The sequence below is a fragment of the Calonectris borealis genome, chromosome 1 (assembly GCF_964195595.1).
Source record: "Calonectris borealis chromosome 1, bCalBor7.hap1.2, whole genome shotgun sequence".
NCBI lineage: Eukaryota > Metazoa > Chordata > Aves > Procellariiformes > Procellariidae > Calonectris > Calonectris borealis.
In genome coordinates this window covers 167,535,534-167,607,622 of record NC_134312.1, presented here as the reverse complement: position 1 = coordinate 167,607,622, position 72,089 = coordinate 167,535,534, and positions in this window count along the sequence as shown.

The window sequence follows — 72,089 nt, the reverse complement described above, 5'->3', positions numbered from 1 at the left end:
ACCTACAGTCTGTTGTGTGTTGGTGGTGTCGCCTTCGTACGGCGTGGCGACCTGGTTCAGGAACGGCACGGCGACCCCCCTCCCCGGGGCGCTCGGGCCATCAACTCGCAGACACCAATGTGGTGGACGGCAAATGGCGTTTATTGGTAGATAACACGGTGTTATATACCTTGGGTTTACGACGTCATTTCCGCCTGCTTACTTCACACCTAAATGCTACTGGCTATTAGGGGAGGGGGTCCTATCTTTCCGTACAGCGCGATATCTTCCGGCCGCCTGATCCTAACTACCCACATTTCCCCCCTCCCTATGCCTAATGAAACTAGCTAAATGTAAAAATCTTAAAAAGATATATATCATAATCTTGGGTAAAAAACGTTGAAATATATACTATAAACTTGAATAGAAAATATAAGGCACGCTAATACAAGGGATAACTAGGGTGTAACAAGGAATAACAGGGCAATTAGAGGTAGAACTAGAGGTAGGTAAAAAATTCTAAGCAAGAATATTCTTAGAGCAATTGCCGGCGTTCTATCATCATGATGTTAACTTGTTCTAGCCGGCTCTTGGCAAACGACACGAGCTTATTCAATATACAGGGTCCGAAGATCAATGCTATTATGATTGTTACTACTGGCCCTACCAGGGTAGATATCAGGGTGGCAAGCCACGGTGAATGGTTAAACCATGATGCGAACCAATTTTGTTGCGCCTCTCGTTCCCTTTTTCGTTTTTCCAGTCCTTCTCGCAATTTGGCCATGGTGTCTCTCACTATTCCAGTGTGGTCGGCATATACACAGCATTCTTCTCTCAGCGCAGCGCATACTCCTCCTTGTTGTAAGAACACTAGGTCTAACCCTCTCCGATTTTGTAGCACTACTTCTGATAGTGATCTAATTGAACTTTCTAACGCACTTATTGATTGTTCGATTCTAGCTAAGTCCTCATCTACTGCCATTCTCAAGGCACTGAATTCTTTATTTTGTTGCACTAAGGATGCTACTCCTGTACCCACTCCCGTGCCTGCCATGATCATTAGAGTGGCTACTGTTAGTGCTGTAAAGAGTTCCCGTTTTGACAGATGGTGTGCTGGGGTAATCTGTGAGTCATAGACAAAGTCTTCGGAATGGTAAAAGATTTTAGGGATTATAGCTACCTGGACACAATATTCCAAGGATTCATCAAATTTGTCCAACGACAAACAGGGTGTAACTCCCATAATAGGACAAACCCACTTGGTATTGTCGGCCGGTATTAACCACTTTGCAGGAGTTTTATCCTGTGTCTCATTAACACATAGTTGTTTTTTGTGGTTTGGGACTTTACCCACACACACGCCGCTTCCTACTACTTCTACTAATGTAATCCCTTGTTTTTCTATGTCCCATGTGCACTGGGCTGGATTTGAACCATTTACTCGCATGGGCTTGTTATTTACTCCTACAGCCTCGTAAAAGGGTGGCCGTATTCCGTAACACAACCAACAATGCTCCGTAAGATTGGGGTTAGTTTTGTTCAGCAGCTGATAGCTAGCTTGCATCATTTTCCAGAGAGAATGTTGGTCAGAAATTACGGCGGTCTGTGCAGTAAGTCTGGTGGTGTGTACAATATGTTCGGTACTACTTACAGTACTATGTGGCAATGGTGCAGGTATTGTCGGGTCAGGTATTTTTGGGTGAGGAACCGGGTTAGGCTTAATTACTCGGTTGGGGCCTGCTGGCAGTGGATCTTTCGGAACAATCTCCTTTTTTATGAGGATAAAACCACCTCTGTCTGACCCTGATTCTAGATACCTTACTCCCCACATTTTCCCAAGAAGCCAAGCGTCTTCTTGGGGGTTGGTAACATTTAGAAAGAAGAATGAGCAAGCTTGGTGATGCGGTCGTTTTGGCCCTTGTACCGGGGCATGTCCCCGGCGAGCGATTTGCCATTTTGGACGGGTTGCTTCTGCCAGGTGTATGGAACACTTATACGGGCCCCACCGGACTTTCAGGTATTTATCCTTACCGTCACCCGGTATCCAAGTAGGGGCTATGGTCTCACATCCCCAATGACCGCAAAAATATTGATCAGGGTAGTTACAATAACCTTTCCCAGGATTAGAGCTGGGGCACATATAAAATTCTGAGTATTCCCAGCACGGGTTCATCGGGACAAGCTGACACAGAATGGTAGTGAAGCTCGGTGCACTTGATGTAATCTGAGTAGCGATAACGTGCTGATCTTCAACTCGAATGAGGGACCATTTAAATGGACGATGAGGATGGTGTTCTGATGCTGCTTGTCCTATAGTGACGAGCCCTACAATGAAGATTATACATTGTGGGTGTAAACATTGTAGCCTCTGCTTATGGGGGTTGTGTCGCCGTTGTCCGGATTCTGCTGGTGCGGAACTCTCAGGTGTGGGCAGGACGTTTGCTGATTTGTCGTCTTCTCCTGCTACCGGAGCATACGGATTACGAGGGCGTCCGATAATCCGGTTCTGTGGAGAAAAACTCACAATTTTTATTAGTTTTATTCTGGAGGTCTGGTTTGATGGACTTAAGCGGACACCACTTAACTGTTCCATCTCTTTTGACCGCGGCATATCCTCGCCCTGTAAGGACTAGCCTCCACCCTTGTTCCCATTCTCCTAGCTCATTTCTGACTATGACCAACGGGCCTTCGTCTAGCGCCCGAGTGGCCCAATGTTTTTGGGTGGGGCTATTTTTCTCTTCCCCCCTAGGAAATTGATTTAGTGCTAAAAGAGCAGTTGCTAACAGGCGTGCTTGGTCTCCCGGGGGAATGGCGCTGGTGAAACCTTCTGTTTTTGCCAGTACCTCTAATTTAGACTTTAGAGTGTGATTCGCTCGTTTGACTATGGCCTGTCCCGTGCTATTATACGGAATGCCGTGTGTCAGGGTAATACCCCATTTCAAAGCAAATGCCTGAACTGATTTGGAGACAAAATTCGGACCGTTGTCTGTTTTGATCTGCTTAGGAATGCCAAGCCACGCCATAACTGTTAACCAATGTTGGATGGTTGCTTTGGAGTTGGTTCTAAGGTGTTGTGTGGCTACGATCATTCCGCTATATGTATCTACAGTTACTGCTAGCCACGCTCGGGGTTTTAGCAACTGACAGAGCGTGAAATCTGTTTGCCACAATTCGGAGGCTTTGAGACCTCTGGGGTTGACTCCACTGGACCACAGTGGTGTTTTCTGACAGTGGGGACATGTGGCTACTACATGTTTTGCGTCAGTGACCGAGATTCCGCATCTCTTCGCTAGCGCTTTAGCTCCGATGTGGAGAGACTCGTGTAGCTGACGGGCGTTCCTTAGCGTCCACAACCCTTTCGCTGCGGCGTCTGCTTTGTCATTACCGGTTTGGAAAAACCCTTTGATTGGGTCGTGGCTGTTAACGTGGATGACCGATATGGTGCCCTTTCGAGAAAAAAGTGCTTCTTCCAGCATCAGGGCTGTTGTGGATGTTGACACGCTGGGCCCCGCCATGGCCAAGCAAAGTTTGGCCACGAACATCGAATCGGTCACGATATTGAGATGTTCCTCTGGGAATAGTCCACACGCCAGCACTACGGCCATCGCTTCTAGCTGCTGGGCTGAAAGCGCACAGTCGGTCATTTTAATGCAGTGCCATTTTTCTCCAGATTGCCATACTGCCGCCGCGGTTGAGGTTGTTGAGGATGCATCTGTAAAGACCGTTGGTCCCTGTTGGGGTCGGTCCATGATCTTCTGTGGGAGGTCGATGTCGACAATGGCTAGCATTTGAGTCCAGGGGGGCTTTGTAGCATACCGGACTTCTCCGCCAAACCCAACAAGAGCTATAGCTAGATACTCTGACATCGCTACTGATTGCTTTGGGAGCTGCTTGCGGAAGGGTAGGTATATTCTGGCGGGTTCGATGCCTAGGTGTCTTAGGGCGAGTTTTCTGCCTTTCATGATGAGATTACCAAGGCACTCGACTCCTGGAGAGAATGCACGTGACGGTTTTCCCAGGACTATCCATTGTATTGGTCGAGCCTTTTCAGGGGGCCCCTGGGCTAATGCCCCTACTCCCCCGCCCTCCGTGAAATGTACATACAGATCAAGCGGTACACCTGGGTTCCACCTGGCGAGCGTGCTCGACGATACCTGTTGGTCGATAAAGTCGAGAGAGTTCATTGCTTCCGTCGTCAGAGCTTTTTGGTCCCAGGGGTTTTTTCCTTTCAGGAGATCGTATAGGGGGGCCATGATTTCAGGAGGGATCAGGACAATGTTACGGAGCCACTGCAAGGATCCCACCAATTGCTGCATATCATGGAGTGTTTTGATGTTCCGACGGATTTTTATTTGGGGGGGGGGGTTACGTAAGAACTGGTGATCCCCACCCCCAGGAAAGTTACACATGGTCCCCTTTTAACTTTCGCGCCTGCGATTTCGAACCCGTTCGTTTTTAAAGTTTCCGAAACCGCTGTTACTAGCTGGTTCACCTGATTCTCTGTCGGCGCGGCGATTAGAATATCATCCATGTATTGAATGATAGTCGCAGTTGGATCATTGTGCCGAACCGGTGCTACTGCGCGGTCCACTATAATTTGGCAGATAGTAGGCGAGTTGATCATTCCTTGAGGCAGCACTTTCCACTGGAAACGTAGGTTAGGGCGTGAGCTGTTTGGGAACACTACAGAAAAAGCAAACCGCTCTTTATCCTCCTCATGCAGTGGTATTGAAAAGAAACAATCTTTAATATCAAGGACGGCACACGGTTGTCCTTCTGGTATCATAGAGTTCATGGGCAGCAGTGTTTGGACGGGACCCATTGGTTGAATTTTCTTGTTTACTTCGCGCAGGTCATGGAGGAGACGAAACCCCTCGCCAGTTCGTTTGGGTATTACAAAAACTGGGGTGTTCCATGGGCTAGTGGAAGGCTCTATATGACCTCGCTGTAACTCGCGGTCAACTAGGTTAAGAAGAGCGTCCACTCGAGGCTTTGACAGGGGCCACTGCTCGACCCACACTGGGTCGGACGATTTCCACGTCAGTTTAATAGGTGGAAGTGGGTGTGCGGCAGTGGCCCTCACAATAAATTTGTCACCTTGGCTTTCAAAAGGGCTAGAGCGTCCCTTCCCAGCAGGGGTGGGACTCCTGACATAACATATGGGAAGAGGGTAATGGTTTTCTCCGGCCCTTTTTCAGTGTGAAGCGTGATTGCTGTTAGTTGAGCACTTTTCCGAGCCCGGGTTAACCCCCCGACTCCACCCACCATGGGGGCGTTTTCTAATTTCCAATGCGGGGGCCAGTTTGTCTCGGGAATAACTGTAACATCTGCTCCGGTGTCAATCAAAAAGGGGACACTAATGGTGGTGTCATCTAGGGTATTATAGAGGGAACAGATGCCCCACACTACTGGCGGGCTATCGCATTTTACAGCCAGGGCCACCCTGGGGTCTCGCCCCCAGGAGATGGTTGTTGCTGCCCTTGAGGTAGGGACTGGTTCGGATGGATCGTCGGTTGAGCCATAAAGTTGGTCGTGTCTCGAGGGGGCAGCGGGTTCGGGGGTGTTGTGCCCCATCCGGGGTTGGCATAACTGGGCCGCATTATGTCCCAAGTGGGAGAGGGCTGTGCGCGGCCCGAGTGCCCTCTCCCCTTCCCATTTCCCTGCTTTTTAGATCTGCAGTCTTTGGCGAAATGCCCTTTCTTTCCACAGGCCCAACACGGTCCTCTCGGTCGATTTTGGCGCGGGGGGAGCGCTGTGGGCAGGTTCCCCAACCGAGGGCAGTTTGCCGCCACGTGGCCCACCTGACCACAATTAAAACATGTCATCACATTAGCTATCGCAGTGCGAACAGCTACCTGAATTGGGGCTAAGTGCTCTTCCTTTGTGACATGCTTGATCATGTCTGCGATATTTGACCCCACTGGCAGTGATCGTAGGATCTCTTTGGTTGCCGAATTACACTGCTGACGTAAGCAATCTGCAACAACCGGGCCTTTCGCCTCCGCGGGCAGGGACGAGGAGTCGACCGCTGCCTGAAGGCGATCCACAAACTGCGTAAAGCTCTCGCTTTCATTTTGCTTAATTGTGGACCACGGCGACGGCTTGGCAATAACTTTAGAAGCGGTGCGAATGGCTTCTCTAGCCGCGCGGGTAGTTGTCATAATTTCATGGGCCCGCAGGCCCTGGGCCTGCGCCTGGGGGGTAATCATGGTGGGGTCTGTACCCATCAGGCGCTGCAGGCTGGAACCATGCAGCGGGTGATCCGCCCCGGCCACTTGGGCTAATTGTCTCGCACAGTTGTCCTCCCATTCTTGTTTAAAAACGATCATCCCTGCCCCATCAAAAATCAATCTACAAGTTTGTTTTATATCGAACGGGAGCATATCGTCTCCCCCAAAGACACCATCTATGAGGGTGGAGACCATGGCAGAATTAAGGCCTTTATCTGCAATCGACTTAACGATCGCTTGTATATCTTTAGGGTTTACTGGCGAGTAAACCCTCTGTCCCCCGTCCGTCACTCGGACCGGGAACGCTAGCCTGGCTGATGGAACCCACTCGGCACACACAGTCTTTATTTTCCTCCAGTCGGTGAGGGGGAGGTTTTTGTTTTTATTTTGGATGAAAGTGTTTTGGCTTTTGACTGTGTGTACTCCCATTTCCTCCTCCTCTGAGCTTGGATCAGTCACGAGCCACTCGTCCCAGCTAGTGTCTGATCCGGAGCCGGAACTCGACTGACCGGCTGCTTCCGGTTTCTGATACCTTTTTGTCGGGCTCCAGCCCCGCCCGCTTCTCCTATGGGCGAGCCATTCCCTCCCTCTTGGCCCGCCCCTCCTTGCTGGTTCGCCCCACCCTTTGCTCGGGGGGGTGTCTGCCCTCTGAGGGCATTTTTTCAGATGGTCACTCTGATTGGCTTTCCGCCCTTCGCTCACGCTCCCCTCCTCCTCCTGGCCACTCCCGCCGCCTTTCTTCTTCTCGTTCTCCTCCCCTTTTTGTTCATGTGCGCTTGTTAATGCTAGCGCCTCCTCCCAGTTCCCGCCGCGGGCATCTTCGGCCCGCCCATCCCCTTTGTGCTCGGCGCCATCTTGGGGCGTATAGGGTGGTGGTTTAGCCCGGGCTTCCTCAGACTCCATCCTTTTCGTAACGCCCCTGGCTTCCTCAGCCAGCCCTCCCCAGAAGGATTTAGCTCTCTCTTGCGCCTCCGTAAGCGGGTCAGGGTTCAGGGATTGAGGGGACATGGCGCCCTCTTTCAGATCTTTAGGCTCGGCAGAATCATCACCATCTAAGGGGTGCAAAGTCTGCGTGGCTGCCCCGACTCCCAATTTCGGGATGGCCAGCAAACAGTTCTTTGCCGCCCTCCAAGTCTCCTGTTCTTGTATTGCCTTCTGCAGAGCCTGTACGACTTTCCCCCACGACTTAAGGGTTTTCCCACAACCCGAGGACATCGTCTCCTCGGCTAACGCTTTAGTACATTTATCCCACACTTCAGGGTGAAGGATATCGACCGGCTGGTCAATGGTCCCAATGTGTAAAAGCCTCGCAACGGCGAGGGTAAAATCTTTGGGCCTACAATCAATACCCCACTGCTTATGTATTTGCGATACGACCTTCACAAGAGCTTCCATCCTCCTTGTTGGTCCGGGAGCGTCCTCCCCGCCGGGCTGGTCCTGCCGCTCCGGCCACCGTTCACCCGATTCCAGGTGGGCTTTCCCGGGTTTCGGCACCACTTGTCGCCTTCGTACGGCGTGGCGACCTGGTTCAGGAACGGCACGGCGACCCCCCTCCCCGGGGCGCTCGGGCCATCAACTCGCAGACACCAATGTGGTGGACGGCAAATGGCGTTTATTGGTAGATAACACGGTGTTATATACCTTGGGTTTACGACGTCATTTCCGCCTGCTTACTTCACACCTAAATGCTACTGGCTATTAGGGGAGGGGGTCCTATCTTTCCGTACAGCGCGATATCTTCCGGCCGCCTGATCCTAACTACCCACATGGTGGATTCAGTTTGATTACAGAATATCAACTATTTCTAATAAGAAATTATTCTAGACTTGCGTATTTTAATATATTTTAATTAATTTTTCCAATTTGTCTATTTAGGCAAGGTGTGGAAAGTATTGTAGAAACAACTAAAAATATACTGAAGCCAGATTCTTTTTCCTTGTTAACTTAGACTAGTGTGTATTCTGCAAATAGCCCCAGAGACATCCATGGAAGTACTCAGAGAGAGGATAACTTCCAAAATCTGACCTTTAGTAGAAACTATTCCAACTATTCAGGATTGTCAGGATTTCATTCTTTACACAAGAGGGTAAACTGGCATTCCGTAAGCAGAATAAACTTGTTAAAATAAATTTGCTTTTAATATCCTATTTTAGATTATACTGAAGCATTTTCCAAATATAAACATAGGCAGTAGGTTATGCATTAGAATCTAATGCTTCAAATTGGTAATACACTAAGGTTTTCATTGGCAGCTACACAGAAGAAAAATTGAAGACAGTAATACTGTGACACCTTGAACAAAGTTCCCCTAGAAATAACATTGGTATAGAAAGATGTCAATGTAAGTATTCAATTCCCAGTTTCACTCTCTGTTTTATCACATTTTAATTGTATGCAAAGCTTGCAGAATGTTAACATTATAAATGTAATAAGATATGTCCTAAGAATTAGCCTTTGATATGTGCATCTTCAGAATGTAGTGCAGTGTCCTGGTTTCGGCCGGGATAGCGTTAAATTTCTTCCTAGTGCTGTGTTTTGGATTTAATATGAGGAGAATGTTGATAACACACTGATATTTTCAGTTGTTGCTAAGTGCACTCCTAGTCCAAGGACAGCTCCCATGCCTACTGACTGAGCTAGGTACACAAGATGGGAGGGAACATAATCAGGACAGCCAGCCCAGCTGGCTAATGGGGTATTCCATACCATGTGACGTTATGCTCAGTATATGAAGGGTAGGCGTGATCCAGGAAGTACCGATCGCTACTTGGTTATCGGTCAGTGCGGGTGGTGAGCAATTGCATTGTGTATCACTCATTTTGTATATTCTATCATTATTTATTATTATTACTATTATTTTCCCTTTTCTGTTCTATTAAACTGTCTTTATCTCAACCCACGAGTTTTTCTCACTCTTACCCTTCCGATTCTCTCCCTGTCCCACTGCGGGGGCGGGGGGAGTGAGCGAGCGGCTGCGTGGTATTTGGCTGCCTGCCAGGTTAAACCACGACATGCAGACTATTAGAAAAAATGCCTTTTAAGGAAGTCTGTAATATGAATAGAATTGGTAAATTTAGAGATATAACAGGGTTTTTTTAGTTATTACTATTCTATAAAGGAAAGAAGGAGAGACAGAATTGACTCAGTCTTCATTATCGTATGATGTCTCAAGCTGTGTCTCTACTGGCAAACTAAAGTGTGAGAGGCCTTTCCCAGGTGCTGGAGTATGGCCGTCTTTACTGTTAAGGATGGTTCTTCTTCTTGCAATTGCCTCTCACTGGTGCAATTCCAGGGTGATTCCAGGGACTGGAGCACTCCTGGGACCACGCATCATAGGCAGTTCGTAGCAAATCTTACCTTGGAGACTAAAACAGTACATAAGAACAGATATGGGCCATCCAGTGACAGGTAGCCTCAGGGCTCATGAGTGCTGCTGGGCAGATTTTTACTGGTATAAACACAACTTCAGGGTATGATAACTCTTGGTTAAATTTAGATGTCTATACTGTAGAAGTACATTTCTGAATTAAATATTCTGTAGGCTCCTTTTATAATCAATGGAGAGAAATAATTATATTTCGTGTATAAGCAATCTGAATTATTATTTGTATGAGGTATATAAATACACATCTTATATAACTTATTAAATATCTATTAGATGTACCTATTGTTTGAATATCTTAATTCTCTCATGAATAGCACTTGCAGGCTAGTAAATTAATAATATATTACATATACCCAGAAACATTTGCGGGCACAGAGGTCAACTGGCATACCAAAGCCAGTCTTGTTCTACTAAACTCTCTTGCAAGGGTGTGTGGAATTGAAAGCTTCTGCTTCCTTCAGGTTATCTGATAAAGGACCTTTTCAATGCAAAGGTGATAAGTAAAGGGATGGAGCAATAAATAAGAACACACAGAGACAAAAACTTGGTAAAAAAGAGTCAACAGAGACACTGGAAAGATCAAACTTCTCCATTTACTAATTGATGGGCCTTTAAGAAACTCCAGGCACAGCTTTGGAGAGGGTCATGTGGACTTTGTAACTGATAAGAAGGGGAAAAGAAGAGGAATAATAGGATTTGGGATATTCAAGGGACTTCAGTGGGCTATGCAAAATGTACAAAGGAATGTCTAGGGTAAGTGGATGGGGAGGAGCAGAGCAATGAACAGACAGAAAATGCTATAAAAGGAGGCGGTTACATGTAAACCATGGCTCCTTAGTACACTTGTCTGACCAACCCCTGCACCTGATCACCGCGGTCTGTCCTGTCTTCTTGTATCTTCTTATTAAACCTCTTCTCAACTATCTCTCTGTGTAATCTCACTCTCTATCACATGTGTGTGCATGCTGCAAAGACTAAGTGCCAGCTACTGGGGGGACCAGTGGGACTGATGCCAGCTACTGGAGTCAGACTGGGGGTGTGGGCTCCAGTGGCAGAGCAGGAGGAATCCCCAGGCCCTGGATTTGCAGGAGGTGGTGGCCACTTGTAACATCTCTTAAAATCTTTTTCCCTCCAAAGCTGCGAGGCCCTCTCTAGACTGCTTTTAGGTAACATCCTGAGGATGTTCTGAACCTCCATGAGAACTGCCCCAGTGAGTGCTCAATGTATGGAACAAAAGCATGCCAAAGACTCATTTCACGTTCCAGTACAGTTTAAGTTATTAATACAGACAGCCCTAAAGTAACTATATCTCTCCACTGAGTGTAAAGGGATTCTACAATACCTGAGATGTAGTTGTGGTGACTATAGATGTTTGGCAGATAAATTCGGTTTTCATAGTACTTTAGAAAGGCTGTTTTTTTAATTTATACATCATCTTCACATAAATGGTTTTGTCCTCCATGACTGTTACCAAACCTATGCTAACTTTTCTGGGTTCTTTATTTGTGTTTTCTTATTATTTGGAACTTATAATACCTACATTATCTCACACATCTTAAGAAGCATTTTGCAAGTTTTAATTCAATGGATTATTCAATTTTTTTTCAGAGGTGTTTCTCTTTGGAAGATATAATGCTGCTTAGTTTATTTTACCAGTAATTCTAGAAAAAAAAGGAGTCTTTCTTCCTGATGAAATAAGTAATGAAATATTTTAAATTAACAGTCAGTTATCAAAGTTGTCATGTGCACAGACACACAAACACTCACACACCCTTAGAGAAAGAGCAGCTTAGTATTTTCTCTTTTAAATCCTACCAAAAATATTAAGATTACTTTGAATAAATAAATTACTCCAAAGAGGTAAGAGTCTGTACACTTTTGTGACCACAGAGACTGCATAATACTAGGAAAAAATTCAGCTGTAATGGACTTCTGGGAGGTCTTTCAGCAACTTATCTCTTGTCTTCATCCTGTAATGCCTGTTTTGAAATAAACTAATCTACTGAATTAATGCAAAGATAAGAGGAAACATTACATACAAAAGACAACTCAATGAATATTTTTTTAACCTTCATAACGTTTCAACAATTAACAGTAATTAATTTTATCACACGAAAAGAATAGTTTCCCCTTTCCTTCCTTCTTTACTCCTCTAAACTTTCACTGTCTATAAAATGAGTAAATAAAATGTTCCCTAAAATTGTGTTGCAAAGACAAGTTGAATTGATTGCCAGAAATCTCAAGGGAGGCAAAGTTTGTACACTAAGATAGTGAAAATTTTTCTCATAACATCAAGATTTACAGTGTAAATTTGTGGTTCATTAACTGGGATAGTTGTAATGAGTAGTAAAAACGTGAGATTACAGGATATCAAACCAAGGACTCAAAGCTCCTAAGTACCTAATTCTAGTCTACTGCTATCAGAGAGTTAGATCCTGAACTTCGTTCCTTTACAAACCAAATTCTAGTTTACAACATTTTTATATTTTTGATCTTTTCTTTATGACTAAAAGCATAACTTACTTCAAATATTATGAGAAACCATTCCATCAGAGATTTGGAAACTTTTAAATCTGTCCTCACAATAGTTTGAAGGGCAGGGGCTTGTGTGTTATGCAAAAGTCAAGAAAACAGGAGTAGATTAATTTTTAAAAACAAACATGTTGAGGGACACAGGACAAAAGTCAGGAGAAAGTAGAGGAAGAAAGAGGAAGAGGGAAGAACAGAATTACAGCTTTGAGGACAGGTCTGAGGATTTTCAACTGAATTTTACTTTTTGCAATCACTTAATTGCTGGATAAGATATAAGATTAATGATACAAAGAATAAGGAACATCTGGGTTTTTTTTTTGAGATCTCCAATTCCATACCCTTAAAGGCACACAGGTATAAAAATATTAAACCTGGAATCTTACTTACTAAGAGAAAGGAAGCTAAGGGAAATATAACATCAGAATTGACTAGTATTTGTTAAGAGTAAATACTAGTTGCTAGTACCACTACATTGAAATTTACGTAAATTATTCAAAAACTTTATGTTCTTGTTCAACCCATAATTTTTTCTTATGTATTTTTGAGTTATGATAATAAAGATACACTACTAATCTTTTTTTCTTTTAATAACTTAATGAAAATCATGATAAATAATGGAAATTGGGATACTTAAACTCACGAATATGTAGGAAGCCACCTCAACACACAGTAAGTTATAGCTGAAAGGACAAAATTTTTTCACAAAAATTGCAGTATAGAAAGAAACTAAAAAAATTCTTACTTACAAACCCTGTAATTATGGTAGTTGCAAAACCAAATCCTCAAGGTTACCAAAGATATCCCTGCACACGTAACTGAAATTGTCCTTGTATAATTGTTTGTCTATTCAAATCTCTTCTGACTATTAAATTGTCACATTATAATAAAAAAGCTACAAGGAGAACATCCTAATTAATATCCATCCAAATTAGAACTCTTAGTGCATTCTCCTAAAAGGGTATTTTAAGTGTTCATGCCAGGGTGGTGGATAAAAGGGAAATAGAGAGACACTGAGTTCAGTTTGTATATCTCTGTCTCAGGGCCCCACTCTCCACCCCATGTCGAATATTTTTATATTTTGAGTGGAGGAACTGAACTTGATTTTACGAAGAAAAATGTTGAAAAAAGATTGCAAGTTTGGAAATCACAGGCTTTCATTAAGAAAATTTGCATCATATGTAGTCCCAGATTAATATTTAAGAAATAGGCCTGAAAGTTATGTGTATACTGTTAAAATAACAAGCCACTCCTCAGGTGTGAGTGTCCAAGCTGTAAATTGTTAACATGGTCCATAACTCAGATTTGGTCTCTCCAGGGATCACTTATTCCCTGGTAATTCCTGGTCGTTGTTTCACAGGTATCAGGAGTTAGAGGTCACTTGCAACAGATGACATAGACAAATTCTTTATGAGAAGAAAGTTTAGTAAAATGGGTATGAACAGTGCTATGCCATTTTCCCCAGGGCTGGAGAATGGGCCTTGGCCCTATTTAATTTGCTAGAATAGACATAGTATCCACATAGCCAAATTGATTTTATATTACTGTATATATCTAATTTAGGTATGGTATATACCTTGTTCATAAAGTTAATTTTCAGGTTAGATTAAGCTAACCTAAATTAAGTTAATGAACCCTTGGGCTCCTTTACTGTTCAATCAAGAGAAAGGAAAAAAAAAAAAAAAAGAACAATTTAGCCCATGTAAGAAGCTGATGATTGCTTTCTTAAGATAATTCACTGCCTTCATTGACTACAGAAGAAGCCTAGAGACTTTTTCAAACTTTAGTTATTGCCAGTTTAAGCATCTCAATTAATCTGAGATGGAATCAGGTCCCTGATAACCAGTTCTGCCATGTTCAACTATTAAAATAAATTCAAGTTTTCTTATTTTTTAAGTGGCTCTGTTGCTCCCAAAGACATTTCTGAGTTTAGTCTTGAGGCAGTTAAATGAGAGTTGTGTATACATTTTTACAATGCAGTCAGTGCTAATAAGTGAAGTCATTGCATCTGGAGAATATTAATGTTAGAATACAAATATGGAACAAACTAAGAGCAGGTAAAAAACACATATATATTAAGTGAAATTAACAATTGAAAAAAACCAAAAACCTATCTCTTCTGCTTGTTTGAAATACATAGCAAAACTCTTGCTTCTACTTTCATAAAGACTTTATCTTGTGCAGAAAGATTTAAAAACCTGTACTTTATGAAACGAGCAAAAAAATCAAATGGCATTTTGCATTGAGAAAGAAGGAAATGTATCCTGTGAAGTTTTGTGGATGTTTTTTCCTTTCACTTTTTCTGGACATAGTCCTAGGCAGCTGACTGTTAGGTGATCCTGCTTGAGCAGAGGGTGGGATCAGATGACCTCCAGAAGTTCCTTCCAACCTCAACCATTCTGTGATTATATAATTGGTTTCAAAATTATTCTATGACTTTATATGTAGTTTTGTATGAGCAGTAGGATTAGTCAAAAATGCTGTAGTTTCATCATCTGATTCTCTTTTCATTAAAGTCTTTCATAGCACAGTAAAATGGTGAAAATTTTGAGGAACAAGGAAGTTGATTTATTTTCCAAAAAAGAAAAGTTTGTATTTTAACATAATTGAGTTGAAATATTTACTTCATCAATGCCCAAAATAACATAAGATAAATCACAAAATGATTACTTATGCTTAATATTTAAGAAAAAATATTTGGAAAATATCAAGCATTCAAGCCAAGACAGAGTTAAAAAAAAATACAATAGAACTGAAAAGGGAGTTAAATATTTTGACATTGCTCAACTTTATTTCCTCAATTAATTAATTATTTTTTCCAGATTAAAATGTTTTATGGAGACAAGTTAATTTTGCCAAGAAATATTTGGGCATAAAATGTTTCATTTCAGAGAGGAATAGTTGTTCTATCAGTTAAAATACAAGGGATACACGTGAATCCTTGCCCATTCAAGTCAGAGTAGTCTGAGCTGAAAAGCACCGTTTCATATTTTCCAGAAGAGCTTCAACAGATTGCTTTATATTCAAGATTAGTGTCCTAATTTTGTGTATTAACCAAAGAGTCCCACTTTATGCATACACCTTCACCTATCTGAAAGTAGTGTTAGGTTTCTATGCAAAAACAGAGATGGTAAAAATTTCATTTTCACCTAAAAACCCAACAAAACAAAGCAAAAACTGTGAAAACTTCTTTTTGTTTTGGTTTGTTTAGTTTTGTTCTGTTTTGGTTTGTGCCCATATAAGACCAAAGAAATGTCAAGCCTCAAATTTGGCTTAAACAAAACAGATTTTTTTCTACCTGTGCCTACAAAAATATTTAGTATTAAATTATCAGTGTTTTCTTGTTAACATTTGAAACCTTATGACAGGAAGGTTTCCAGCTGGAAAATTCATAAATAAGAATGAAAATATATTAATATTCATCTGGAATTTATATTAGCTCCAAAGATTTTTCTCTCATCTTACATAGTTCAGTTAAAGAGGTGAGACATTCATGGTTTCCTGGATTCGGACCCAGGTCCTATGTAGCCCCATAGAGTTACTTTCATGGAATGCTATTGGAATTTGGAAAACTGCTTTCTTTTATAACCAAAACCTATCTTTAAGAATTATATAGATCCTATCATGGACATGCAATTATTGCCTTCCTATTCAGTAAGAATGGTCAGTTTGCAGCTGTGTTGGTGCTTGGCTAAGTCCTAAAAAATTATAAGGCAGGAGGCCTTATCCTGCTAGCTGAAATTCCTAAATGAGGTTTTTCACACTGAGACCTTTATGTTCTATACAAACACAAGTTACTAGTGGTATTTTCTAATACTTTATAACTGGGGTTAAAATACAGCATAATACTCATTATTCATGATCAAGTAAAACTAAACACGACTCTTTTAAGACTATAATAAATCTGGACATATCTGCCCCAAATTCTGTTTGTCAGGATTATGATGACAGGAGCAAGGAGAAATAAAGATGATCTGTCTTTAATGGATGTCCCCAAAAGTATTCAAATAGAAGAAAATGTGTGATTTTGAGGTTCTAGTTAATATTTAGCCTTTATAGTTTCTCTCCAGTTGTAATGGAACTTGTTTGGCTTTTTTTTTTACCAGATTAGCAAAACATTTTTTCTAATTATGTTTTGAAGGACTGTCAGAAATATTAAACCTGATGAGAAGTGCCCCTGCCACTATACAAGAGAAGAATCATGGGGATTCTCTGGCCCTGTGGTACAGACCAAATCAGGTCCATTCAAAATTAGCTTGCCCTAGAGCAGATCTGTCATGGAGAAGCTATTTGGAGTGATCTGAAACAGAGATGAAGACTGAACTAATATTTAGCAGGGTAGCCTGTCAAAGGTCTGGTGTTTCAACTCACTCCTGGCCCTCTTATGTTTATTAGAATGCACATAAAAATACAATACTAATGATATTTTGTACCTGCATTTTGTTCTCTTTATCTACGACATCATTTTGCAGTGTTAGCTATCATATCACGGATGCTTTAACTCAACTAGAAAACCTAACACTTTAGAATGTTGTATACAAAATAATAAGCGTAAGACATTAATGGAAACGACAGTAATTATAATGGGTAAAACTGAATTAAGAACAATTAGAAAGAATCTTTTATAAGTTATAAAGAAAGTGCAAAGGTGGAGGAAAACCTTAAGGTGTTTTCTCTAATCTTTTAAATTCACTATCTTAAAAGCACCTTCACAAGCTCTATGGGTTTGTTTTCGAACAACAGACTCTCTTACTTTGTTTTTGATAATAGTATAATAGTTCTCATCTATTATGACTTAGCTGGATGTCCTCATTACTTTAGATGAAATGCAAATGAACTTTTGAAATTTTGTCCATACAGGAATGAACTTAACATGTTTATCAATTATTATATATATAATGTGTTATTCATAAGGGTCTGACAATTAAAATCGGGGTACCTATTTTTCCCTTGCATTAGTTCAGTGTGATGATGTAGCTCATAAATAAACATTTTATGATGAAGGCATCATATATCAGTGAAACAGAATGTGTAAATGCCTTTTGCACTTACCTTGAAACTGTACTACCATCAGGGCAAGAGAGACAACTGCTGGTGATTGCAATCACCAGGGTAACAAGAACATAAAGCAATTAAAAAAGGAAAGAAAAAAAAATAAGAAGGATTACATAATGTAAGTTCTTTGTAAGTCTTTATTAGAAAAGGTGAAAAGCAACAATTTTTAGTACTGGAGAGCAGTAGAGATTGATCAAGATATTTGGTTTCCCACCAAAAAGTTTATGGCACAAGACCCTTCCAAGCTACTTTTAAAGTGTGATAATGCTTCTTGACACAAAGACTAAGTTTACAGCATGTTATATTAACTATAAGTGTGCCTTTAAAAAAAAATTTAGGAGCCAATTTTTTAGTTCTCAGGAACCTTGGAGAACACTCACAGCCTTGTGTCATGGTTTAATCTGGCAGGCAGCCAAATACCACGCAGCCGCTCACTCACTCCCCCGCCCCACCCCAGTGGGACGGGGAGAGAATCGGAAGGGTAAGAGTGAGAAAAACTTGTGGGTTCAGATAAAGACAGTTTAATAGAACAGAAAAAGGGAAAATAATAATAATAATAAATAATGATAGAATATACAAAATGAGTGATGCACAAGGCAATTGCTCACGACCTGCGCTGACCGATAACCAAGTAGCGATCAGTACTTCCTGGACACACCTACCCTTCATATACTGAGCATGACGTCACATGGTATGGAATACCCCATTAGCCAGCTAGGCTGGCTGTCCTGATTATGTTCCCTCCCATCTTGTGTACCTAGCTCAGTCAGTAGGCACGGGAGCTGTCCTTGGACTAGGAGGGCACTGAGCAACAACTGAAAACATCAGTGTGTTATCAACATTCTCCTCATACTAAATCCAAAACACAGCACTAGGAAGAAATTTAACCCTATCCCAGCCGAAACCAGGACACCTTGAAAAAAGAAATGGATAGATATTTTCATCTTTTACACTGAAAATTGATGATCTAAAAGAAACAATACAAGAACCTGAAAGTTCTGCAAATAGTATCTAAATATGAAATAGGAATTTAGTATTGAGCTCACCACAATAGATGGAAATTTTAAGTACACTTGGGGGAGTGTTTCTAAGAAAATTGTGTTCCAGAGGAGTACAGTCACAGAACTTCAAATAATGTTCTTTGGGGAGGGTGGGAGAGAACTTGTGAAAATTGCCATGTGGACAGTGTTTATTAACATACTGGAGCTTACATTTCTATGTCTTTACTTCACCAGAATATTTAGCTCAATGGGCACATTTCGTAAAGAAGATAGAAGATGCAAGTAATAAAGAATTAGATAATCAGACATAAATTTTTAATTCTGTTCATAGGTCAGTTTCATATTTTTAATTAGAAGAACTACATACCACATAATTCATTAAAAAAAAAAAAAAAGTAAATATCATAGGTCCGAGATTAGTGATGTAAAGAAAAAACTGAAAACAAAAAGATAATTGATTTTATGAGCCTAAAAAGTCTGGTTTTATGAAATACTAGAATGAAAGACTCCAAAATAGAAATATCTGAACCCATGTGTAGACTTCTTATCAAAAGCATTTTGATTGTAGTGTCTATTTATCTACTTTATCAGGATGTTGTGACTGACAGACTAGTCATTCATTATATGGATTATTTCAGCTGACCAAGTAATGTATACAAATTGAGAGCAAGTAGCTGAATTTTAAAAGTTGATATCTGATATATTGGATTTTTTTCTTTTTTTCTTTTTTGGTCTTTTTTGGTCTTTTTTTTTTCCTCTAGTGGATACCATTTACGAGCAAGACTGTTTCTAGAAATGGAATAGTACAAGACAATTGGTATGATGATGAGAAAAAAAAAATCTCACCCCCCAAAAAGAAACCCAAACCCACCCTCAAACTTATAAATATATGTCTATTTATAAAAAACTAAAAAGGTATGTTTTTTAAATCCAGCATCATACAAAAAACAACTTCATCACATACAGATGCAAATCTTCTATATTCACCAACACTTCCAAACAGAAAAATAAACTGTTAATTGCAAATTGTTTTCATTGTTAATGTAATGCTGACTTCATAAAGAACCTAATACAATAATGAATTATTAGTTATTAAATTTAATTTGATATGTATCAAAGTATCACATTAACATAAATACCTTGTACTTTAATTAAGCTCATCAAAGCCAGTACAAGATAAGGATGAAATGAACAACATAATCTAATAGCATTCCTGTTGACAATCTAATAGCATTTCCTTTTGACCATTTAGGAACATGTTTTCTGTAGTATTCATTCTAATTGCTCCAGAAAACTGAAAAGCTAGTTACTAAAATCAATTTGGGAAAGCCCTGCAACCTCTGTAAAATTTTGTGCCCCAAAAGAAAAGGAAAGTTTATATTCATGTCAAATTTCTATTTCATGGTCTTTAGCAGTTCAACACATAGTCTTCAGCATTTCACAGTTGTTAGGAGTTGCAGTAAATTTTGTTACTCTGCTTGGTTTTAAACATTTTTCGTACTTTTTCATGTTGTTTAGAACATTTTTTTTCATGAATTGAGAAACAGATATGGAAAAGAGCACCCAAGTCATCATGACACTTCCCTAAGAAGCATTTTTATCATTAGTTGCTTTCTAGCATACAGATTTCCAAGCATAGCTGTAAAGGCATTCAACCGAAGCTGAAGCTAAAAGAGCAGAAAATGGTGAAGATAGATGGCCAAGGTACTGCACATACACAAAACGAATCTGTAAAAAAATCTCACTTTAGAAATTTAAAAAACAGTCAGCAAGCTAGTGCATGAATGGTGAAGATGGTGTACAGGCAGCTTTTATATGGCATTCAGAAAACTAGCACAGGTCTAGGGACCAAAAATCATCCATACTTCAAATCCTTCTCAGGTTCAAACTCTAAAAGATCTGGAAGCCAAACCTTAGGAAAAAGGCAAAGTGTCAGTGTCAGGTGGCTGATGATCATATGTCTCTTCGAGAAGTCCCCAGTCCTTATAAGTTCTGTCATTACTTGTTTCTCTTTTGCAAGACTGAAAAATGCACTTTAGTGCAACACATTTTGAAAGTTGACAGTATCATTGCTGACAATCATCTGATCAGCACAAATAAGCAAAAAAGGGAAATATTTTGATATGAAATCCTATGTAGAATTTAAGTCTTTAGCAAAACTCTCACCAAATTTCTTTTGTTACTTTGTTGTGTTACATATGTATACATGCAAACATGCATACTTACACACATATAGACATTCTCCTATCAAATTATAGTTTATGTAGTCTCTTTGCTGTTTTGAAAATCAAGTGATATAAAAAAAATAGTCTTCCAACTGGTCCAGGGAGAGTAAGTGAGTAAGTGAACCGTTACTTTTTTTCTTCTTTTTTTTTTTTTTTTCCAGTTTCCAAAACTGCATTTTAATATCAGATATGCAACTTGTTGATGTTACTTACATTACTTAATTCAAATTGGTACAGTGAAGCTGTACTTATCAATTTTAGTTATGACACATTGATTTTTTTACACAGCTATAAGATATTGGTATTGATAAAATTACAATAGTCATAATTCTGTATAAATTATCTAAAAGTAAAATACAGTTTAGTGGTGAAGGGCTTTCTGATTCTTTACTAAATAAATATGGGCTTCATTTTAGTGATAATTTACCCCAAAAAAACCCTAAAAAACCTAGCAGACTAGTATTGCTTGGGGCAATTTGAGGTTACAAAGTGATCACCTGAGTGCATGTAGGCTGGAAATACACGAGCACATGTGATTTTTGGGGGTTAAATATTTTGTAACTTGAGAACACTGATCTTTTATTACAAAACACAGAAGTATGTGTCACTTAGCTGAACTGATGTTTGAGCAATGGATCATTAAAGTGATTTTTCTGAAGGCTTCCTGAGGACTCAAAGGACACTTGGCCGCGTGGTCCACATAGTTTCCTGTCACTGCCAGAACCATCTCTGTGTGTGTCAGTGAAAGGGATAGGAAGTATTTTTGATCTTCAGAAAATCAGGAAAGAAACAGAAATCCTTCCAAGTCCTGTAAAGTGTTACAGTTTAAAGGACTTAGAAGTTAACAAATGTATGATAATATTAAGCAGAAAGTTTACTTGGGTACCTCTCAATATTCTTAGATCAAAGTACTCCTGTAGTGGAAAGAGTGTGTGTTATCTACATTGTATATTTAGCAGTTTCCTCTCCTTCCCAATAAGTTTAACTATCACTCAGACATTGAAGACTCCAATTATTATTTTCTTTAGAGATATCCCTCATTTTTCAAAGCTTTGCAAGCAGCTCAACTTCAATGAGTTGTACTTATCCAGATGGATGAAGGCAGAACTTTTATTCTTATATCAGAGCTTTTGTTTACCTAATCCTTGATTCTACCATCAACTTCTTCATCCATTAAGCTTGGGGTGTGGTATCTGTCTGTCTTTCATTACTGTCCCATGTCCTCTACAAGAACCTATTAACAAGTGTTGTCACTACTTTTCCAACTTATTTTTCTTCTATTAACAAGTCATTTCTTTGTATTTGTGGGCTAGATTATTTTTACAGTCTCTTTTCTTATGTCTTCATTAATAATTATCATTTCACCTGTTGTATTTTTCTCTGCTGTGTCAAGCCGTATAATGAAAATAAATCTATTCAAGCAGTAGAATGTTTTAAGGAGTAGAAAGCGAAGTCTGTTTGGTTTTTTTTAAATCAGCAGGTGCAGCCTCCTGTACATACATATGTAATAGTTCAGCCAAGAAACTCTTTAAAATATCAGTATATATTTTCAATAAGACTGGAAGAACACTGAGGGCCCCGAGGAAACAAATGAGTATTTTTTTAATATTAAAAACTTGCAAAAAAAAAAAGCCCAGGTAGTTTTAGAACTGTCAGCCTGATATTTATTTCTAGCAAAATAAGGCAATGACTAACTCAGAACTCAACAGGTAAATATAATAAATCATTAGTAAACTTGTGCCTCTAGGAAAAAACTCTATACCAAAAAAACCATGATATTTTTAATGAAATGGCAAGTTTAATTAAAAAAAAAAAGGAATTTTGCTGTTTAAGTTTTTTAACATCTAATGTGTCTGTTTCAATTTAAGAAAAAATTATTCATAAGCAATGATGGATCAAAATTGCACCTTTTCTGGATGCATATAACTTTCTTCTTCAGGGCTTATGTATGGACACACAAGTTCTGACAGGAATGATTGATGTGGCCCTTAATTATTGCAGTTCTCAAATTTGGAAATCTTAAGTGATTGTTAGTGTTAAAATATGTCTATCCACCTAGGTTACACACTAAAAGCTGATATCCTTATTCTTTATATGCAGTATTTCTCTGAGGAGAGCGCTTACATGGAATATAAAAAAAAAATCCTGTTTCAAGACCCCAGTTTTATTAACTAGATCAGGCATTTCACTCCAGATCTTCTAAATCCCAGATTATAGTATATTTGTGAGGAATCTTTCCTCAACATTTTTTTTGTTTGGCTGAAATTCTTCTATTTTATATAAAGTAGACTTTCAGTATTTATTAGAGCAAAATATTCTTTATTTGGGCATTATTATAAATATATTACTACACATATATTACTGTATATATTACTATATATTATTTTATATATATTACTCTCTTTATATATATATTTTCTAGGCAAAAAATGTTTTTATTGTTTATGTAAAATGGAACAATTTCAATTACAAAGTCCCTGGGCCACTACTAGGACACAAATGCTTTGATTCTACTGGTTTCTCCAAACACTCTCCTCACCAGGAGAGGAGAGTGGGAGTCCTCAGCAAGTAGAGGAGACCTCTCACTCTTCTCACAGGCATCCTCCCGCTCTTCTCACCTTATATCAGGGGCCATGTGGAGACATGTTGTTATACTCTCTCTGATCCTGCTTTATCTTGTCATCGCTGTACCTGTGACCCACTTCTAATGCCCTCCCACTGATTTCCAGCACCTGCTAACGCTTGTAATCGGTCACTGTAACATGCCACCCTGTCACTTTCCGTTAACACCTTCTCAGGAATGAGCATCAACAAGCTCTTCTAGGTTCACTCTATCTGTCCAGAATCATAATCTTCCTTCTTGCTTCTTGAAAAGCTTATTAATTTTTTCATGACCATTCATGGCTTTCCAAAATTTACAATATTTAGGTATGAAAAAAAGGATTAGAACAGATTAGCAGGAATTTGAAATTATCATATCTTTATGAATAGTGATAGGGAAATTCGATTAAAAAAAACATCTTAGGTTTAATTTAAGAGAAGAAAAAATGTTACAAGATCCAATGACTCAAAATTAAAGATAGACTAATTCAGACTCAAAGTGTACATTCTTATCAGTGAAATTAATTAACCCAAGTTAATCAACCCATTATGAAGAATCTCTCTTCAAACGAGATTTTGAAATTGACTGGGTTTTTTCCCCTAAAGTATGCTAGTGAAGTTTCATTATTTGTATACAGTAAAAGATGATTACAGTTGTCCTGGGAAAGAGTGCTCCAAAATCAAAAATGAATGCTGCATGGTCTTGAAAAACCCACTCTTAAATAAGTTGCTTTATGTTCCATGTGTAGATAAGAAGCACTTCAAGAAGTCTCTGAAGTTCCAGCCCTCTAGGGACTTTTTGATTCCTACCTGACGGCTTTCATTTAGACACCCTTAATGTTGATGTCTTATTTGTCAGACATATCATAGACATAAAAATCTTTATTTTTCTCCATTGATGATAAAAGGCACGCACTCAAATGTAAACATCCACATGGGTAACGATCTAAAGTTAGATGATGTGAAATCCATCCCTAATTTCCAAATGACATGAGTTAGGCATCTTGAATCCAATCTCACGTATATGAATCCCATCTGGGTTTAGGCCTTTTTAATTCTGCCAAACTGCTGGCAACCGTTGATATACTGAATAGCAGGAAACTAGGTTTATAGACAAATAAACTGATCAACATTTTATGTTTAAAGTATTCCATGTCAAAATTATGGGAAGTCCTTTTTTAGGACTCTGAGTCCTTTCGGACTTTCCTATTAAAGATTTAGTGATCTGGAAGATGAAAGCTGGTCTTGTATTTGGAGCCAGCAGGCCCACACTCTACACTACTCATGCTCTTAAAGTCATTTCTTGGTTTCTCTTCTCAGTCACCTGAAGTTGCCCAACAGTTTGCTTTCTAGAGTACCCATTTGAAATGTGGATGCACACATCTCCTTCCAGCAGAAAGCACACTTTCTCCAATGTAGACAAATCTGAGGATTTCTAGATGATACATAGAAACTCCATCTAAAATCACAATCCTCAAAATAAAGGCTAGATAACTAGCTAACTCCAGAGCGTGTAAGAAAGATGGTTTCCGTTCAGAGCCCTGGTTCTGCCAAATAGCAAGACACTCAGTTCACTTTTGTAGGCTAGTGAACTAGTAAGTACCTGACAAAGGAGGAGAATTTTACTTATCTGTTAAATATACCCAATCACCTCCCACAAAGCATACACCAAAACACCTGCAACTGGCCCTGATAGTTTAAAATCTTTCATGGAAGATGTTAAATTCACTCAGACACAACACAGTACAGAGCCTAAGTTCACCATCATTAACTCATTTACACTCAGTGACGCTAAGGAGACATTTCTCTATGGATTTTAATGAGTAAGAAAAGCCTTAATGGTTTTTTTGGGGAAAAAAAAGTAGCTTTATTTGTTAATAATGTTCCTAGTTAACTATTTTCTTAAAGATATTCAATAGCTATTTGTTGTTTATCATTCATATATCTATTATTTGACAACATGTATACTGAATTCAACTGACTGAAATGAAGAAGTCTCTGACAAACTCTCCAAGACTCAATTTAGAGTTTTAGAAAGCAGGTATTCTTTATTGCAGTGCTGGACGCACAGGGGATCGCTCCACCTAGTGTGCGTGCCAAATCACTTAACCATAGGGGTTAAATACAATTAGAATATACATATTCATTACATTTCTGAGAAATAATCTAAATATTCATGTCATTTCCCGGAATTCATTAACATATGCAAAAGTCTCTGATGCATGCGCCCTTGTGCTCTTCGGTGGTCTTTCGGGTCCTCTGGTGGTCGTCGATGGTCTTCATCACAGTGCCCTCTGGTTGAACGCAGTCTTTATGCATGCTCCATCTATCCCTTGGCTTGGTTTACATGTTTTTCACTTGTAACAAGCTAGCTTATTCCAGTATACCTTCCCTATCTACCCTACAAGGTTAGCTTCTCCATCTAATTACATAGAGTACCAAGTTTCAAGGTTCTTTTATCTATTGAATGTCCGGCCTATCTATTCATGAAGCATTCCTAACCCATGTACATCATTTCAACCAAAGAATCTCATGTCTCTTCACTGTTCCTTTCTTAACAATGCTTCCAAGATACACTATTTATCTGCATACCTACAGACACAACATCTGCTAGTTACCTAACTTTTAAGCAACAAATCTTAACAAACTATATCCACTACATCATGACAAATCTAATCTTTAAAAAATTATGCTTGCTCACATTACTTAATACATAAATATTCTCTTGCTCTCTTTTGATAGTTCAAAGTCAAGACAATCTTATTCTCCCTTTCAAATAATTTCACCATGATCCTACCACTACAACTGGAATAAAACAATACAAATCAAGTTCCCATATAAAAGCATAAGAGGTACTACAATACTTTCATAATACCTTTTATAAAACTTAAAATACTTTACATTAAGGATGAGAAATTAAACTTTTCAATTTAAGAAATTTTTAAGTTAACTATTTCAATTCTACCTTTGCTTTTATGTACTTAAACCTTTATTAATGACGAGTCTTTAGAAGAAAAAAAAAATTATACAGTCAACTGACATAATCTTTCATTGATGGATTCTGTACCAGAATGTGATACCAACTGAGAAGGAAAGAAAACAAGAGGATTTCTTGTGGTTAACGGTCTTTTTTACCATGAATAAACAAAGACTGATTTAACTGTTATTTCAAAGTGTTTTACCTTAGTGAAAGGTGTCTGTCTGAAGTGGATTATTAACAGCAATTAACATTAATTATTTGAGCAGTCCTCATCAGTACATTTCAAGAGGACAATTATGTTAATTATTTTACTTGGTACTAGATATATATTTATAGCCACTCACTGTAACTTGGCTTTATACAAGAGAAACCTGACACTTTGAACCATGAGTCAGATGCTTTTTCTGACCAGAGATAGTGTTCTTGCCATAGACTCACATCATTTCACTGTGCTGAATCTGTAAAGTGTGGATGCAAGCTCTACAGAGAGGAAAATAATTTTATTCTCTGGGCATTCTTATAGATCTTAACTGAGTTTCTTTTCCAATAGAAATAACAATAAAATGGTATCTAATTAAAATGCAGTACTTTTTGTTCTTCATTATACACTATGGTTTTGTCTCATTCTCTCCTTCCAGAATTAGACTAGTTTGGAAGATCTGAACAGAAACAATGCAGCTTTATCGATAACCAATTCTAACAGTCATGTTGATAAAATAATATTATTGTTCAATTTTTTTTTTTTTTTTTTACTTCTTGAAAAAATCAGTTTGCATCATAAATGTATTAAAAATAGGGTAAAAATTCACTGTTAAAAAAAGGGGATGATATAAGATTCTCACTGTTTCAGCCCTCTGTAAGAACAGAAAGTAAAAATATCTGAAACAGGTTACCTTGTCCAGAGGAGGCTTTCTTCGCTGTAGGGCAGCCTGAGTCATCTCCTGTATACAGTCTTGCACACCCTATGATACAAGGATAGATGGACAGAAATATCACTCTGTATTGGGTTTACATGGCAAGGTTTTGGTAGGGGGGATGGGGGGCTGCAGGGGTGGCTTCTGTAAGAAGACACCAGAAACTGCCCCTATGTCAGACAGAGCCAGTTTCAGCTGGCTCCACGATGGACCCGCCACTGACCAAAGCTGAGTCCGTCAGTGACACTGGTGGTGCCTCTGTGGTAACATGTTTAAGAAAGAGTGAAAAACACTGTGCAGCAGCTGTGTAAGCGAGAAGTGAGAAAATGTGAAAGAAATAGCCCTGCAAGTACCAAAGACAGTGAAGAAGGAGGGGGGAGGCAGTGCTTCCAGGCACCAGAGCAGAGATTTCTCTGAAACCCTTGGAGAAGACCATGGTGATGCAAGTTGTCTCCCTGTGTTGCAAATGAGTGGTTTTGAGGCCACTTAAAGAATCACTGGCGAAGGTATCAGCAAAAGGTGATTTTCATAGAAATCTATAAAAGTGCAAGTTAACAGAATTCGATGGCAAGGTTCACTCTATTACTCATTACATGGATTAAGTATTCACAGGGAAAATCATGTCAGAATTTTGTTGGAATGATTTATAGAAAGATTGAGAACAAAAAGGGTAAGAAAGAATCTCCTGTTGAGATTCAGAGTAGACCCCCCTGCTTTCTAAACTTCTCAGAGAGGAGTCTAGATGTGGCTGGATCTACACTTAGTCTCATACTTGGCCAACAGTTTATGCCTAAGGGGTTATATATGTTTAGCAGTGACCTAAAGTTCATTCACAGTTTTAAGGTAGATCATAAGATTTTGACAGCACTTAATCACTGACTAATTTAACAGTTCCTCAAGCAAAATCTGTTTTTTCTGTGATGGTAATTGGTGAGTAATCTCCCTGTCCTGGACAGGACTTGACCCTCACAATTAGGTTGAGTGATCTCTACCCACAAGGTTCCTCATTGTATTTTCTCCCCCTTACCCTGCTGAGGAGGGGGAGTGAGAGAGTGGCTGGGTGGGGGTCTGGCAGCCATCCACGGTCAACCCACCACACACTCACTAATATTGAGGACTAGGTAGAACTTGAAAGCAAAGACTGCCATTGAGAACTCTCTTTAACTCTAAAAACACTCTAAAGAAGCTTAAGACCACAACAACTTTTATCTCCCACTAGTCAGAGTTTTGTTCTGTATTTCAAGTAAAGAACACTGAGCCAACCTTCTGTTTTTGGTAAGGCTGACTCAGAGTTTTGAATTTTTGGAGTTGCTAATATTGAGTATATCGAATAGATGTGTCACAAATAAAATGGAAGCATGAGTAATATTTTTGTAGTTTTGACATCCGCTTGAAACTGAAATTTCATCGCAAAGCACACAGTCAATCAAATGTTTAATTTCAAACGTAGCTATTCCGATACATTTTATTTTCCTCTATAAGCGCTTAATTAAATTCAGCATTGTGGTTTTGAAAAATGATATTTAGGATGTCAGAGAACATGTAATTTTTTCATCAAATACAATGTTTATAAAAACAACTACATCCACTGTTTCCATCTGTTTGTCATTTGTATACATCTATCCAAAGGGAATAACAGTCAGTATTTGACTTAGATATTTTAAATTAAAAAAACCCACCTTTTTTATACGGGTTTGCAGATGCAGGGTATGAGATGGTAGGGCTTCCTCTATCTTTTTTTATGATCCAAAGCTTAATATTCTTTATGTAAGTACAGATGTAAGTTCTTAGCTTAAAAAGGTTTCACATTCCTTAACATAAACTACTTAGTGTCTGAAAACAGGTTTTCATTTCTAAAGCTGTATTTCCACCCACTGACATATACATTTTAGCAGACATACAAATCTTCAGAAAAAAAAAAATGGAGCTAAACATCTAAACAAGCGTGAAAGGTTATTATTTTCCTAAACCAGTGCTGGATCACATCCACCTAAGTAATTTTAATTTTGTTTTATCTCTTCTTTAAAAGTAAAAAAACCCCTTCTAAACAGTGTTTTAAAGCAGACCATTCCAGTGCTTGACTGTTATTTCTATTAAAGTTTTTTATACAATTTAATTCTGGCTTACTGCATCTTACCTTGTTAATTTCTGTCCTATTCACTATGGAGAGCAAGTTATTTCCTGTTCCTTTGATGCTTTGATGCAGCCTTTTATATATTTGAAGACTATTGTGTTGTACTTTTCTCTTTTTTAACCATTTTTTTTTTCTATTTTTAGTGTATTTCCCAAAACATACCAGAGAAATAAGCTACAAAAACTTTTCCAGGGATCTATTCCTATAAGAAGGCGGCCTTCATTAGCCTAGCAGTGAATGGTTAGACTGGAAGAGTAGGTGTTCCAATTTAGTAATTTAAACTTGCTATAAAATGGTGCCCTACCCATTAAAAATCTAAAGTGATAGACTCAATTAATATAGTTATATACAATTCCTATCCACCTTAAAAATAATATAAATGAAGTTTTAGTATGGTAGTGTAGTTTAGCCCCAGTAAGCCCCACCACAGCTGCTCACTCACTCCCCCCCCCCAGTGGGATGGGGGAGAGAATGGGAAGGGTAAGAGTGAGAAAACTCATGGATTGAGATAAACACAGTTTAATAGGGAAAGCAAAAGCTGCGCACGCAAGCAAAGCAAAACAAGGAATTCATTCCCTACTTCCCATTGGCAGGCAGGTGTTCAGCCATCTCCAGGAAAGCAGGGCTCCATCATGCATAATTGTTACTTGGGAAGATGAACGTCATCACTCTGAACGTCCCCCCTTTCTCCTTCCCCCAGCCTTATATGTGGAGCATGATGTCATATGGTATGGGATATCCCTTTGGTCAGTTCAGGTCAGCTACCCCAGTTGTGTTTCCTCTCAAATTCTTATGCACCCCCAGCCTACTCGCTGGTGGGACAGTCTGAGAAGCAGAAAAGGCCTTGACACTGTGTAACCATTGCTTATCAATAACTAAAACGTAGGTGTCTTATCAACATTGTTTTTCTCACAAATGCAAAACATAGCAGCATAGAAACTACTACGAAGAAAATTAACTCTATCCCAGCCGAAACCAGTACATATGGCCAGGAAAACTGGGTATGCAAAAAAGATACAAATTTGAAGAAGTATTTTCTAGTGAAGCTCTTTAAAGAACTGCATAAAATACAGCTGGAGTAGTACGTTTCTGATGCTTAAGTGGAAAAATTGAATTAAAATACACTGTTCTGTGTATTAAAATACCAAGGGGAAATCAAAGCTTACTTAATGGATTTCAAAATTTGAATGGCTATTGGAGATAAGTATGCCCTTCAATTTATTGGCATTCTCCAGAATCTCTTCACAGCATACACTAATCAAAGGTAATCTCAACATGTTCAAATAAACAAGGAAATATGAATGTAAATGAGTTCCTCCCTAGGAAGAACCATGAGTGAATCCCAGATATATGGGATTCAATTAATTTTTCCTTTAAGGAAAAAGTTCTCCCCTTCTATTTTTTGCTAGTATTCTACACAGTTTTATTGTCATCACTTGTGAACACAATAAAGTATGTATTTCATTTTGCAATAGCATTCCATACACAGCTAGATCACTACACTGTTAATGGTAAAGTCTTAGTATTGGTGAACATCCACATAACAAGAAACCAGTCTGGAATGATCAAGACTGCCATGAGTGAAGTAATAATCACAGTCTCTGCATCATCCTCCAAGTCCTGTTCCTGGAGCATTAAATGTTGATGAGATCTTGATTGCCTTTATTCTCTGGGCATTCCTACACTTTGGGGCTAGGGTACACATCATATGTATAATTCTGTAAGTTATGCTATTATATGCTTATTACTTGATTATATGCTCACCATGGTGGAACAAATTGGTAGATTAATGGACATTAATGGAGGCTTCACAGAAAGGACACCTGAAGCCTGAATTTCTGAAATTCCAGCTTTGGCCTTACAACGCCAGAACCTTTATTCTCACAGGTAGACTTTCAGTGTTCAGGTTTTCATCATTACAGATGTTGCATACCTGCTGAGTTATTAGGCCATAACTGGACATCAGTGGAGCTTGTGTTTGATTTAGCTGAACTCTGATCACATGTGACACAGACATTGAAAGTGCTTTTGGTTGACTGACCACCAGGTGACAAATAAGACCAAACGCAAACAAAATCAACAAAGGTCAACAAAAGCAAATGCAAAGTCTTGCATCTTGGACAGAATAACAAACTGGCACCAACTGCATGGAAAGCACTTTTTTAGAAAACATCTCGGGTTCTTGGTGGATAACAAGCTAAGCATGAATCAGGACAGTGTCCTCGCATAAAAGAAGGCCAGCAGATTCCTGGACTCTATTAGGAAGAGTGTTGATAATGTTGAAAGAGGTGATTCTTCCCCTCTACTCAGCATTGCTGAGGCCATACCTGGAAAGCTGGGCCCAGGTATGGGTTTCTCAGTAAAATAAAAGCTTTGATGTATGAGAGTGAGTCCAGCGGAGAGCTTGGTGACCCAACTTGAAGACTGAAGCACTTGATGTATCAAGACAGACTTGGGGAAATGGGTTTATTCAGCCTCAAAAAAAAGCATGATGGAAGATATCTGTCTATCTGTTGTATGGAGAAGATGGAGCTAGCATCTTTTTGGAGGTGTACAGAAGGACAAGAGGCAATTGTAACAATGGAAATTTCAATTAGATAGCAGGAAAAACTTTTTCACCACAAAAATGGTCAAACACTAGAGAGGCTGCCCAGAGAGATCGTTCAGTCTCCACTTTCGGTGGGTGGGCTTTGACCAGATGACCTGTAGAGGTGCCTTCCAACCCAAATTATTCTAAGATTCTGTGACATGACTTGTGTAACATGGTAGAAAACCATATTCCCAACTGCATCAGTTATGTGTGCTTTCTGTTCTCTGCTCAAATCCTGTGATGCTGAAAGTGAGACTATCCATCCTGACAGAAATAAAAAAGCAGTGGTACCTACCACATCTTCTGTACCCTTTCAAAGGGGGTACACAGAAACACTAGATATCCAAGATTGGACTAAATGGTACTGGAGAAATGTAATTGTTTATCAGTGGCAAATGTCATAGGGTGAATAAAAGGCAACAGATTGCCAACACCTGCCTCTCTAATTTGCTCCCCCCTTCCTTTTCCCTCTTCATAGCCTCATTATATTATACCTACCAGTCTTTGCACAGACATACTAACTCTGACTGTGTGTTCCCTGGTTCTCTTTGTCTTTTTTGACCTTTTCTGCATAGTGGTGTGTGCCTGAGAATGCTGTCTCAGCAGGAGAAGACAGCTTTCTTACAGGACCAAGCAGTTAGCTGGGGAAAAGTGTATTAGTAAAATGGCTGCAGCATGCCAAGCAGGAGAAAACAAGAGGGAGAATGAGGAAAGCTTTGCTTGCTCTGCAGGTCTATAGGAGATGGTGGCAAAATGCTGAAGTCTGTCTGTCCTCTCTCTGGGGGACTAAAACAACTTCATAAGGGCTAAGGAGGCAGTTCCAGCTAATTAGGCACAGAAGATCAGAAAGTAGGTTTTTACCACTCCTGCCAAAGAAAACCAAGCTTCTCCCTTGATGAAACAAAAACTTCTGTCCTCTTTTCATTTCCTTTTGTTTACAGTTCCTAGGAGAAATGATCCATTGGCCCTGTGCCTTAGCTTCTGGCTGAAGTGCCCTATGAAGAGAAGACCACACTTTTCTAGCCTCTAAGAGCTCACACATTCTGCTCCAAAGTCAGTTAAAAAAATTATTTCCTTCCTCCCACCCTGCACAAGAGAAATCTGCACCTTTTCTTCCCAGCACAAGATAGTCTTTCTGAGGCACACTGACAGCTCATGAAGTGTCATGAAAACCTTGCAGGCCATGATCCCTTCTGTAACACTCCACACAACACATGTACTAGGAAGGCACAGGGTAATGGACAACAGTCAAAAATCTGCGTTTAAATCAGAAATATGTCACAAACGTATAAGAAAAACAAAACTTCATTTACTCAGACAAGACAAAATCACCTATAACTTAGCGACACAAACGTGATGGGAAAAAGGGTCTAGAATTTTTTTGTGACAGGGGAAGAGATAGGAAGAGATTTCAGGAGATGCCAAATCATCCAACATCACAAACAGCAGTGACTGGGCGAACAGGATCCCTGAGGGAACAGCAATAAAACGACTTGCCAATATTGCCTTACTTTTGTTTCCCTCAGGACAAAGGATGTATGGGTTGAGCTTGAGCTGATTTTCCCTCCAGCCAATTTCTCTGAAGGACCAGAGGAGTGAAGCTTGAAGAGGATGAACTATCAGTTACTGTGAAGTAGTATGAATGCCCAGGCTACCAGTGTGCTGCTGGAGACTTTCTTTTTTGTGAACCTCCAAACCTCAGCATCAAGAAAAGGCAGAATAGCAGCGGTAGGCGCTCAGTAAATATGTGTGTTGGGTGAAAACTTGTGTCAAACTAAGATGAAAAAAAGAAAAATCGTGCTCGAATATTAATGTTGTTTCTTTTCTTTGTTTTTGTAGTCTTTCCTAAGTGGAGAGCAAACCAAGAATTTCCTACTCTTTCAACAGCTCAAATGTACTGAATGAGACCTTTGAGTGTAGCAGAGATGTTTTGTCAGTATTTGTCATGATTCTCCTTCATGATATGTTATTGATGGTATTCCTTATAGGATCATTGAATAATTTAGGTTGTAAGGGACCTCCAGAGGTCATATGGTCGTCATCTTCCTGCAGTCCTCAGGCAATACCTTTGTTCAAATTCCCTTCAAAAGTTCCCTGTAACTTCAAATTAAAACACTAGCACTCAGAGTCTACTGGTATTAATACGTTTATTTGAGGACATCAGTTTCTCGAAGTTTTGTAGGTGTCACGAATGGGTGGTTTTAAGGCTGCATAAAGAATCACTGGCAAAGATATTGGCAAAGGGTGATTTTAATAGAAATTTATAGAAACGTGACTTTACAGAATTTGATGGCAAGGTTCACTCTATTACTTATTACATAGGGTGATTTTAATAGAAATTTACAGAAACGTGACTTAACAGAATTTGATGGCAAGGTTCACTCTATTACTTATTACATGGATTAAGTAATAGAGGAAAATCGTATTAGAATTGTGTTGGAATGATTTGTATAGAGATTAAGACTAAAAGGGTGAAAAGGTAAAACGGTAAAAAGGTAAAAGATAAAAAGTAAAAGGGGAACCCTCCCGTTGAGTCTCAAGGTTCAGAAGAGATCCAACTGGACCCAATCTTAGTCTCAGACTTGGACAACAGTTTATGTCTAATACAGAAAGGGATAGGAAGGATCTCCCATTGGGTCACGAGGTTCAGAGTAGACCCTTTTGTTTTCTAAACTCCTTCTCAAAAAGGAGCCTAGGTGCGGCTGGATCTACCCTTAGTCTCAGACCTGGACAAACCTTTATGACTAAAGGGTTAAGGGTTTTAGCAACAATTTAGAGTCTTACAATGCTTAAACATTGATCAATTTGACAGCTGCACAAAGAATTAGTCAGGTTGCTACAAATACTACAAAGGTTAAAACAACTTAACTACATGTTATACTTAGTAACTATATAGATAAGCGCACAAAAAGATCTAAATCAATTAATATATATATAACTACAGATTATAACTGTAAGTGCGCAAAATATCTAGATCAATCAATACATATATATATATATGCACATGAATATGGTACCAAAGCTAAATGAAAGGCCTAGAGTTAGCTAATTTATAAAGGTACACCTGTTAAAAATTCCCCTCAAGTCCCGTGAAATACTCACGTTAAATGCTTTGCTATTTCCCAACGGGTGAAGAGTTGAGCCCCGAGGAGCGTCTCAGCCCAAAATCTCAGGGATCCTCCGAGTATCGCAAATTTGAGTTTGCGGACTCTGAGAAGCGTCCCACTCAGAGGGAGGTTCTGGATGCAGCCCGCTGCAGTCCAGAAGAGCTCAAAGGGCCTCACTTGGTACCACTGTTTATAGGTTTGCAAGATGATTGGCTTTAGTCATCAGTAAATTTCCATTTTGGCTACTATCCGAGGTGGTCCAGGGTAGTAATTATGGTATTGTTTCACTATAACAATGGTATTGTTCCACTTGAGCTATGATCCAGGTAGGGAAAGCTTCAGAGCTGTCAGAGATGACGGATTATCTCTTGTTTCTGTTCCCTACCTTGATCATGTAGCTAGTGTCCCTGGTACGATCAGTGTCGTTCCCCACCTTAGCCATGCAAGAGTGCTTGGTACGGCCAAGAGATGCTTAACCATCCAACTCATACACAACTAAAGCTAAAGCTTAACAGAAGGTTCTGAGATCATATCGTAGCCCAGAGGAAAGTGGTGGTGGGGAAATGCACCACCACAATCCACCCCATGACTAAAGTCAATCCATCTGTCCCTCACAGAGTGGCGGTGTGGTCGCCTTTTGCCTCTGTGCCTATAAACAGATCAATGCCATATTCCAATTGTAATTGAGGGAAATTTTTGGTCGGTTTCTTTGATTATTAAGATTTTGTTAAATGTGATAGAACAATCTTATATGTGCGAGGACGTTTTGATAACAGTGTTACTTGTCTGGCTGTTTTCCACACTGACCTACAGAACAATGTTCAACAACAAGCATAATATAACAGAAATTAGTAAAATTACAATGGGGTGTAAAATTCAATTTAAAGTCTGCGTTGCAGTCAGCGACCATCCAAATAAAGTGTCCCACCAATGATGTTCTCCATCTTTCTTCACTCTTTCTAAGACACGGTGTATTTCTTCTGTATCATGATGGACAGTAATTAGAGTCTTTTGTCCATGATTTTGAATTCATTGTAGTACTTGGTTCAGGTCATCGTGTTGCAACAGTTTTCACACCAATGTGAGGTTCATTCCAATGGGGGTAGGTAGTAAATTTTGATAGGGTGTGTAGTTTGATTGTAGCATCTGATGAGTTGTGTCAGGGGCTGAATAGTTGAAGTAACATCCTATGATTTTGGTGAAATTACAAATACAGTAGGAAGCTACAATAATCATAGAATCATAGAATCATACAGGTTGGAAAAAACCTCTAAGATCATCGTGTCCAACTGTCAACCCAACACACCATGTCCACTAAACCATGTCCCTAAGGGCCTCATCTACACATCTTTTAAATACTTCCAGGGATGGTGACTCCACCACTTCCCTGGGCAGCCTGTTCCAAGGCCTGATCACTCTTTCAGTAAAGAAATTTCTCCTAATGTCCAATCTAAACCTCCCTTGGCGCAACTTGAGGCCATTTCCTCTCGTCCTATCGTTAGTTACTTGGGAAAAGAGACCAACACCCACCTCACTACAACCTCCTTTCAGGTAGTTGTAGAGCGTGATGAGGTCTCCCCTCAGACTCCTCTTCTCCAGGCTAAACAGTCCTAGTTACCTCTGCCGCTCCTCATAAGACTTGTTCTCTGGACCCTTCACCAGCTTCGTTGCCCTTCTCTGGACATGCTCCAGCACCTCAATGTCTTTCTTGTAGTGAGGGGCCCAAAACTGAACACAGTATTCGAGGTGTGACCTCACCAGTGCCGAGTACAGGGGCACAATCACCTCCCTGCTCCTGCTGGCCACACTATTTCTAATACAGGCCAGGATGCCATTGGCCTTCTTGGCCACCTAGGCACACTGCCAGCTCATGTTCAGCTGGCTGTCAATCAGCACCCCCAGGTCCTTTTCCTCCAGGCAGCTTTCCAGCCACTCTTCCCCAAGCCTGTAGCGTTGCATGGGGTTGTTGTGGCTGAAGTACAGGACCCGGCACTTGGCCTTGTTGAATCTCATACAGTTGGCCTCAGCCCATCAATCCAGCCTGTCCAGGTCCCTCTGCAGAGCCTTCCTACCCTCGAGCAGATCAACACTCCCGCCCAACTTGGTGTCGTCTGCAAACTTACTGAGGGAGCACTCGATCCCCTCGTCCAGATCATTGATAAAGATATTGAACAACACCGGCCCCAGTACTGAGCCCTGGGGAACACCGCTCGTGACCAGCCGCCAACTGGATTTAACTCCATTGACCACAACTCTCTGGGCTCGGCCGTCCAGCCAGTTTTTTACCCAGCGAAGAGTGTACCTGTCTAGGCCGTGAGCTGCCAGCTTCTCTAGGAGAATGCTGTGGGAGACAGTGTCAAAGGCTTTACTGAAGTCCAGGTAGACCACATCCACAGCCTTTCCCTCATCCACTAGGCGGGTCACCTGGTCATAGAAGGAGATCAGGTTGGTCAAATAGGACCTGCCTTCCATGAACCCGTGCTGGCTGGGCCTGATCCCCTGGTTGTTCCAGACATGGCTCATGAGCACCCTCAAAACCAACCGCTCCATGATCTTCCCCGGCACCGAGGTCAGGCTGATGGGCCTGTAGTTCCCCGGATCCTCCTTCTGGCCCTTCTTATAGATCGGCGTCACATTGGCGAGCCTCCAGTCTTCCGGGACTTCCCCAGTTAACCAGGACTGCTGGTAAATGATGGAGTGTGGCTCAGCAAGCTCCTCCGCCAGCTCCCTCAGAACCCTCGGGTGAATCCCATCCGGCCCCATAGACTTGTGAGCGTCCAGGTGGCATAGCAGGTCATTAACTTCTTCCTCATGAATTATGGGGGGTTTATCCTGCTCGTCGTCCCTGTCTTCCAGCTCAGGGGGCTGAGTACCCTGAGGATAACCACTCTGACTACCAAAGACTGAGGCAAAGAAGGCGTTGAGTACCTCAGCCTTTTCCTCATCCTTGGTGGCAACGTTCCCCCCCCGCATCCAGTAGAGGATGGAGATTCTCCTTGGCTCTCCTTTTGTCATTAACATACTTATAAAAGCATTTTTTGTTGTCTCTCACGACAGTGGCCAGGTTGAGTTCTAGCCGGGCTTTTGCCTTTCTAATTTCCTCTCTGCACGACCTAACGAGATCCCTGTACTCTTCCTGAGTTGCCTGCCCCTTCTTCCACAAGTGGTAAACTCTCCTTTTTTTCCCGAGTCCCAGCCAGAGCTCCCCATTCAGCCAGGGAGGTCGCCTTCCCCGCCCGTTCTTCTTGCGGCACATGGGGACAGCCCGCTCCTGTGCCTTTAAGACTTCCTTCTTGAAGAACGTCCAGCCTTCCTGGACCCCTTTGCCCTTCAGGACTGTCTCCCAAGGGACCCTCTCGACCAGTGACCTGAGCAGGCCAAAGTCTGCCCTCCGGAAGTCCATGGTAATGGTTTTGCTGGCCCCCCTCCTTACTTCACCAAGTATCGAGAATTCTACCATTTCATGGTCGCTAAGCCCAAGCCGGCCTCCGACCACCACATCTCCCACCAGTCCTTCTCTGTTCGTGAACAGCAGGTCAAGCGAGGCATCTCCCCTAGTGGGCTCGCTTACCAGCTGCGTCAGGAAGTTATCCTCCACACACTCCAGGAACCTCCTCAACTGTTTCCTCTCTGCCGTGTGGTATTTCCAGCAGACGTCCGGAAAGTTGAAATCCCCGACGAGAACAAGGGCTAGAGACTGTGAGACTTCTGCCAGCCTCTGGTAGAATATTTCATCTGCCTCCTCATCCTGGCTAGGTGGTCTATAACAGATTCCCAGCAGGACATCTACCTTGTTGGCCTTCCCCCTCATCCTTACCCACAAGCACTTGACCTTGTCATCACTACCATTGAGCTCTAGACAGTCGAAGCATTCCCTAACATACAGGGCTACCCCACCGCCTCTCCTTCCTCTCCTGTCCCTTCTGAAGAGCTTATAGCCATCCATTGCAGCACTCCAATCGTGAGACTCATCCCACCATGTTTCCGTGATGGCGACTAAGTCATAGCTACCCCGCTGCACAATGGCTTCCAGCTCCTCCTGTTTGCCGCCCATGCTGCGTGCATTGGTATAGATGCACTTGAGCTGGGCTGCCGATTTCTCCCCCGACATTGGCGTGCCGCCCCTAGGCTCTTCTCTAGTGAGCCTGGTTTTATCCCCTTCCCCCTTCGAAGCTAGTTTAAAGCCCTCTCGATGAGCCCGGCCAAGTCATACGCGAAAATCCTTTTCCCCCTGTGAGACAGCTGAACTCCGTCCGCCGCCAGCAGGCCCGGTGCCGTGTAAACCTCCCCGTGGTCAAAGAAGCCAAAATTCTGCCGATGGCACCAGCCCCTAAGCCACATCTTGATCCGATGAGTTTTCCTGTTCCTTTCGGTGTTCCGCCCTGCCACTAAAGGGATCAAGGAAAACACTACCTGTGCTCCCGATCCTCCCACCAGTCACCCCAGTGCCCTGGAGTCTCTTTTGATCCCTTCGGGACTTCTCTCTGCAACCTCCTCACTGCCAGCCTGTATAACCAGTAGTGGGTAGTAATCGGAGGCCTGCATGAGACTAGGGAGCTTCCTAGTAATGTCCTTCACCCGGGCCCCAGGGAGGCAGCAGACTTCCCTGTGGGATGGGTCTGGCTGACAAATTGGGCCCTCCGTCTCCCTCAGAAGGGAATCACCAATGACAATTACCCTCCTTTTTTTCTTAGCGGAGGCAGTCGTAATTTGTGGGGCTGGCTACCTCGCCTCGGGCAACCCCCTGGATGGGCCTTCATCTGCGTCCTCGTTCGTCTGGCCCTCAAGTTCCAGAGCCCCATATCTGTTGTGTAGGGGCAGCTGGGAGGGTTGAGGTGAGGGAGGCCAGGCGGGGCTTCGCCTGGCACCCCGAGCAGGGACCTGTGTCCATTCCCCTCCACCGCCGGGTCTCCTCCTTCCGCCTGGTGGCAAGAGGGCAGGGGTTCCTCCGCTTCTTGCGGAGCCTCCGTGTGCTGCCCTTGCCTCAGGGACGGTAGGGTGCGGCTCCACCAATCTATCTCCCTCTCACACTCCCTGATACTCCTTAGCCTCTCCACTTCCTCTTTCAGCTCTGCCACCAGGCTGAGCAGGTCATCCACCTGGTTGCAGCGCACACAGGCATCGTCTCTGCTGCCCTCCTGTACAAGGGACAGCCTCAGGCACTCCCTGCAGCCGGAGACCTGGAAAGATGTGTGTTTGCGTAGGGGCTCCGTCTGGGTCGCCACGTTTCTCCTGGCGATGGCTTTCGGCCGAGTGGAAACCATGGCCAGGTCCTCTTCTGGGAGGGCGACAACCACGAGTTGAGCTAGCCTCTGGAGCCTGGAGGGGGGCTGCGCCCTGCTGGCACGCCCTGCCCTGTGCCAACTGCCGCGCAAACTGCCGCGCCACGCCCTTCTGACGCGCCACGCCCTGTTCGCCGCGCTCCGGGTCGCTCGCGCTCCCTGGGGGCGGCTCTCGTACCTGAGGGGGTTTGGCCGCCGTCCCTCCTGTCCCCGCCCACGCTGAGTCAGAGCTGCCGCTCGTCAGGAGCTCGCTCCTCCGGCTCGGGGGAGGGGGGCGGGGCTGGGGCACCCTCTCGCTCCCTGCGCTTTTGCCTTCGCGGTTTTTGCCGCGGTTTTGCCGCTTCAGGAAGGGTCCCCCGGCGCGATCCTCCGCTCCGGAGCCCTTCGCCTCGGTGGCTTCCAATGTTTCAAAGCTGAAGATTATCTGTTTATTTTACTGCCTCACCCTTGCATTGATCCTATTGAGCTATTGACACTATGCCAGAATTCTCAGAGACCGTTTGTGTACTCTTTCTGGTTAATGTTATTACCATCATTCTTCAATCTTGCAAAACAAGATATTAAAAGCAAAGATTAAAGCTCCTTTTTGCCTAAGACAAAAAGGATAAACAGAGAGATGTTATTGGTTTCCATTTTTAAAAGAGTGACATAGAGGATGATGAACAAAATTACATGTTAATAAATATATGTATAAAGGAAGCTAAGTGGGAATGCTTACACCATTTAAGATCAGTGCACTTGTGTTAGGCAGAAGTTGTAATTATACCAGCTGGTCTCATTTTACTCCGCAGCAAACAAACTTGTCACAGAACTTAGTGTACCCACTCTTTAATCATAATGATCTTCAGGAGACATGTTCTCCCCTTGTATTAACATCAATATAATATTACTATTCTCTTCTTCAATAATGAGAATGAGTGGCATTGAACCAAACTCTTGTGCACTGATTACAAAATATATTCTGTTCATTCCTCATTAACCTCTATGAACCACTGAGAAATATTGACCTGACCTGACAGTATATTCTTATTGTCCTCTTTGTGGCTCGTCAGGCACTTAATCATATAGTTCTGTAGAAATTACTTATAACTTTGTCAGTGTAAATTTTTATTTTCACATTGTTATACCAAAATCATGAATATTTAGAATGCTTATATGCAGGTCAATCATTTTTTCAGAAACAATAGTTGCAATATGGAGCAAACTACAATGACGTTGAATTGAAACAACACAGAAACAGAAAGTTCAGAAAGGTCAACATTTTTAGATAAGGGAAATATTGGCCATGCCAGCATTGACAATATTTCAAGAGCTAAATTTATTGCTTGGATATAATTGAATAAATCATAGTTAATTAGAGCTAACCTGAGAAGAACTGAACTCAAAACAGTTAACAAAGCTCCATGCATAGTGTTTGCTTTACTCTCCTGAGTGCTCTTGTTTTCATGCCTGGTTAGAGTTCATTTTGCCAAGATTTATTGTCCTCATCTGAACCGGCCACTTTGTTCATAGTCAGTGAAGGCATCATTCATCAGAACAAAGGTATGCATCTGCCTTGAATCACAGACAAATATCTGCTCCTTTCCATTGTCTCTATGAGAGGCTGGAGTGACTACCTGTTGTGGTTTAACCTCAGTAGGCAGCCAAGCCCCACACAGCTGCTCACTCCCTCCCCGCAGTGGGATGGGAATCAGAGGGTAAAAGTGAGAAAACTTGTGGGCTGAGGTAAAGACAAAAGCTGCACACCAGCAAAGCAAAGTAAGAAATTCTTTCAGTACTTCACTACTTTCACTAGTTCCCATTGGCAGGCAGGTATTCAACCATCTCCAGAAAAGCAGGGCTCCATCACGCATAATGGTTACTTGGGAAGAAAAATGCTATCACTCCGAATACCCCCCCTTCCTTCCTCCTTCTTCCCCCTTCAGCTTTTATTGCTGAGCATGACATCATATGGTATGGGATATCCCTTCGGTCAGTTGGGGTCAGCTGTCCCAGCTCTGTCCCCTCCCAACTTCTTGTGCATCCCCGCCCTATTCACTGACGAGGAAGAGTAAGAAGTAGAAAAGGCCTTGACACTGTGTAAGCACCTCCTCAGCAATAACTAGAACATGGGTGTGTTATCAACAGTGTTTTCATGACATATTCAAAACGTAACACCATGCAAGCTACTATGAAGAAAATTAACTTTATCCTAGCTAAAACCAATACACTACCTCAAATGTAAATGTCTACTATGCAGCTGTCTACACTTGGTGAAAAATCCTTCTTGTGTCTGAATGCATTTCCAAGTTTATTTCTTCACTGCAAGAACTGTTTTTACCAGTTCTTCCTACTTTTAAAATTTTTTAAAACTTTTTTTTTTCCTCCTAATCAGTTTGCTATCTCTACATTGTAAAATGTCACTATGCGTCATTTTTCTGCACTACTCTATGGATATTCCTTAGAACTTAAAGTGGTTTTTTTGATTATTTGTTTTCTCTAACTGTATTTATTCTTGGACAAAGTATACACAAATAATGTTATCAGTATGATAACATGATAACAGATGAGAAAGATCATCTATTGCTCCCTTTCTACATGTTGTCTTAGCTTCTTCAAAATAAAATGATCTTCTGGAAACAGTTGAGTGATGACAAAGGATGTTGTTTTCTGCATCAAGATATACCACTACAGTCCTACAGATTGTTTATATTCAGCTATCTTGATTCAGATGAGGGCATGATACAGAAATAAATTGAGTAGCAGTGATGAATGAGTAAAAACAGGAAATATGTAAGCTTCTCTGCTTGCATATCAGCAGCACATGACATTGCTGATCATGACACATCATTATCCTGACATGCAAAAGACAGAGGTACCAGAAGAATATATGAGTCTCAATTTTCCTAGGTTGTTAATGGCTGAAGATGTAGGAGACATTTATACTACAGGACCTTCCTTGTTGGAATTCTTAAAAACCTGTTCTTTCCTTAGATAAGGAAAGGTGTCTTTAGGGTGTAAAGTGTCTAAGATGTTGCATCATTATGAACTTTGAAAAATGAAAAAAATAAGCAGTATAGGTTTCCATACTTAGTTTGAGTGAAAATGAATTGCATTAGGGAACAGTGAAAATAACTTACAGCACTGGTACAGTTTCCTTTAGCAGAAAGCCTCACACAAATTTTATCTGCAATCTGAGTATATTTCTGAATTCCATACTAGTACATAAAATGAGGTAACATAGCAACAGCATGATAAATATTTTATATAATCTGACTGGCTAAACAGATTCAGATGCATCCCAATGGATGATGACTAGCATTAGTCATAGTTACCTCTTTATGGCCTTAGCCTTCTGGAAAATTTAATTCATGTTATACTACTGTGCATAAGCTAACAACTATGAATGTATTAGGCACTTGTTCTTCACCTGCAACAGTCAGGTCATGTTCAGGTGTTCACAATGTACATTCAGCTGTGCTGAGCAGAGAGCACTGAGGTCACGTTGATGTCAGATTGGAGGTTGAGGTCATGTAAGACAGGTAACTGGCGTCAGTGCCTGATGGACATCCATTTCCTCAGAAGCTAAGGATCAGCACAGACTACAACACTTCTGAGTCTGAGTATGTGCACAATTTGACCTTGCTTTCTTTAACAGGGCAAAACACAGCAGGTATGTTACAAAAACTAAAACCAAACACATGAATAGGTCAAGCCAAGATCTTGATTACTATACAAACATACCTATAGGGAAAGAGGAGTATGAAAAAAAGAAAAATCCAACAATTCGCTGACTGCACTTTAAGATCATCAGGGCTTTAGATATTTTATTAATGAGAACATTACACAGATATTGTTAAATTTTGGAAGGAACAAACAGCCAGCAGTAAGAATACATCTGTATTCAGTTAGAAAGGGCAAAAGTTGAAGAGAATATTTTCTACATAAGAAAAACCAAAAGAGACAGAATGAAGGGAGCAGATGGGAGAAAGCATCTATCCTAGGCATACTGAGAGCATTCACCAAGTTCCAGGACTAGAATGAGGTCCTACATCCTCAAGGAGCTTCCACAGTTTTAAAATCTTATCATGTCCCTTCTCCAACAACAAAAAATTTAGAAGATGATAGCAGGGATACAGTCATGCACATTGTTCTTTCTTCTAAGTACACAAACACAATTTAAACTAAAGAATACCCAAAATGTGTAAGTGTAATCCTATTGTCAGAATTGTCCCATTTTTTGTAGTCAGAACAAATCCTCAAAGCAGACAGCATTTATTCACAAACACCTTGTGACCCTGCCTTAATGTGGATCAATGTTCATATCATTTGTAAATGTGAATTGTAGCTTTTTCTATAAATGTACTCATGTGACTCCAAATGCCATTGCTGTCCTCAGCTGGAATACAAGAGGAGGAAACATCTCTTTCCCTTCTGAAAGTGATAGGACTCTTTCTTTGTGTTTTCTAATTAGAGTGGATGCTGCCCGGTCCTCTTGTCACAGGAAATTTCTACTTAGGTGTTGTTTAATGGAGAGCAGGTTAAAATTCCATTGTGATGCTGTGTTGGGTGCAGGTGCAAAGGTTTTCGTAGCAGGGGGCTGCAGGGCGGCCTCTATGAGGAGAGGCTGGGGCTGCCTCGGGCCGGACACAGCCAGTTCCAGCTGGCTCCAACCCAACCACCGCAGGGCACGGCTGAGCCCTGCAGCTAAGATGGTGGCACCGCGGGGAAAGCGTGTTTAAGAAAGGGCAAAAATTCCACAAAAAGGGAGGAGAAGGGTTTCTGTTCTTTTTGCATTTTATATGAGAGAGTGATATTTCTAGGCACAGAAACACAGATGCAATACAAACAAGGGTTGAATGTAATGATAAAAATACTGTAGTTAGGAGCCTGGATTTATGCTTCTGCTTCGAGAATAAAGAAATAGTTACACAAATAGTCACTAAACTGAAATAAGAAGACTAAAGTTTAAATCCCTGTTGTGCTTCAGCTGGTTTACCAATCGAACTGGACCCTTATTTCCATTCCATATAGTGGGTGATTGGATACCTAACTCACATGTAGTTGTCCAAATTGCCCGCACTTAATTTAAGGTGTCTGAATCTGGAACTGAATCCAAGTGGCACTTACCAAACATAGGCTTACTCCAAGATTTTAAAATCAACTTAGTTACAGGACACAAGGGATTTCTATACAGAAAAAGAAAAATAGTAATTGCAGAAGCTGATGCATCGTCTACTGAATTTATGCATGAAAGAGGACAAACAGACATACACAGAATGACAGAAAAATATCTGTGCAAACACACATATTTCCAGGCCAAGCTAAAAAGGCATGTCAGATGACCTTAAGGGGAAAAAAAGAAAAAGAAAAAAAAAAAAGATAGCTGGTAATCTTTATCAATTGTTTTCTCTTACCTTTTAATATTCAGTAAAATCACAGATTTTAACAATTTTTTTTTTTAATAAAGCTTATATCTGAGTAGATTTCAAAGTCTGAGTATTCCCTCAAAATGGGTGAAGACAATACCTCCATGAGTATCAGAATATTTTTTTGTTTATTTTCAATCTAAAGTTGAAACTTTTCAGCACATTAGGTCTCAAAACTGTTCTTTCATAATCACAATAGAAAGCAGCTTGTAATGAATTCTGAGAGCAAGAGATCAACCAGTTTTATTAACCTAGTATATTGTAGCTTGACTACAAAAAGAAGAGGGAATTATGGAAGTTTCTACAATATTTTAATGACTCATAAAATTGTGGTTGTAGACTGACATATCTATAATTAAGAAAACTAACTCTTCTAATTCAAGGCAGACATTACAGGAAAATTCCATTAGCAGCCTACAAAAGAATGCAATATTTATATGCTCACACACAAAGAAAGAAAACAATTTGACAAATTGTATTTGCAGTTTGGCTTGTGTTCTGTTCTCAGAATGAAATACAGGTCATAAAGAAGAAAATCCTAAATCAAGTCCTGTCTTGAATCAGTTTCTGTTTCGTCTGTTCCTTGTTCAGTTAAGCCACAAAAAATTATTTTGAAATTATGACTTTCCTATGCAGTGTTTAGGTCAGAACTGCCCACTTCATCTATTGAATCTTCTTTTAGTCAAGCTGAAAAGCTTGTTTCTTTCAAATTATTTTGTGAAGCCCACAGCCTCTCTCTTTCCTGAAAACTGTTCATCCTTTCTTCTGCCCCTTCTCCCTTCGATCAAGGTGAGGGAGTTGGGGTGGGAAAGCATTAAAGAATCATAATCCCTTTCAGGATGCAAGGCTTATCTTCCCTAACTCTAGCCATCTCAGACTTAAGTTTGAGCCTGTGATTTTATTTTTCTAATATAATCAATAGGGAGAAATAGGCACATAAAAGGTTGACTGATGCATCAACTGTTAAAAGCGTCTCTTGTAAATTTAGATGAACCAGTTTTGGAGGTATCAGTTTTTCTATATTGACCTTAAAAGGAGTTTTAAATGTTGTAGCTTTAGATATCCAATTTAATATGTAAGATTTCCATGAAGTGATTTAGATGTGTTAAGTCATACTCTTGGCTTCAACTGTTAAAGTCAGTAGAAAGTCAGCAGGATGTTGTTGGGGAAGTAGAGTAAGAAGGAGCCATGGGATTAAAAAAAATATTGCTTACTGGCACATCAAGAAAAGCAGTTTAGACCATAGACCAGTTTTATTTTGTATTGTATTTGAATTTGTGAGATCATCAAGTTGAAAAGTGATAAAGTCATTAATTCTGGAAAATATCTGAGTCTGCAGTTTAGTTTTGGGTTGTGTTTTTTTTTTTTTCCCCACAAGTAAGGATACTCAGGTAATATTAATGAGTGATAAAACAAAAGAAGAACTCATGATGATGTGCATTTGCTCCTACAGGACAATGAGACAGGCCATGAGTAAAATCAATGCTTGGTTCATCTAAGAATTGTTTTCAGTAAGGACAATGCTGGCTTATAGAGGACGTAAGCTTTGAGCTATCTATCTCAGTTTTTTAAAAAAAACATTTTGCCATGAGACTTGCCACGGTCAAAAAGACAAAGGAATAAAGCAGATTCAGTTCAGGCACATTTTGCCATAGTATGGATATGGGGGTAGGTTTCATCTTACTAAATGTACATGTCTCTATTGCAGACATCTGAGCTTGTTACTATAGGATGGATTTATAATAAAGGGAAAAAGTCACCTGTCAATATGTGGCTCCCCTCATCCTGATGAAGATGACTACATCATAGGTTTCTTTCTTCAAGCAAATGAACATCCTAGGAAGATATTCTCATGAGCTGTCTGATGACTCTATCTTACTTTTAGACTCAATGAAATTGTTTTGAGTTATTCCATAGGGAGTTGCTGATTTTGTCAACACTGTAATAACTGGTGATCAAAATCTCTAATATGCATCACAGATATGTTTACAGAGAGTGACTGAATAGTTATGGAAGAAGAAAATATAAATTAATGTTATTTTAGAAGTGACTTCTTGAATCTAAGAAAATGCAAGTTTATGCTTTTCATGCATCTATAGGAAGTGATGTATTGTAAATTGGAACTTCAGAAACCATATCCTTCTTCCTTCCAAGACTGCTATCAGCTGCATTATGATAATACATGTAGCAAATAAAAGAAATTGTAAGTATCTGTATAATGTCCTTATTTTACAGTTCCTATTACAAACTCATACAAGGTCAAATTCTTGTTAGGCACATGCATTGATATCCATTTGGAGGCCTTTTTTTTCTGTTTAGCAATGCATTTTATGAGGTTTAATGTTTGGAAAATGCTTTTCAGACTTAATAAATTGGATACATATTCCAATTAAGTACATCCTGACATTTTTTTAAATTACCTTTCTGTTTTCCTAAAGACTGACATTTACAAAACCTCTAATAAACATCCTTAACTACACCTTAAAATAAAGTCAGCTCTCCAGATGTAGCTGAGGCTATTATACCATGATCTTAGTTGGCTATACTGATTGCCATGACTTAGTGTTTTCCATGAATTCTTTGATTTGACTTTATATTTTCATTTTCTGGGTCTTGGTTACCTAGGCATGAGACTGCCTTTCCTCAGTCTTTGTAATAATTAATTATTAATGAAACCATGTTGTTTACCAACAATAGGAAAAATTTTACTTGAAAACAATAAATGCAATACCAAAATATAATCCCCCCTCAATAATAAGTTATATTACTTCGACATTAAGATGAACTGTTCTTCAGAGTAAATTTCCGTGGGTTGCTCCTGTAGGTAATGACCTCAAAAGTCACCCTTTTAATCTAGTTTAGATATTCAGTGGTTATTCATCAATTTAGTCCTGTCTTCATAGAACCATAGAACCATAGAATCAGAGAATCACAGAATTACAGAATCATAGAACCATAGAATCATAGAATGGTTTGGGTTGGAAGGGACCATAAAGATCACCTAGTTAGAATCATAAAATCATAGAATCATTAAGGTTAGAAAAGACCTCTAAGATCATCGAGTCCAACCGTCAACCCAACACCATCATGCCCACTAAACCATGTCCCTAAGCACCTCATCTACACGTCTTTTAAATACTTCCAGGGATGGTAGAACTTCCACTTCCCTGGGCAGCCTCTTCCAAGGCTTGACCACTCTTTCAGTAAAGAAATTTCTCCTAATGTCCAATCTAAACCTCCCTTGGCGCAACTTGAGGCCATTTCCTCTTGTCCTATCGCTAGTTACTTGGGAAAAGAGACCAACACCCACCTCGCTACAACCTCGTTTCAGGTAGTTGTAGAGCGTGATGAGGTCTCCCCTCAGACTCCTCTTCTCCAGGCTAAACAGTCCTAGTTACCTCTGCCGCTCCTCATAAGACTTGTTCTCTGGACCCTTCACCAGCTTCGTTGCCCTTCTCTGGACATGCTCCAGCACCTCAATGTCTTTCTTGTAGTGAGGGGCCCAAAACTGAACACAGTATTCGAGGTGTGACCTCACCAGTGCCGAGTACAGGGGCACGATCACCTCCCTGCTCCTGCTGGCCACGCTATTTCTAATACAGGCCAGGATGCCATTGGCCTTCTTGGCCACCTAGGCACACTGCCAGCTCATGTTCAGCTGGCTGTCAACCAACACGCCCAGGTCCTTTTCCTCTGGGCAGCTTTCCAGCCACTCTCCCCCAAGCCTGTAGCGTTGCCTGGGGTGGTTGTGACCCAGTTGCAGGACCTGGCACTTGGCCTTGTTGAATCTCATACAGTTGGCCTCAGTCCATTGATCCAGCCTGTCCAGGTCCCTCTGCAGAGCCTTCCTACCCTCGAGCAGATCAACACTCCTGCCCAACTTGGTGTCGTCTGCAAACTTACTGAGGGAGCACTCGATCCCCTCATCCAGATCATTGATAAAGATATTGAACAACACCGGCCCCAGTACTGAGCCCTGGGGAACACCGCTCGTGACCAGCCGCCAACTGGATTTAACTCCATTGACCACAACTCTCTGGGCTCGGCCGTCCAGTCAGTTTTTTACCCAGCAAAGAGTACACCTGTCTAAGCCTTGAGCCGCCAGCTTCTCTAGGAGAATGCTGTGGGAGACAGTGTCAAAGGCTTTACTGAAGTCCAGGTAGACCACATCCACAGCCTTTCCCTCATCCACTAGGCAGGCCACCTGGTCATAGAAGGAGATCAGGTTGGTCAAGCAGGACCTGCTTTCCATGAACCCGTGCTGGCTGGGCCTGATCCCCTGGTTGTCCCGCACATGGCTCGTGAGCACCCTCAAGACAAACCGCTCCATAATATTCCCTGGCACCGAGGTCAGGTTGACCGGCCTGTAGTTCCCCAGATCCTCCTTCCGGCCCTTCTTGTAGATGGGCGTCACATTGGCAAGCTTCCAGTCATCGAGGACCTCCCCTGTTAACCAGGGCTGCTGATAAATGATGGAGAGTGGCTTGGCAAGCTCCTCCGCCAGCTCCCTCAGTACCCTCGGCTGGATCCCGTCTGACCCCATAGACTTTTGAGCATCCAGGTGGTATAGCAGGTCGTTAACTGCTTCATCTTGGATTATGGGGGGTTTATCCTGCTCTCCGTCCCTTTCTTCCAGCTCAGGGGGCTGAGTATCCTGCCATGGGCAGGGACATCTTTCACTAGGTCAGGTTGCTCAGAGCCCCATCCTACCTGACCTTGAACACTTCCAATGATGGGGCATCCACAACTTCTCTGGGCAACCTGTTCCAGTGTCTCACCACCCTCAGAGTAAAGAATTTCTTCCTAAGATCTAATCTAAATCTACCTTCTTTTAGTTTAAAACCATTACCCCTCATCCTATCAGTACACTCCCTTATAAAGAATCTCTCCCCATTTTTCCTGTAGGTCCCCTTTAAGTATTGGTCTCACCGGAACCTTCTCTTTTCTAGGCTGAACAACCCCAACTCTCTCAGCCTTTTTCCATAGGAGAGGTGTTCCATCCCTCTGACCATTTTGTGGTCCTCCTCTGGACCCACTCCAACAGGTCCCTGTCTTTCCTGAACTGAAGACTCCAGAGCTGGATGCAGTACTCCAGGTGGGGTCTCACGAGAGCAGAATAGAGGGGCAGAATCACCTCCCTTGACCTGTGGCCATGCTTCTTTTGATGTAGCCCAGGATCCAGTTGGCCTTCTGGGCTCTGAGCGCACATTGCTGGCTCATATTCAGTTTTTCATCCACCAGTAATCCCAAGTTCTTCTTTGCAGGGCTGCTCTCGGTCCACTCATCGCCCAGCCTGGATCCATGTTTGGGATTGCCCTGACCCAGGTGCAGGACCTTACACTGAGCTTGTTGAACTTCATGAATTTTGCACGGGCCTACCTCTCTAGCCTGTCAGGGTCCCTCTGGATGGCATTCCTTCCCTCTAGAGTATCAATCACACCACTCAGCTTGGAATCACCCGCAAACCTGGCGTCTAACAATTCTTTAGTAGAAAAAAGGGCCAGTGAAATACGCCCAAAAAGACAACGGTGCTATTATTTTCTTTCATGTGGGGGAAGGAAGAAAATTCAGGAGCTAATTTGTCTCTTGGATCCATCCCAAAAATCCTTTCAGAGTGTAGTTCTTCAGATTACAAACACTTATATGGTTTATAATATTAACAGAGATTGCCTAAACATCGCAGAGTTGCATCTCCACTGTTACTGTGCTAGTAGTAGATACATCAAGATATAAGTATGAGTCAAAAGTTTTGCTCCCCTTAAAAATGTTTAATGAAACAAGGGACTCTATTTTTTAATAAAAGCTGAAATTTCAGTATAAATTTTTTTTCTTTGTGTGTGTAATAAAGTATTCAAAGTAAGCTGTTAACTTCTGTAGATATTACTTAGAAGTTAAGGCTATATATTCTATGAAATCTTAATGTTGAAACATTATTCTGAGATGAAAACACTCTTCTTCATGGCTATATTTTTATTACCCAAACAGTATCTAATTTTAGATTGAACCGTGTAGAATTAAGCAAATTTGTAGCCTCTACTATCCAGTGATTTGTAAAGCTCCTTGGAGAGTAAGCATTAAACCTTTATAAGGGTTCCATGTGACACCTACATTCCAGTGAACAGCTGGATTTTATTACATGTGGGTTTTAATTTCTGTGCTTCAAATATATGGAATATTGCCTTTTCATACTTTAATTATTTTCAGGATGTAGCTCTGAAATGCAAGATGATGTCTTTTTATTTTCTAATACTTTTTTATAGCTTAAAAATTTTCATTTAAAGAGGGAAAAAAAGTGGTCAAGCAGTTTTAGCATGCAAGATTTTAAAGAAAATTAAATCAAATCAGTGTAGATTAAATGTCTCTGTTAACTGGCTATAATTCAATCTTTTTTATTTACAGGATAGCTTCTCAGAAGCCATATAGTATGTATGTCATCACTTTATTCACAGGTTTAATCTATTTCCCTGATTGTTTATTTTATTACTTTCTGTGAAATAGATCTCCATTATGGCTATTTGCAACAAGTTGTAATCATGCCTATTTGTACATGATTTATATATATAAAGAAAGAAAGAAAGAAAAGTAAAAACTGCTTTGGATTTAGATGTTATAGGCAAAGAAAAGTATGCATTGGTCCATTTCATTTGCATGTCAAATTAAAAAAACTTTTCAACTGCATCTTACAGAAAATAAATTGTATTTAATTTTCAATTTGCTTCAACCTTTTTTCTCATAATATTAAATTTTATATTAATTAGCTATTTTCCTAAGAATACTGCACTAAGAATCATGCACTGTCATACTGAGAAGAATATGAGTAACTCAAGATCCAGCACTACCTACCATCATTTAAAAAAAAAATGTATTTCCCTCCCTGCTCTATTTATTCTGTATGATCTACAGGTCCTCAGGCAAACCTCTGTGAGTTAAGGGAAAGGGAATTTCAGTGTGTTTTAGAACTAGCTTCTGATACACCAACTGATTAGGATTCAGGCTCTCTCATTTGCGATTAAAAGACTACAGAGGAAATTTTGAATTAATTCTGATATGGCTGTACTGAGTAATAGAGCCAACTGATTTTGGCAAAAGCAGTGTTGCTATCAGTCATTGGAATTCAAGTTCCTTTTTTGTCACATTCCCTCCTTTATATATTATTCAGCAACAGTCATGTAAAAAAACCAACTAACCAAACAAACAGAAAAACCCCTAACAAAAAAAAAACACTAACAAAACCTGATAAATACAAACCCAAAACTTTTGGTTCAGGATGTCACAGTTCGTGACAAAATTCTCAGTGTGGAGACTAAATGGACCTAGTTATCAAAACACTTTAATTAGATAGCTTTTTAATAGTGGGGGTTTTTTTTAATATTTTTTGTTGTTTTTTGATTTTGGGGTTTGTTGGGTTTTTTTAAATATAGTTAGTTTTTGATCCCCAATAGCTGTGGCTCCAAAATCCCAGTGGCTGGACTTGGATTTCTTCAGGGTTCTTTTGCCATATGTTCTAGAAGATTCTATCTTCTGAGGCGGCATAGAGGACATTTTTTACCCTATCATCAGTTTAGACAGGGGCCAAGAATGTTGCCTGCACTACTTTTGGCCCTCACTTGTTGGAAGGCATCTTATTGCTTGGATATGCTCCCAAACTGGTTTCACTTACGGATCACAGTATACAGTGGTTTTATATGTTGACTTCATCCAGACAAGTGCATCCTCCAGATGTGCAGCGCTGGACTGAGCCCAGATGGATTTTCCCACAGTGTGCTGCACAGATTCTCTTTGTGGAAAGAAACTCTCTCTTTTGGTCTTTCTAGCTATTATATAATTTTATTGCAAGAAAGCAACTATTCCTAAAGGATTTTCACGTGAGAACTTATTGCTGCTCTTTTAGATGAAGGCAAAGTCATGTAGAGGGTGTAAATCACGCGTACCAAGTGGTAACTGCTTGCAGGTTTCTCTGTTACGATAAGCTGGCTGAAGTTATCCTGCAGCCAGGTGATTCGTGCAACACAGTACAGCCTGAAAGCCACAATGGACATGCAGGACAGCACAGCACAGAGCAGGTCTGCCCCTACTCGGGTTATCTGGTGTGTGGATCACTAACTTATCAACATGCAACAGTTTCCTGGTCAGAACCAATACATTCCCCTCCTCCCCTTGGGCAGTGGTGAGGCACCTTCATCACGGGGTGTCAGTTTCACACAGGCCACTAAGCAGTCATTGATGATCTTCTCTTGAAGGAAAGGTTCGCTTGCAGCTTCCTTCAGCAGATGTGTCTGCTTTCCATTGATCTGTTCACCTAAATCCTTAGCTGAAGACTTTGTTTCCTGGCAGAAAAATGAGTGGCATTTTTCATATTTAGCATGTAGAATGCGAATATTTATGCCTGAACTCACCATTCTAGACTCAGTTTATGATCAACGGGGGCAAAAAAATCTCAACTCAGGGGCATGACTCATGCAACATTAGATAGCATTAAGATTGACTAAAAGGCAAGTCCAGGACTTCCTCATCTTTTTAAGATTAATACCTTCCCCAATACTAGATTCTGCAGGAAGGAATACTGAATTTGAAAAACATGGGGGAAATTAAGGCCAACTCATTCTCTATAGAGACTTATAGAAGGAATGGCAAATGTATGTTTGATAGAATCTTCTTTTTTTGAGAACCCTGTATCTTTTTACAAAATAAATCTCAGTTTACTTTGGAGAACCTGATTCACTTCATCTTGCTTTTCAGAGAAACCTGAAATTCAACTTCCTCAGATGCCAAGCCCATTAGGCCTGCAAAGAAGTACAAGTACCAGCTATATAAATGTATAGTTTGGGGAAAGTGGTAGCACTATCATAATAAAAATTTAGATGAATGGTTTTACTTGGAAGATGTTCACAACTGAAACTGAGAACAGCTCTGAGGAACAACCACTTTATTCAATATCTATGATTATTACCGCATCTGCTATGACATATAAATGTATTTTATTTGTAATTTGTAATCTATAGTGAACTGGGACTCTAAATCAATGATTATGGTTTCTATTTGAGAAGACAAGAAAGTCATCACTATGCTGATATTTTCCATTAGGATAATGTTACAAAGCATTATTTGTCTTGACATTAAGCATTTCTCGGTTCTGAATTTTTCAATTATATATTGTTTGAAGTTTCCTTCTAATTGTAATTTTTATTGTAGAATAAACGATTATTAATATCCCAGTGTGACTAAAATATATTATGGATTTCACAGATTTTAGCAGTGTAAAATCTAGGTGATTATGTCTTACTTAGTGCTACAATTATATTTTAAATTTTTTTGAAATAAAAAGCCCACATGTTGTGATACAGGCAGAATTTAGTTTTCTTATTAAAAATACTGGGAATAATCCAATCAAATCTTGCAATATTTCTCTCTCCTATTGTATTGATTTAAATTTTGTCTCAAAGGCATAAAAAGATTGATATAAGAAGGAATATTAGCTGAGTACATTTCATTATATTTTCATTTACAACTTACTATTGTCAGATGCCCACAGGCATAGATGCCCTCAAATTAAAGTTTATTATTATATTATGCTGTGACATTTGTCAGTTTGCATTTAAGATGGTAATATGTCTAATTCAAGACTTAAAACCAAATAAGCTCTGGATTGCAACCAAAGTGAATGAGAAATTATTTTAGACAAAGGAGCAACAGCATTTGCAATTTTTTGTATCTCTCAGAATTACAAACATTCATGAAGAATTTTTTTTTCCCTCAGGTTTTTATGGATGATGCTTCATGAAAGTTCCAAAAAGATGTAAATTATCTTCCTCTCACAGTGCTACTGCCCACATTGGTCCCTCCTTGGTCCTGTAACCCACCATATGTTTCATTTCCCTACCCTTTTCCACCTCTGCTGTAATCTGCTTCTTCACCTTTGCCATGACCCACCCTACATCACTACCTCACTCTTGTACTAAAGCCTCTCTTTATCTTTCTTTTTTAAGTGACACTATTTCTTCTGTTCTGCAACCAAAGAGTTTCAGTGACAAAGTAATCAATAATAAGGTTTACAGAGATGGTATCTACACCTGAAGAAATACCACAGAAAGATACTGGCCATTAAATAAGCTCTAAAAAGAGTAAGAGCTTCTGGCATAGAAACCGACAAATGGAAAACTATTATGCAGCACAAATAAAGTAGCTGAGGGAAGCTTATGTAATAAAGGATCTAAAAAAGAGAACCTCAGTGCCAGCTCCTCAACAGCAAGGACAGATAAAGTTTTCCTTAGAAAGTTGATATTCATAAGGAAATATGTATCTCTGCAGATATAATCTTAGAATCCTCCTTTCCAAAACTGCAATTTAAAAACTTATTTCCCATGCACTTTTAAAGGAAAGATGGTTTTCTCCATAGCCCACTCTTCTTTTTTCTTTTTTTAGAAAAGAGTGTCTTTGGATGGAAAAAATCTACCACTAATCACTTTTGCCTCCACCAACTGGCAAGGCCCTTCCCCATTCTCCGCACTATAAAGGACTTTCTTTTTACCACCTAAAAATATCTGATTTACAAACCTGGTGAGACATTCAGGTTGCACAGACTTTCTGGAACACCTGACGAATGTACAGTGGAGCAAATTCCAAAGTTAAGAGAATTACATGTCACATAACATTTGAAAAGTCTCTCTCTTCTGAAGCTTGGAGGGTGCTATATTGCTTTGCAGATGAAATCTTTTAGTGAAATGTTATTTGGATAGGGTGGTAGGGAGAGTTTTCTTCCCAATTTCTATTTTCTGTGTGTAAGGATTATTTTCCATGTTTCCTGGTAAATTTGTTTTCCCCAGGATATTAATGCTAATGGATCAGATCTTCCCTAAAAAGAAAGCATGAACGTCCATTAAGATGTGTCTGCAATGGTAAATAAAAAGGCCAGACATCTGCTCCAAGGCCATGTGGCACTGATTGGCTTATGTCTGTGCTATTTTGGGGTAGTCCCATCTATACAGACACTTTTTGGAGAAAGGCAGCTGCAGTAGTTCAGAACAAAGCTAGTGAGTGAGCTCACATTGAGGCAGCATGAACTGTCAGGGATCCTCTATCTGGGTGTCCTGCTCGGTCTTTTTCCTTTTTTCAGGCTGAAAAATATGAGGAGAACAAGGTATAATTAATTAAGAGTAATTTTATAGTTATGTTTGCTTTTTAAAAATTTTTTAAAGAAAAAAATAGCAACCTCCCTTAATAAAAATGAGTGTTAAAACACCCATCAAGAAGAATATGGAAACAGACATTGCTATGTTCAACAAGAATAAGTGGAAAAATTATATTTCTAATAACAGTCCACAAGTAGCCCTCAACCCCCTCCTCTCAACCCAACAAAAAAAAAACCCCAATGTTTGTTGCATCACTGAAATTGCAGTATCACTATAAATGAACAGAGCAAATGTTAAGTGGAAGACTATGATTATTTTCCCCTGGTATTACATGTACATACCTACTCTTTTGGCATTGCATAGTTTCATCATATGTTGTTATTTTCTGAAGCACTCTATCAAAGCTTTAGAAAAACTCTGTTAGCCAAGGACAATTTATTCACTGACACGCATATTGTATTTCTGCCATTTCTGTGTTAGCCTTGCAGTAAGGACACAGGTATTTATGCCACAGTTTGTAAGTTCTTCTGGCAACTTTTCAAAGCTGCTTCATTGTTACTGAACACTGTGAAGCTCTTTTGATTTGTGTTCATGTGTTCTAGCTTTACGTTTTGCTTAGGTTTTATTTGCTGATACGCTTGCACAATCAAGCTATACCCTTGCTACACTTTCACCCCTGGTACTTTTGAATAACGGTATATATAGTAGTAGGAGATCAAAGAATTAACATGAGGAAAGTGGAAGAAACACACCCGTCTCCTCCACAGTCCTCAGTTTATTAATTTAATCATTGCCCAAATAACGCTGTCTCACGTTACGAGAAGGGGAAAAGCACAAAGTCTTATTATAATTCCAGTAATTATTCAGAAATATTCAAATTTCTACTTGTAACAAGTCTTGTTATTCAAATATCAGAAATTACATTGTTTTATAAGATAAAAATCTAATGATAGACAGCAAAAGTTTAAGGCCATAGAAGTCACATCAATAAAATAGCACAATGTAAAAGAACCAATTTGCATAGAAGCATTGTGAAGCCCTACTGATGTTTCAAAATTGTATTCAGTTTTTCCTGATCTTTTAGACTGTTTGTTGCTAACATTTAAGTTTTCCAATTGTGGTGAAGAAGGAGAGTGAAGAATCAGTTCATTGTAAAGTGACAACTGAAGGATTCCCTCTGGGCTCTAAGAGTTTGTAAGGTGTAACTTCCTCAGAAATTCCTCTTCTATTTAGCTAATGGTTTAGCCTAATTAACAGCAGTTGTTACTTCAGTTTGAGATTCCTGCATGTCCATAGGGAAATGTAACAACAAGGATTGCCTTAATGAGATGACGTGTGTATGGAAGAGATGGTCATTAAAAAGTTAGGAGATGGTTATTAGCTGTGAAACAGTAGATAAATGATCTATACAAACAGGTAAAACGGGAATTCTCAGGGGCATCAAAGGAAAGGAAGAAGGGCTGAGGTAATTGCATAGTACCAACGCTTTTCTGTTTTCATTTCTGGTCCATCTAAGGAACAGCTACAATAGAGATGTGAGTCTGGCCAGCTCGCTGGGCAGGAGCCTATCTATGCCAATAATTTCAGTCTATTGCTTTTTTGCAATAAAGCCAAAATACTTGAATTGTTATAGTATTTCATTGACTAGTTCACCTGAAATATACCAACAGCACCATGGTAATTCCCATCCTCTACTCTACCTGTCACACAGAAGAAACGTATTTATGATTTGTTTTCAGAACTTTTATCTCCCTCAGACTGAGTTTGTGTTTTACACTACAGCAAAGTTTTAAAATGTCTTCTCTGACACCTTTTTCTTTTTTTTTTTTTTTTACGCTCCAGAGCTGAGATGTGTAACCAGGTGAAAAAAATTAAGAAATAAAAATTAGATCCCTATCTGTTTAGGCAGTAAAATCAGACAAACAGGAATGAAATTTTAAATATTTTAAGCAACAAAAGCATTTTTATCTCTCTTTATGAATGTAAAAACTTGTCACAGTTTTCTTCCTCTCTGACAGTCAAAACCATTAGATTTTATCACACAATGGTGAAGGAGTAAAGTTCTGAATTTGAAAGGTTATTTTCAAACCTTTTTGAAATGGAACATTACTTTTTAAACAACCTTTAAAAATCTTTATGTAAAAATATTCACCATGACTTTCTACAACTCTGTAAATTTAGTACAAATAAAAAACTGGCCAGTGTTTTCAGAGACTGCTGGTCTGCAGTAACCACCAGCGCTGTAAGAGGTTCAGTCTTATATGGATGTCTAAGAAAATGCTACCTAAGCTGCAGTTATTGAAAATGCTGTGTCCAGAATTTTAACTCACTCCAAGCAATTCAAAATGTCACTCCAGTCTTGAGGGAGAGTCACAGTGCAACTGCTTGTCAAATATCAGATTTACTTTAAAATTGCTTTAATGACTTCTAAGACAACATACAGTTTTGGATTTACAACCAGGGCACCGGGGTGGTAGTGGGGGCGGGAGGGGAGTAAAACAGATGCTGTAACGGAAATAAACCAGTCTAATAAAGAAACTTGAGATCAACAGCATCTGTATGACAAGATTAAAAACAAGCAGAAAACAAATTTAATTTTTTTAAAGATATATTCATAGCCTTAATCTCCTTTTTACATAGCTGAACTCCAAAAAGGGTTATGTTTGAGGAACTGTTGCTGGGGTTTCTGAGTATGGTCCTAAAAAATATCCTTTAGTCCTATATCCCAGAATACATAATTTCTTTAGTAGGAAACACTTCAAGCAACATCCATGTTTCCTGAAGAAACGGACAAATATAAACCATATGAATGTAGACAAATGGATTGAGCCATCTTGTATATATATGTATATGTAAATATATGTGAACATATATATGTATATATATATATGTATATATATGTATACATATCATATATATACATAACAGCATGTGTATTAAGCACACTCTATAGATATTGCTGTTTCTTCTATTTCTTTGTGTTTTTATAGTGTCAGTTCTTTTGTATAATTTTTACTTGTTTACTCTTTTTCACTGTTCCTCTTTCCAGTGACTACAGTACTATTATATACCTTTTGTACATCGGTATCCTTGTTTTTCTTGATGTGCAGATATTGGTCCTCTTTCAATTGAAGGTAATATTACCTTACTTTCTCAAATACGTTGTATTTAAACGTATTCATTCCTGAGACTCACACCACTATCTCAGATTATTTCAATTTAGTCATAGCATTGAAATACATAATTTTGCCTTTATAGTGTAAGAGGGGTGTTCTGAGACCACTTTCTATCTTAGAAACCTGGTCCATGATTTCTTTGGTCTTACTAATGGTATGAACACACTGTCTGAATCAAGACTGAAAAGTCACTCAACAGAGATTATATAATGCATTACATGTAATATATTTTGTATATATTTAACTAAAGCTCAGCCATAAACTGCCAAGAAATTGTGGCTGTTTATGTGTTTATTTGTGGAATTTTTATATTAGCAGTGAATGCTAATATGCAGTTGAATGGAAGGGTCAGAGAGCAATCAGATACACAGGCGTCAAAAAGATAGTGGCAGGACAACAGGAAAGGGTAACTGCACCAGAACTGTGGTCAGTTCCATGGAATGAAGAAAGATAAAGGAAGGAAGAGATCAAACAAGTTTATATTAAGTATCAATTGTATTTACATTATTGAAAATGCTATGTCCAGGATTTTAATTCACTCCAAGGAGCTCAATGTGTCACTCTATTCTTAACTTCATATGGCTTCAGAAATTCTTTCAACAGCATTAACACCAAGGTGCTGTCTACATTAAGGAATAAAACTTTCTTCCATATCTATTGTAATTTCATTTGATGGATCACAGTGCCATTTGAAGTGAGGAACGTACGTTTAACTAAACATCAGAAATAACCTGTGCCATAATTAAGCTTATACTTTCACTGATGTTTATATAATCAGGTGATATATAAAGTGGTTTTGTTTGTGTTTTGCATTTTATAATATCTGAACTGAACAAATCAAAGCAAATTAAAAATACTGCAGAAGTCATAGACCTGTTAAATACAAAAATCTGGACAATGATATTTGAAAAACTCCCTGAGAACTCCATGTCCATCTGCATTTGCTTTGCATTCTTCTCTTCTATACAAAAGACCTGGCTTATATGTCGTACAAAGCCATGGGGCGGGGGAGCGGGGGGTGGGGAAGTTTAGATGAGGTCTTTAAAAATATCATTGTCATGCACCAACACTAACTTATTTTGATGTTTGAATGATACAGACATCATGAAATGAGGTTTTTTTTTTCCCGGTCCTGACATGTGAGGACCTGAAATAATCTTCTTTAAATCTATTTTAAATTTCAAGATTAAAAAGATTTTTGTTTGTTTAAAAACTTCATTGAATATCTGTATTGCACTTTCTTAAGGTAATAAAGATTAAATTATACTGGGAAAGCCAGTAGATTCTCTGACAGCTGTAGCACTTCCTTCCGTCTGGGACTCATCCTCCCAATCCTTTGACTTCTTTACTTTGTGAGGAAAAGAACACTATATATATATATATATATTTTTAGATTCTGCAATACATAAAACCTGCCTTTATCATTCTCTTTTACTTTTCTTTCTTAGATACCTTTCTCTACATTTAGCTGGTTTCCACAGCTTCCTTTAAGCTTGTTCATGTATAACTTATTTGCCCATTTTGTCTTAATTTCCATCTTTTTATTTTTAATCAGCTGCTTTATCACAGTTGAGGGATACACTTAGACTATCCATTACCACATTCCAAACTCTTCCAGTGTGAAGTGTGTATATTTCATCACTGTCTCAATTCAACCTTTATTTAAAAATTAACACCATCTATATCAGTTCTAATGAGATTTTACAACTATTTAAATATAGTGTTCTACTGGCTGAAACCTAAGTATTCATTCTAACACTGTCTCCAGTGATGTATAGGTTGTTTCTGTTAAGAACATGAAAACCTAGATAAGCAAAATTACTTCATTAAACCCAGAGTCTGAGTCAAGGTTATAATGAACGTTACAGTTACCATGCATTTTTTACGTTGTGTTAATCATAAGGACTGATGCTTAGGTTGCTTTTGTATGGCACTGTCCTAATCTGTGGTATTTTATTTTAAATTTACATTAATAAAGATGTCTTCCAGTGAGTTCATATTAATGCATAGTATGACATGGCAAAAAAATGAACTATTTTCTTGAAAGCACTGAACAGCTTTTCTGACAAGTAAACTTTTTGTGATAGTAGTCAGGAAACATCTTAGTGACATGGCAGATAATGTGGTTTAAAGTCTCATCTCTTAATGATTTGGTACAGATCCTTCATTTGTGATGTCTTTTCTGACAGTAAAAATTACTGAGTCATACACAAATGTGGTACTACATATTCCTTTTCCATATAGTTTTATTTTATACTTTTTCTTTTTTTGAGAAATTTTTAGAGTTCTTTAGCGTTTATAAGTGGCTGAAAATAATATTTTGATGATGATGCTCTGTAATGCTGGTTTTGTATTTCAGTAGCAAGAACATGTCATGTTTTGATCAGATTCTCCTAGGCTATTCTTTTGATTCTCAAGTGTTTCAAAATCTAAGCATGTTACTCAGTCTCAAGATCAAATTTCATCTCCACGCTCAAAAGTCAAACCAAGTTAACCATCAGAAGTAATTGAAATAGGTTAGGTATAGCTTATCCTGCCTTAGGGAGATAGAAACCTTTCAGCGTCCTGTCAAGTCCTGTATTATTTATTCTCTGAAAATTAATTTTATTGCATTTCCCTTATTGTGCCACTCTCAAAATAAATAACTGTATATAAGAATTTGACATATTATCAACATCTGATGTTTCAAATATTTGTATTTTCTGTATTTCAGAATGCAAGTGACAGTCACAAGATAAAAGGTAATTCATGGTTTCTGTGTTCTTGGTTTTTTTTCCCCTCCATCAGTGCTCCCAGGAGATTATAAAAGCAATAAGATAATTAAACTGTTCCATTGATGTAACTGCCCTGATCCTAAATAATATAAAAAGTAGTCCAGTTTACTGTGTAGCCTTCACTAAGTGTTTCAACACCCCTGATTTTTTTCTTAAATTGACACAGTTTCTATATGCTTTCTTCTGGTGCTCTGTCCTTCACTTCTATAAGCTTTACGTAAATGACATTTTCTGTGTCCAAGGTAATCTTGAGTCTAGAAAATTTACTACAACTGTAAATAATCTGTGCAGGATATCCCTTCCATGTTTATTATGTCAACATAATAATTATTATTATTACATTGACAATTATGTAGTCAACAACTACTGCCACTCTTTTCTTAGATACACTAAATCATAAACAGACACATATATTGCAGAAGAACTGACTGTGTAATGTGTAACTTCATTTGAATAGTGCTGACAAAGAAAGATATTGATTAAAAAAAGCACTAGTTAAAAATAGTTCAAAAATATACATGATTTTAAGAACATTATTTTATATCTAAAATACTTTTTGATTTGCATGAAATCAGTTACAAAATTGTGATACTGAACTATGCTTTATATAAACTTTCAATGAACTTGTGTAAAACAGAAAGCCTTGAATAATGTTGCTGGAGAATTGTTGGCATTTGAACTAATATTGCCCTAAATAATTTACAATTCAAAAGGTAAAAAGTGACTAGATCTGGGATTCCACTTATTCTATAAAATACTACCTATTCTTGGAGAAGAGTGAAGCAGGAAATAGAGAAATTTCCCCAATTTTATTTACTATGACATGAAATTATAAATAGATACATGGGATAGCTATAAAGAAATTACATATGTATTCAAAACTTGCAGAATTATAAGGCTCTATGAGCTATCAGGATGCCACAAGAATTTTGGATTTTGTACAGAATGTCATTATCTACAGAATCTTCTATTATTCTGTGTGAGACAAGAAACAAGTGATAAAATAATTTAAAATTCCTTTGACATGTATACTTTTTATGTGTTTAAAAAAAAACTTCTAAAGGAAAAGGTTTGGGAAGATTCAGGACAATAGAAAAAATACATAAACAGACAAAAAGATATATAATATAATATAAAATTCCATTTTAAATTACTACATTTGAAAAAAATTAGCCTTCTGATGTGAAGTGCATTCTAATCTAATCCTTTTGCTCAAAGAAAAGTGGCAGTTTCAAACTGTTACCTGAATACACTAAAGACCATTTTGATACCAATAATGATTGTGGGTTTAATTTTACATTTAAACGTTAAACTCTGGAATGCTACCAGAATTTGCAGGATCAAAAACAAGCTTACCCTCTCTGAGCTTTAAGATTACCACACAAACTTCCAAAGGACTGCCTTGTGTGAAAAATATGGCTCTAGGCAATAAAAATTGATTATACACTGTTTGTTGCTATTCATTCTCATCTGTCACGCAGAACTGTTTTCCTCAGACGTGCTAGGATGTGTTTACATTAAAGTTGAACAAATTTGAGAAACTATGACTTTATTCACTCAGTAAAGCACCAAACCAAAGCTGTGTTGAGTGGTATCACCCAACCAGTGGTGTTTGTCTTACAGATAATGTACTAGAAGCAGCTAATTAATTACATAATTAATTTAGAATTCATCTTGTTGAACTTTAAATGCATGCATAATCATTTGGGTGTTCAGGAAGTTGTCTTACCACTTCCAGCAAGCTATGTCATAAAGACAGCAAGTGTGGAAGTGAATGAGAAGACTTACCATGGAAATTGGCATCATATAGTTGTGCAATTTGATAGTACATACTTATTTTTATTGAAGTCTGGAATCTTCCAAGCACGCACAGCCATTCAGTTTCTTCTAGTGTATCATCAGCTGAGTCCTTCTTAAGCATCATACTGGCAAGATAGCAAAGTAAACTGGGAAAGGCACAAAAATCATAATTATGTGTGGAACCATTTTGGATTCAGGACATTGCTGTAGTAACAGGGGCACTGCCAGCCTGCTCTGTAAAGGGAAATCTTTGAAGTGTGTATACAAGCCAGTTCAAGCAGTGGATGCAAGCCGTTTCCCTAGGGTTAAGGATTAATTCCTGTTCCTCTTGCATTAGAAGTTAGACAGAGCCAATAGGAGCAGACTATATTAAAACTTATTTTCATTTTAGGCCTATTTGATTTTTGTAGTTTGGCATAAAGTACTTGTAAGAAAATTTATAGATTAGACCATAAATTCAGAACAAATAACATTTATCTAGAAAGAAATGTTAATAAAATATACTAAAAGTTGTTGGCAGTGCTTCATCTTTAACACAGTTGTTGATAAAGTATGTAACAAAATTGACCTTTTCCTTTTTTTTTTCCCCCTAAGGTTTGGGTAAATATATATTATTCTTAAAAAAAAAAAAAAAAAAAAAAAAGAAGTATATGTATATTGCCATGTGTATAGAACACCAGTTGAGAAATTCTGTGATTTTAAGGTTTAGGTTAGAGACAAAGGAGAAATGTAGGTTTTCCTGAGAGCACAAACAAACATAAATGTCCCTGATTAGCCTCATCTGGGGCCTCCACCTACACATCCCACCCATGGGCCCAGGAGACCCATTTCAGTCTGGGTCTTCAGTTGTTATCTAAGCTGTGTTGTAGACTTGGTGATCTCCAGCTCAGCTGCAGCAGTACTTGATCCCATTGATCCTGACCTGTGGACTGTTTTCCTGGCTTGATGTCAGCCCAGCCTCCTCACTATGGTCCTGCCTGAAAACCCCGGGGCTGTGTCTGGTTCCCCTCACCAGGCTTGATGCTATGTACTCTAAGCCTGAACATGTCTATAAGCCTGTCTTTTTCAAGTGTCTGATACGAAGGGTTTAAATCTAAACTGATTTTCATTGGACTGATTTTGTTTGCCTTTCTACTTTCTTGATCAGTTACTTGCATAGTAATTTTATGCAGGAACTCTATTCTTTGACTGGAAGCAATTAGGAGATATTTAGGCAAATGAATACCAGTAGCTATCAGACCAGGAAAGCCTGGAAAATTTAATGTGAGGTTATGAAGTGCATAGCATGACAAGGGTGGTGAAGCATGTGCAGACTAAGTAAAACTGGCAGCATAAATAGCTTTTAAATGGATGTATAACCTTTTTAAAGGTTAGCTATTCATTCTCCCTCTTTCACTTTTCTCTGACTGAAATAAATGCCTCCATAATTCCAATGAGATCTGAGATACTGTGGGAAATTCATTGAAAACATAAAAGAAAAGGAGTGCATTCCTGAGTACCAGAAAAAGACTGAAGTTTTGTTCAGATATCTGAGACATTCATTGATTTTCTTCTCATCCCATTCTTTCCTTCTTTCATGTGACTACATCCTCACACTGAGTATATTCTTTGAACTTTACTCCATTTCAATGTTACTGTGACCTCTGTGGCTCTCATACTATCGAATGCTCCCAGAACTTCAACTTGCCTATACATCTAAGCAATTAGGTAAAATATCACCTTGTTTTACAAACATTGTTTAAACTATGAACTTAAAAAACATAATCTTCTGCCTGTATTTGAAGTTAGGTATCATTTTTCAAATAGTTGTCTGTATACACCTAATGTGTTCCACATCCTGTGGATGAGATCTGGGGATGAGATCTGAATATGCACTGTACCATCATCCTCTCCATCATTCCCTTTCCACCTCCTCAGCTTTTTCCTCTCTTCCTGCTAAGTTCTTGTTTCCTTCATAACAAACTTAATATCTTGTCAAGAACTATGCAGCAGTACAAAAGATCACTTAGGGGAACATGAATGTGTCATATAACATCATGGTCTGATATCTAGGCATGTTCTTTGTGCAAGGACCATGAGGACTCCAGTAGACCTTACTGTCCTTTACCAGCATCACCTGGAATTCCACTGCACCCCTTTACAAGGATCTCAGGAGCCCCATTTTGGCTCAACTCTGGTTACCCAGCCCCAGCCCCAGTGACACCATGGTGTGTGCGTTCCCAGCCCCATCTCTGGCCTTTAGCCCAGCACTTTGGATAGCTTGTCCCCTGTACAGGCCCCATGGACCTATAGTGTAGTTAGTCTCTGGCCCCATCTCCTGCCTGCTCCTGACAGGATCCACCAGCCAAGTCTTGGTCCTGGCTCACCATTTGAAATGTTGGGAGCTTCTCGTGGACACTATTACTGGCCCCAGCTCTGCCCAATACCCTCAGGACCTGTGGGATGGTGCCTGTTGGAGATGGCATAGCTTGCCCTGGTGTCCTGGTTTTGGCTGGGATGGAGTTGATTTTCTTCCTATTAACTGGTATAGTGCTGTGTTTTGGATGTAGTGTGAGAATAATGTTGATGACACGCTGATGTTTTGGTTGTTGCTAGGTATTGTTTACGCTAGTCAAGGACTTTTCATCTTCCCATGCCCTGCTAGATGTGCAGGGGGCTGGGAGGGAGTGTGGCCAGGGTGGCTGGCCCAGCTGGCCAATAGGCTATTCCATACCATATGACATCATGCTCAGCATATAAGGCTGGGTGAAGAAGAAGGAGGGGGGGACGTTCGGAGTGATGGCGTTTGTCTTCCCAAGTAACCGTTACACGTGATGAAGCCCTGCTTTCCTGGCGACGGCTGAACACCTGCCTGCCGATGGGAAGTGGTGAATGAATTCCTTGTTTTGCTTTGCTTGCGTGCGCGGCTTTTGCTTTCCCTATTAAACTGTCTTTATCTCAACCCACGAGTTTTTCTCACTTTTACCCTTCTGATTCTCTCCCCCATCCCACCCGGCAGGGGGGGTGAGCGAGCGGCTGCGTGGTATTTGACTGCTGCCAGGTTAAACCACGACACCTGGTATCCTCATGGTGCCTGGCTCCTCATTGCAGGTGAGCAGCCAGACCTTTCTGCTCCCTGACACTTTGATGTCAATGCATAAGTTTTCAGCATCCTTTTCTTGCTTTTGATTGAACAGCAATTGTATGACTGCAATAAAACACATGCATAAGAAAGGTAACTAGACCTTTGAATTAATTAGGCTTTTTTTATTATTTTCATTAGGAAAGAGTAATAAAATGATGTTGCATTTCAAGAGAGATGAATGAAGGTCCAAGTCTCTTGATCAAGACTACCCTATCTTTGAAATTTAATGTGAAAATTTCAAAGTCCGTAAATACAAACCACCATTTTATTATTGATTTTGATAGTTCTTAAAGTCCACAGTTCCAAAAGGAACTTATCAGAGTGCTAGGGATTCAGATTCTAAGCTCTGTGATTCCAGTGTCCCTTCATGTCTGTTGAATCAAGAATTAAGAAGCTTTAGATAAAGACTTAGAATCATAAGACTATAGGATAATTCAAGTAGAAAGGTATCTCAGGAGGCCTCTAGCTCATCTCCTGCTCTAAAGAAGGTCAGCTCTGAGGTCAGACAAGGTAGCTCAGAGCTTGATTGGTCTAGTTGTGTCTTGAAAGCTTCGAAGGACAGAGACTGCACATCCTTTCTGAGCAAACTGCTCCATTGCTCAGCTGTCCTCAAGGTGAAGAAGGTATTCTTTACATCTAGCCTGAATATCACTTCTTTCAATTTATGCCTGTTTTCTTTCATCCTCCTGCCATATGCCATTGTGAGGAGCCTGGATCTGTTCCCTTGATGACCTCCCCACAGATACCAGAAACTATAGTTAGGTCCCTCCTCAGCTGTCCTTTGTCCAGGTTGAACAAACCCTCATCTCTTAGGCTCTTCATACTGTGGTGGTGCATTTCCTCCCACCTTTCTCCTGGGCCACTTGTTGGTCTGGGCTGCTTGTTGATGTCAGAAATTCCCATGAAATCTTGGCCTTGATGTACCGAGTCTGGTAGTTGAGAGCTCCTTGACAGTATCAGAAACTCTGCATAGCTGAGGCTGGGAATGTAAGACTACTGCCTGGCCCAGGTGTCATCCCCTGTTACCTTTTTCTGAGTCATAGCTCAAGTGGAACAACGCTGAAACCTTCAGAAGTTTTTAGTAACTGCCACCTGGGACTGTGGCTGGGATGAAAATTTATGGATGACTAAAGCCAATCATCTTGCGAACCTATAAACAGCGGTCCTAAGTGAGACCCTCTGAGCTCTCCTGGACCTCAGCAGGCTGCGCCGAGCATCTCCCTCTGAGTGGGACGCCTCTCAGAGCTCGCGACCTCTCGAGTCTGCGATATTCGGAGGACCGTCATCCAACAGGGCCTGAGCTGAAACTCTTCACTCCTCGAGGCTCAACCCTCGCCCATTGAGAAATGCCGAGACATTTTACGTGAATATTTCTTCACCGAACTCGAAGGGAATTTTTAGCAGGTACCTTTTGTACATTTATATATATTTCTGTCTCTGTGTGTGTGTGAACTAATAGTAAGCATAGCCTAATCTCTAATTAAGTCACTGTCGTGATTGTAGTAGACTCTACTAACTTACTTTGTAAATATTAAATTAGTTAATAATTCAGTGCTGCTAAAATCTTGTGATCCACCTTAAAACTGTGAATGAACCTTAGACTGCTGCTAAACACATATAATCCCTTAGACATAAACCATTGACCAAGTCTGGGACTAAGAACAGATCCAGGCAGGTCTTCTCTGAACCTCACGACTCAGCCAGAGAGTCTCCCTTACCCTTTTTGTCCTCTGTACAAATCATTCTAGCTCAATTATAACATGATTTTACTTTGTATACTTTATCCATGTAGTAAGTAATAGAGTGAACCTTGCCATCGAATTGTGTTAAATCACACTTTTATAAATTACTATTAAAATCACATTCTGCTAATACCTTTGATGGTGATTCTTTAAGCAGCCTCTAAACCACTCATTTGCAACACATACAGAGCAACTACTCCATCCTTTACCATCTTGGTGGCCCTCCACTGAACTTGCCTCTGTTTATAAGTCTTTCCTGTGCTGGAGGTCCCAAAACTGCACACAAGAACCTAGATGTGGTCTAATGAGTGCTGAGTGCAAGAAGAAATCACTTGCCTCAGCCAGTTGCCTATACTCTGATTCATACAGCCTCAGATGCTCTTGGCCTACCTGTTGCCAGGCCCACCAGAGTATTTTTCCCCTGAGCTGCTCCCTAGCCTGTCAGTCCCCCGCCTGTAATGCTGCTAGAGGTTTTCCTTCCCAGGAGCAGGTCTTTGTATGTGTCCTCGTTGTATTTCATAAGGTTCCTGTCAGCCAATTCCTCCAGCATATCTAGCTCCCTCTAGAGGAGAGAGCACTATCCTCCAGTGTCTCAAATAGTCCTTCAGTTTGGTTTAATTGCAAAATTGATGAGCATGCACTGTAACACCTCCTCCAGGTCATTGATAAAGATGTTAAACAGGACAGGTCCCAGTACAGACCTCTGTGGTACACCTCTTGTTACTGGTCTCTACTACCACTACACTCTGAGCCCAACCATCTAATCAGTTTTTTACACATCTGCTTGTCTGCCCATCCAGACCATAAAATACCAACATGGATACAAGAATATTGTGGTAGACAGTGCTGAAAACCTTACTAAAGCTGAGATAAATGGCATCCACTACTCTCCAATTGCCCTTAAACCTAGTTATTTTATCACAGAAATCATCAGTTTAATCAGGCATGATTTACCCTTGGTAAATCCATGCTGGCTATTCCTAATCATGCTTTTCTCCTTCATATGCCCAGAAATGTGTTCCATAAGGAGTTGTTCCATGATTTTCCTCACAGACCAAAGTGAAGCTGACTGGCCTATAGTTTTCTGGATTGTTCTTTTGGTCTTTTTTGAAGATGGTACAACAGTTGCCCTCCTACAATTATTAGGGACCTCCCCAATCTCCATTATGTGTCAAAGATGATAGACAACAGCTTCACAAAGACATCTTCCACCTCTCTACCACAGGATGCAGCCTGTTAAGTGCTATGGGTTTGTCACAAATGGGTGGTTTTAAGGCCGCGTAAAGAATCACTGGCAAGATATTGGCAAAGGGTGATTTTAATAGAAATTTATAGAAACGTGACTTAACAGAATTTGATGGCAAGGTTCACTCTATTACTTATTACATGGATTAAGTAATAGAGGAAAATCGTATTAGAATTGTATTGGAATGATTTGTACAGACATTAAGAGTAAAAGGGTAAAAAGGTAAAAGGTAAAAGGTAAAAGGGGGACCCTCCCATTGAGTCTCGAAGTTCAGAAGAGATCCAACTGGACCCAATCTTAGTCTCAGACTTGGACAGCAGTTTATGTCTAATACAGAAAGGGATAGGAAGGACCTCCTGTTAGGTCACGAGGTTCAGAGTAGACCCCTTTGTTTTCTAAACTCCTTCTCAAAAAGGAGCCTAGGTGCGGCGGGATCTACCCTTAGTCTCAGACCTGGGCAACGGTTTATGACTGAAGGGTTAAGGGTTTTTTAGCAGCAACTTAGAGTGTTACAATGCTTAAACATTGATCAATGAATGGGTTTAAGGTGGAAGACACAAAGCTCAAATTCAGTCATTTCAAGGCATATATCAGTCTTCCACCTTAAACCCTTTCAAGATCACCTGAGGAACCTGAACATACATAAGTCTGTGGGACCTGATGAGATGCATCCCAGAGTCCTGAGGGAATTGGTTGATGTAGTTGCCAAGCCACTCTCCATGATATTTGCAAAATCATGGCAGTCAGGTGAAGTCCCCAGTGACTGGAAAAAGGGAAACATTGCACCCATTTTTAGAAAGGGTAGAAAGGAGGACCCTGGGAACTACCGACCTGTCAGCCTCACCTCTGTGCCTGGCAAGATCATGAAACAGATGCTTCTAGAAGCTATGCTAAGGCATATAGAAGACAGGGAGGTGATTTGAGACAGCCAGCAGGGCTTCATCCAGGGCCAGTCTTGCCTGACGAACCTAATGGCCTTCTAGGATGGAGTGACTACATCAGTGGACATGGGAAGAGCTACGGACGTCATCTATTTGGATTTCTGTAAGGCTTTTGACAGGGTCCCCACAACATCCTTCTTTCTAAATTGGAAAGAGATGGATTTGATGGATGGACTATTCAGTGGATAAGGAATTGGCTGGATAGTCACATCCAGAAAATAGTGGTCAACGACTCAATGTCCAGATGGCGATCAGTGACAAGTAGTGTCCCTCAGGAGTCTGAATTGGTACCAGTATCGTTTAATATCTTCATCGATGACATAGACAGTGGGATCGAATGCACCCTCAGCAAGTTTGCAGACAACATCAAGGTGAGTGGTGCGCTTGACATGCCTGAGGGATGGGATGCCATCCAGAGGGACCTGGACAAGCTCGAGAAGTGGGCCTGTGTGAACCTCACGACATTCAACAAGGCCAACTGTAAGGTCCTGCACCTGGGTTGGGGCAATCCTTGGTATCAATACAGGCTAGGGGATGAAGGGATTAGGAGCAGCCCTGCCGAGAAGGACTTGGGGGTACTGGTGGACAAAAAGCTGCACATGAGCCGACAATGTGCGCTCGCAGCCCAGAAGGCCAACCATATCCTGGGCTGCATCAAAAGAAGCGTGGCCAGCAGGTCGAGGGAGGTGATTCTGCCCCTCTACTCTGCTCTGGTGAGACCCCACCTCGAGTACTGC